This window comes from Salvelinus fontinalis, chromosome 34 (genome assembly GCF_029448725.1).
Source record: "Salvelinus fontinalis isolate EN_2023a chromosome 34, ASM2944872v1, whole genome shotgun sequence".
Classification (NCBI taxonomy): domain Eukaryota; kingdom Metazoa; phylum Chordata; class Actinopteri; order Salmoniformes; family Salmonidae; genus Salvelinus; species Salvelinus fontinalis.
Window position 1 is genome coordinate 28,017,574 of NC_074698.1, and position 72,089 is coordinate 28,089,662.

The following is a 72,089-nucleotide window of genomic DNA, read 5'->3' on the forward strand; positions in this document are numbered from 1 at the left end:
GTGTGTATTAGTTTCTGTGCGTTCAGAATGTGTGTTATCATAGTGTATTCATATGTGTGTATTCAGAGTGTGTATTAACCATAGTGTGTATTATTATGTGTGCATTCAGAATGTGTATTCTCATCGTGTGTATTCCCATAGTGTGCATTATTATGTGTGTATTCAGAGTGTGTATTCTCATAGTGTGTATTCTTATGTATTTTGATGGGAAGTATGTACATTTACAGTAACATTTCTAATCCCATTCTTCTAACAATGGCAGCAGCAGCTTCCCGCTGATGAATGTGATGGCCTGGGTTGGTCCTCGACCGCTGTACAAAGGGCAGCAAGTGGTCCCTCTTCCAGAGCAGGATGTCACAATACTACAGTCACTATGCTCCTAATCTGCATTGGAGTGTTGGGAGATATGACTGACAGCAGGAAGTCTATGATGATTTAAAGTTAAAGATGATATAGTCCTGTGTTTGTGCTAACATTCCACTACTTGACACTTCTTGTCATGCCAAACAGTCTGGCTGTAAGGCATGCCAAGAATCAATTAAAAATCAAAGTTTATTCATCACGTGCACAGAATACACTGTGTATGAATGTGGGTGTGCGTGAGTGTGGGTGGGTGGGAATGTGTGGAGTGGTGTGTGTAGACAGCCAGTGATTGCAGGTAGACAGTCATTGATAAGCTGTTCAGCAGTTTTAATGCTTCAGAGTTCGCCCCCAGTGATGAACGGTGCAGCCTTCACCACCCTCTGTAGAGCCTTGTGGTGGTGAGGGGTGCAGCTGCCGTACCAGGCGATGATACAGCCAGTCAGTATACAGCTCAATGGTACATCTGTAGAAACAGGTACAACGTTTTTTCAGCTGCCTGAGAAAGAACAGGCGCTGGCGTACCTTCTTGATAAATGCACAAAGGAGTGGAATGTTACCACAAACACACCAGATTTCTTCATGCTAGTAGTGTGTCCTAGTATTTACAATAATATGTAACCATGTTCATTTTTAAATGTCTTTGTCTTCGTAATTCGTTTTTTTTCTTTGTAATAGGGTGGTGCATTTCCGCATTTCTCTCATTTACTTATATTAATGTAGTGAATATAAATTACTATTTTAATGTTGAAATGTTGACATTTAACACCATTCAGTTTCTACAAATGTGTTGAACCAGAAGGGTGCAGGGTCATGTTATTAATAGTCAGATTGTATGTTTTTGACTGGCTACTCTGTTCTCTGGTGGTACTGTAGCCTTCACAGGTCCATATAGAGATAGAAGGAAAATAAATATCCTTGAGGAAAAACTTTAACCTTGTGATTTACATTTACATTTAAGTCATTTAGCAGACGCTCTTATCCAGAGCGACTTACAAGTTGGTGCATTCACCTTATGATGTCCAGTGGAACAACCACTTTACAATAGTGCATCTAACTCTAAGGGGGGGGGGGGGGGGGGGGGGGGGGGTTAGAAGGATTACTTTATCCTATCCTAGGTATTCCTTAAAGAGGTGGGGTGATGGTCCAATTGTTGCTGTTTACCAACGTTTCCATTCTATTTCTCTGAAATGTTGCCTTCCTCTACTTTGGAATAGCAAGTTTCTATGGAAACGGTGTAGTCAAAACATTATATGCAATTTTTAGTATTGTCATATACTAAATGTGTCAATGTGATGTTGTTATAACCTAATAGTTATGTTTCGTCATTTTGTAATTTGTTGATTATTGTTATGTCCATTGTGGGGGAAAGAGGAAGTTAGAAAATCATGTCCTGTTATGGGTTTATTTCTCAATAAATAAATACTATAAATAGTATAGTTATGGTGTGGTGATTCCCTTCACATGAAACAACATGGTGTAGTGTTTAGGGTGAGGGGGGTTAATGATTGTACTAAACATAATAGCTACTATATGGTCAATACCAACGTTCAACATGATTAGAATTCATTTTCAAATTACAATTATCATGGGTCTTAATACAAGAAATAGATCATGCTAAATGTATATTATCAACGTGTAACACTGCCCTACTACACCACCCCAGGTTTAAACAGGAGCATAAGGAGCTCTGCCTAACACATTATACACAGGTTCTAACAATCCAGCTTGAGCTGACAAATGTGGAAATGAGCAAACTATCACCAGGTAACGGTACAGTATCTATTTTCTCTGTTCTTTAGAGTTAGAAAAAGACAAGGCCCACTCAACATGTAGATTAGTGAACCAGATGGACAAACATCACCCAACGTTCATCATCAACAGAACAGTATATACTTACAACTAGAAAGGGGCAGGAGAAAGTCAGGGGGAAACTGGGCATCAAACTATAAATTCATCTTCAAAAACTGGGTCAAACGTAGATGTCAAATCAAAACCAACAGCTCTATTTCCTCTCATCTGCTCCTTCCTCTGGGCGGCCACACCCAGGTCTCATCACACCTGATATTGATGAACCTCATCAGCCAATGAGAATAGTTCCAAAATTAGACAGCTGTCACCGGGTTACGCAACAGCATGTAAGGAAAATAGTGCCAAGGGCTTTGTCAACCATGATACAAAAAGTGCTTTGTTTTGTACATTTGTATCTAATAACTCACATTTCAAAGAGAAAGCAGAAATAACACATAACTACAAAATCAACCTGCAGGAGGCCTTATGTATAATGTTGCTGTAACCTACAGCTTTTAAAAGCAGGTTTATATGAGCATGAATTCAAGTCATGGTTTTCACATGGTTGACCTTGGGGTTAGTGTTGGCTGAGCTGGCTCAGAAAAGGCCGTCCACACAGTGTACCTCAAGCTGATAGGTTACCTTGGTTTCCATTTCATGCTTTCTCACATCAACCAATAGATAATCAGCTATAGCGCAAACATGCAGTGTCACAGAGCACGTCTCTGTCATAGAGCTCGTCTCTGTCATAGAGCACGTCTCTGTCATAGAGCAAGTCTCTGTCATAGAGCAGGTCTCTGTCATAGAGCACGTCTCTGTCATAGAGCTCGTCTCTGTCATAGAGCACGCCTCTGTCATAGAGCACGTCTCTGTCATAGAGCTCGTCTCTGTCATAGAGCTCGTCTCTGTCATAGAGCAGGTCTCTGTCATAGAGCTCGTCTCTGTCATAGAGCAAGTCTCTGTCATAGAGCATGTATCTGTCATAGATCACGTCTCTGTCATAGAGCAAGTCTCTGTCATAGAGCATGTATCTGTCATAGATCACGTCTCTGTCATAGAGCATGTATCTGTCATAGAGCACGTCTCTGTCATAGAGCTCGTCTCTGTCATAGAGCAGGTCTCTGTCATAGAGCTCGTCTCTGTCATAGAGCAAGTCTCTGTCATAGAGCATGTATCTGTCATAGATCACGTCTCTGTCATAGAGCAAGTCTCTGTCATAGAGCATGTATCTGTCATAGATCACGTCTCTGTCATAGAGCACGTCTCTGTCATAGAGCACGTCTCTGTCATAGAGCTCGTCTCTGTCATAGAGCAGGTCTCTGTCATAGAGCACGTCTCTGTCATAGAGCAAGTCTCTGTCATAGAGCACGTCTCTGTCATAGAGCCGTTCTCTGTCATAGAGCACGTCTCTGTCATAGAGCACGTCTCTTTCATAGAGCAGGTCTCTGTCATAGAGCACGTCTCTGTCATAGAGCACGTCTCTGTCATAGATCACGTCTCTGTCATAGAGCAGGTCTCTGTCATAGAGCACGTCTCTGTCATAGAGCACGTCTCTGTCATAGAGCCGTTCTCTGTCATAGAGCACGTCTCTGTCATAGAGCACGTCTCTGTCATAGAGCACGTCCCTGTCATAGAGCACATCTCTGTCATAGAGCACGTCTCTGTCATAGAGCACGTCTCTGTCATAGAGCATGTATCTGTCATAGAGCAGGTCTCTGTCATAGAGCAGGTCTCTGGCATAGAGCACGTCTCTGTCATAGAGCACGTCTCTGTCATAGAGCACGTCCCTGTCATAGAGCACATCTCTGTCATAGAGCACGTCTCTGTCATAGAGCACGTCTCTGTCATAGAGCAGGTCTCTGTCATAGAGCACGTCTCTGTCATAGAGCTCGTCTCTGTCATAGAGCACGTCTCTGTCATAGAGCATGTTTCTGTCATAGAGCAGGTCTCTGTCATAGAGCAGGTCTCTGGCATAGAGCACTTCTCTGTCATAGAGCATGTTTCTGTCATAGAGCACGTCTCTGTCATAGAGCATGTTTCTGTCATAGAGCATGTTTCTGTCATAGAGCACGTCTCCAGTGAAAAATACATTTAGAACACAGCAGTACATTCAACTATCAACAAGCTGGACATTTACACATTGAAGTTTGTCAGAAAAAGACAGATATATTAAACTGCACAAACCACACACAAAACACACCGACATGTTATGGTGCAGAGAACATTTAGATTGATAAAAGGTCATCACCATGAACCAGAGGGAGAGAGTCCTCTAAGCCCTTTGAATGAGCAAAGACAAAAGCTAGGCATCACAGTGTGTGTGTGTGTGAGTGTTTGTGTGTGTGTGTGTGTGTGTGTGTGTGTGTGTGTGTGTGTGTGTGTGTGTGTGTGTGTGTGTGTGTGTGTGTGTGTGTGTGTGTGTGTGTGTGTGTGTGTGTGTGTGTGTGTGTGTGTGTGTGTGTGTGTGTGTGTGTGTGTGTGTGTGTGTGTGTGTGTGTGAGAGAGTCGGCTGCCTCTGCCTGGCAGGTTCCCCTCTCTCCACTGGGATTCTCTGCCTCTAACCCTATTACAGGGGCTGAGTCACTGGCTTACTGGTGCTCTTCCATGCCTTCCCTAGGAAGGGTGCGTCACTTGAGTGGGTTGAGTCACTGATGTGATCTTCCTGTCCGGTCCTGCGCCCCCTCGGGCTCGTGTTGTGGAGTAGATCTTTGTGGGCTATACTCGGCCTTGTCTCAGGCTAGTAAGATGGTGGTCTGTTAATATCCCGCTAGTGGTGTGGGGGCTATGCTTTGGCAAGGTGGGTGGGGTTATATCCTGCCTGGTTGGCACTGTCCGGGGGTATCGTCGGACGGGGCTACAGTGTCTCTCCTCCTATCTCAGCCACCAGTATTTATGCTGCAATAGTTTGTGTCAGGGGGCTAGGGTCAGTCTGTTATATCTGGAGTATTTCTCCTGTCTTATCCGGTGTAATGTGTGAATTTAAGCATGCTCCCTCTAATTCTCTCTCTCTCTCCCTCACCCTCCCCTCCCGGAGGACCTGAGACCTGGGACCATGCCTCAGGACTACCTGGCCTGATGACTCTTTGCTGTCCCCAGTCCACCTGGTCGTGCTGCTGCTCCAGTTTCAACTGTTCTGCCTGCACCTATGGAACCCTGACCTGTTCACCGGACATGCTACCTTGTCTCAGACCTGACATTTACTCCTGAGGTGCTGACCTGTTGCACCTTCTACAATGACTGTGATTATTATTATTTGACCCTGCTGGTCATCTATGAACGTTTGACCATCTTGGCCATGTACTGTTATAATCTCCACCCGGCACAGCCAGAAGAGGACTGGCCACCCCTCAGAGCCTGGTTCCTCTCTAGGTTTCTTCCTAGGTTCCTGCCTTTCCAGGGAGTTTTTCCTAGCCACCGTGCTTCTACATCTGCATTGCTTGCTGTTTGAGGTTTTAGGCTGGGTTTCTGTACAGCACTTTGTGACATCGGCTGATGTTAAAAGGGCTTTATAAATACAATTCGATTGATTGATTGTGAGCATTTGTGTCGTGAACGTGCAATTCCACATGTGAATGTGACATTTTCACGTGTTGTTTTACATGTGAAATGACAAATGTGATTTTCACATTGTAATGTGATGCTACTGGCGGTAGAAAAGTCAGGCGCAGAAGAGCAGAAACTGATTTACAACGGTTGTGTTTAATAACCATAAACCACCGTCAACAGAACAATACAATAAATGGGTCAAACAAAACCCGGTAAAATACCAGCATACCGTGCATAAGCACTACAACAAAAAATTACGGACAAGGACATGGGGGGGAACAGAGGGTTAAATACACAACATGTAGTTGATGGAATTGGAACCAGGTGTGATGGAAGACAAGACAAAACCAATGGAAAATGAAAAGTGGATCAGCGATGGCTAGAAGGTAGGTGACGTCGACCGCCGAACACCGCCCGATGTGGAAAACATGTGGAAATCTCAAGTTCATATGCGGAATTGCATTTTCAAATGTGAAAAACATTTATGTGTTCCACCGAAGTTGGTCCCTCTCCTTGTTCGGGCGGCGTTCGGCGGTCGACGTCACCCGAACAAGGAGAGGGACCAACTTCGGCGGAAGTCGTGACACACATAAATGTTTTTCACATTTGAAAATGCAATTCCGCATACGAACTTGAGATTTCCACATGTTGAGTTAACATGTGAAAACACAAACATCACATGTGAAATGGTGAAAACATGTTATTTGCCCCACATGTGAAAAGAAGGTGTTAACGTGTGAATTCTAAATGTAATACATGTGGAAATATGGTTTCACATGTGAAATTTAAGCTCAACATGTGAAAATAGCTATTTCACATGTGCACATGTGAAACTGCAAATTTGACATGTTTTTTTGTAACTGTGGTGACGATGACATTACAATTTTGGGGACAACATCCATACAAGTATTACAGTCCGACATAGTGTGAAATACACATAAAAACAATAGCCTAAAGCTAGGCTTATTCTGATAACCGGTAAAGAGGAGATTCCGGATCTATCCCACAGAGGTCAGGCGTGTGGTTTTTATGGTTTTGGTCGAACTCAGTCTTAATGTTTACATACTTCAGGTGCACAGCAACTGGACCTGAAAGGAAATCATTGTTTATTATTAACCTCATTGTTATTCCGAACATAATTGAACATGAGGAGGTTCTCAACATCTATCATATCTGATAATTGTAAGTCACTCTGGATAAGATCGTCTGCTAAATTACTAAAATATAAATGTAAATCTGATCTGGTTTATGCAACATGATCTTTGTTCCTTTGACTTAATATCTTTCCTTTGAACGAGGAGATTATCCCAGGTCTAGTCAGTCAGATCAGTTCAGGGTAGGTATATCATGTTGAACGAGGAGATTATCCCAGGTCTAGTCAGCCAGATCAGTTTAGGGCAGGTATATCATGTTGAACAGTCTTCTGAATGAGGAGATTATCCCAGGTCTAGTCAGTCAGATCAGTTCAGGGCAGGTATATCATGTTGAATGAGGAGATGATCCTAGGTCTAGTCAGCCAGATCAGTTCAGGGCAGGTATATCATGTTGAACGAGGAGATTATCCCAGGTCTAGTCAGTCAGATCAGTTTAGGGCAGGTATATCATGTTGAACAGTCTTCTGAATGAGGAGATTATCCCAGGTCTAGTCATTCAGATCAGTTCAGGGCAGGTCTACCATGTGTTCTATCAAACAAATATTACACATACATTCAATAGTTTAACTCATTTAGCCTGTATGTTTGCAAGCCAAAGACATTGAGATGTGACATTGCACCCCAACATCCAGCCTTTTCAAATCAAATCCCTGTTGTCATTTTTAATATGATGCACTCTGACTTCATGGAAACATCAACCAATTCAACAGTTGAGGTTACAGCAAAACTATAAATAGGACATTTACTGGCATGAGAGGTTTGAGCGTGAGAGAGGGAAAGAGAGAGAGGGGAAGGGAGAGAGCGGGAATGAGAGAGAGAAGGAGAGAGCAGGAAGGAGAGAGCGGGAAGGAGAGAAAGGGAAGGAGAGAGAAAAAAGGAGAGAGGGAAGGAGAGGGAGGAAAGGAAGGAGAGGGATGGAGAGAGGGAAGGAGAGAGATGAAAGGAATAAGAGGGAAGGAGAGAGAGAGGAAAGGAGAGAAAGGGAAGGAGAGAGAGGGAAGGAACAGTGAAATTGGTATAGTGAGAGCACACTCTACACTGTAGTATCAAATAAAACTTTAGTCTTGAATTTTTCTTTCACACAAGGTTCTATTGCTATGAAGTAGATAGACCAATACGATTTGATTTATGAAGTAGGCCTACTTTCGTGCCAGCAGATCTTCTCATTATAATCTGTCTAGACTTGTTCAGCAATGTACATGTTTCTTCTGTTCTGTTCTTTTCATAGGAAGTACATCCACCCATTTCATAACAAGTAGTCCTACCTTCACTCATCCATAAGATACAGTATCTATCCATCACAAATTGATACTAAAATGCGCTGTCGCCTAGAACAATTTGAAACAAATAAATCCAACCAAATAATGTTGAATTCAGTTGTGACAGAGAACTAGCCTAAACTGGTGCTCCACACACAGTAGGTGCTCCATTATTCCAACATGATTGTAAAGACAGTGTTTTGGTCTACTGTATTTTGCTTTGACACAGTTTAAAGGTGAGGTGTGACTGATTAGTACTTACATTAGGAGTGACTCTTTACTTGCACCCTTCACCATGTTTCTTTGTTACTATATTTCTTACAGTAGATACTGTATGTTTGCAACTGTTGTTTCCATTTCACAAGAATGGACAAAAACTTTGATCTACAGATGCTCTTTAATATATCATGAAAAGTTTGTTATTACATTGTGTGTGTAAAAACTACTTTCACTTCTACATCCTCCTAACTTCAAATCAAATCAAATCACATTTTATTGGTCACATACACATGGTTAGTAGATGTTAATGCGAGTGTAGCGAAATGCTTGTGCTTCTAGTTTTGACCATGCAGTAATATCTAACAAGTAATCTAACAATTTCACAACAACTACCTTATACACACAAGTGTAAAGGAATGAATAAGAATATGTACATATAAATATATGGATGAGTGATGGCCGAACGGCATAGGCAAGACGCAGTAGATGGTATAGAGTACAGTATATACATATGAGATGAGTAATGTAGGGTATGTAAACATTATAAAAAGTGTCATTGTTTAAAGTGACTAGTGATACATTTTTTACATCCAATTTTTTATTATTAAAGTGGCTCGAGATTTGAGTCAGTATGTTGGCCGCAGCCACTCAATGCTAGTGATGGCTGTTTAACAGTCTGATGGCCTTGAGATAGAAGCTGTTTTTCAGAATCTCAGTTCCAGCTTTGATGCACCTGTACTGACCTCACCTTCTGGATGATAGCGGGGTGAACAGGCAGTGGCTCGGGTGGTTGTTGTCCTTGATGATCTTTTTTGGCCTTCCTGTGACATCGGTTGGTGTAGGTGTCCTGGAGGGCAGGTAGTTTGCCCCTGGTGATGTGTTGTGCAGACCTCACTACCCTCTGGAGAGCCTTACGGTTGTGGGCGATGCAGTTGCCGTACCATGTGGTGATACAGCCCGACAGGATGCTCTTGATTGTGCATCTGTTAAATTTTGTGAGTGTTTTTGGTGACAAGCCAAATTTCTTCAGCCTCCGGAGGTTGAAGAGGCGCTGTTGTGCCTTCTTCACCATGCTGTCTGTGTGGGTGGACCGTTTCAGTTTGTCCGTGATGTGTACGCCGAGGAACTTAAAACTTTCCACCTTCTCCACTACTGTCCCGTCGATGTGGATAGGGGGCTGCTCCCTCTGCTGTTTCCTGAAGTCTTTGTTTTGTTGACGTTGAGTGTGTGTCACGTTCGTTGTATGGATGAGACCAAGGCGCAGCTGGAGATGAATACATCTTCTCATTTAATGAAACGAAGAACACTTAAACAAACTTACAAAACAACAAAACCAAAGTGAAGCTATATATGAAAAGTGCAGACACAGGCAACTAACACATAGACAATCACCCACAACCCACAATGACAAAACAGGCTACCTAAATATGGTTCCCAATCAGAGACAACGACTAACACCTGCCTCTGATTGAGAACCATATCAGGCCAAACACAGAAACAGACAAACTAGACATACAACATAGAATGCCCACTCAGATCACACCCTGACCAAACAAAACATAGAAACATACAAAGCAAACTATGGTCAGGGCGTGACAGTGTGAGGTTATTTTCCTGACACCACACTCCGGGGGCCCTCACCTCCTCCCTGTAGGCCGTCTCGTCGTTGTTGGTAATCAAGCCTACCACTGTAGTGTCGTCTGCAAACTTGATGATTGAGTTGGAGGCGTGCGTGGCCACGCAGTCATGGGTGAACAGAAAGTACAGGAGAGGGCTGAGAACGCACCCTTGTGGGGCCCCAGTGTTGAGGATCAGCGGGGTGGAGATGTTGTTTCCTACCCTGACCACCTGGGGGCGGCCCGTCAGAAAGTCCAGGACCCAGTTGCACAGGGCAGTGTCGAGACCCGGGGTCTCGAGCTTAATGACGAGTTTGGAGGGTACTATGGTGTTAAATGCTGAGCTGTAGTCGATGAACAGCATTCTCACATAGGTATTCCTCTTGTCCAGATCGGTTAGGGCAGTGTGCAGTGTGATTGCAAATGCGTCGTCTGTGAACCTATTGGGGCGGTAAGCAAATTGGAGTGGGTCTAGGGTGTCAGGTAGGGTGGAGGTGATATGATCCTTGACTAGTCTCTCAAAGCACTTCATGATGACGGAAGTGAGTGCTACAGGGCGATAGTTGTTTAGCTCAGTTACCTTAGCTTTCTTGGGAACAGGAACAATGGTGGCCCTCTTGAAGCATGTGGGAACAGCAGACTGGTAAACACACCAGCCAGCTGGTCTGCGCATGCTCTGAGGACGCGGCTAGGGATGCCGTCAGGACCGGCAGCCTTGCGAGGGTTAACACGTTTAAATGTTTTACTCACATTGGCTGTGGTGAAGGAGAGTCCGCAGGTTTTGGTAGTGGGCCGTGTCAGTGGCACTGTATTGTCCTAAAAGCGAGCAAAGAAGTTGTCTAGTTTGTCCGGGTGCAAGACATCGGGGTCCCCGACGGGGTGGTTTTCTTTTTGTAGTCCGTGATTGACTGTAGACCCTGCCACATACCTCTCGTGTCTGAGCCGTTGAATTGCGACTCTACTTTGTCTCTATACTGACGCTTAGCTTATTTGATTGCCTTGCGGAGTGAATAGATACACTGTTTGTATTCGGTCATGTTTCCGGTCGTCTTGCCCTGATTAAAAGCAGTGGTTCGCGCGTTCAATTTTGCGCGAATGCTGCCATCAATCCACGGTTTCTGGTTCGGGAAGGTTTTAATAGTTGCTGTGGGTACAACATCACCGATGCACTTGCTAATAAACTCGCTCACCGAATCAGCGTATACATCAATGTTATTGTCTGACACTATCCGGAACATATCCCAGTCCACGTGATCGAAGCAGTCTTGAAGAGTGGAATCAGATTGGTTGGACCAGCGTTGAACAGACCTGAGCACGGGTGTTTCCTGTTTTAGTTTCTGTCTATTAGCTGGGAGCAACAAAATGGAGTCGTGGTCAGATTTGCTGAAAGGAGAGTAAGCGAGGGCTTTGTATGCATCGCGGAAGTTAGTGTAACAATGATCCAAAATTTTGCCAGCCCGGGTCGCACATTCGATATGCTGTTAAAATTTAGGGAGCCTTGTTTTCAGATTAGCCTTGTTAAAATCCCCAGCTACAATAAATGCCGCCTCGGGATATGTCGTTTCCAGTTTGCATATTAAGTTCTTTCAGGGCCGTCGTGGTGACTGCTTGGGGGGGGATATCTACGACTGTGATTATAATCGTAGAGAATTCTCTTGGTGGATAATGCGGTCAGCATTTGATTGTAAGGAATTCTAGGTCAGGTGAACAAAAGGACTTGAGTTCCTTTATGCTGTTATGATCACACCATGACTCGTTAATCATAAGGCATACACACCCGCCCTTCTTCTTACCAGAGAGATGTTTGTTTCTGTTGGTGCGATAAGTGAAACCAGGTGGCTGTACCGACGCTGATAACGTATCCCGAGTGATCCATGTTTCCGTGAAACAAGAATGTTACAATCTCTTATGTCTCTCTGGAAGGCAACCCTTGCTCGGATTCCGTCTACCTTGTTGTCAAGAGACTGGACATTGGCGAGTAGTATACTCGGGAGGGGTGTGTAATGTGCACGTCTACGTAGCCTGACCAGAAGACCGCTCCGTCTGCCCCTTCTACGGCGCCGTTGTTTTGGGTCGCCTGCTGGGATCCAATCCATTGTCCTGGGTGGTGGACCAAACAGAGGATCCTCTTCGGGAAAGTCGTATTCCTGGTCGTAAGTTGACGTTGCTCTTTTATCCAATAGTTCCTCCCGGCTGTATGTCATAAAACTTAAGATTTCCAGTAACAGTGTAAGAAATAATACATACAAAAACAAAATAGTGCATAGTTTCCTAAGAACGCGAAGCGAGGCGTCCATCTCTGTCGGCGCCGGATGTATTCTCACGTCCAGTTTCTTGTTTCTGGTCTATCTTCTCTTGTATTTCAACATTTGACACTTTCCGTTTCTCTGTGGACTTTATCCTTCGAAAAACTAAATAACTTACATTTGAGAACGTGGCTTATAAAGTTTCTTCACAAATTTCCACATTTGCCTGTCAGAACTTCTTAGTAACCATGTATTTAGAATAAATACACTAATTCCATATGATCATGGATGTAGAATAGCAAATATATACTTGTACTTTTTGTCTACTGTCATTTTTTTTGCCAAGCAAGTAGAAACCTGCAAAATAACTTACAATTTTGGCAACACTTGTTATTCTTAGATTTAACAACACTCAATAAAACATGCCAGCCAGAAAGCTATTTTATTAAATGATCAGTAAAAGAAAGATGAATCATGCTGCTAAACCATTAGCTTGAAACATTAAAAAGAAATCATGAACATGTTACAGCTAAAGCATTGTTTAGTTGAATGAAGCAAAAGTTATTGTGTGACATTTTTTTACGAGTTTAATTTGTTTTAACCTGTCTAGCCCCTGGGTTCCGCTAGCGGAACCCCCCCCCACATTCCACTGAAAAGGCAGCGAGCGAAATTCAAAAATATTTTTTAGAAATATTTAACTTTCACACATTAACAAGTCCAATACAGCAAATGAAAGATAAACATCTTGTGAATCCAGCCAACATGTCTGATTTTTTAAATGTTTTACAGCGAAAACACCACGTATATTTATGTTAGCTCACCACCAAATCCAAAAAAGCACAGACATTTCTTTCACAGCACAGGTAGCTTTCACAAAACCCCCAAATAGAGATAGAATTAATCACTAACCTTTGAAATTCTTCATCAGATGAGTCATATAACATCATGTTACACAATACATTTATGTTTTGTTCGATAATGTGCATATATATATATATAAAAAATCGCAGTTTACATTGGCGCGTTACGTGCAGTAATGTTTTGATTCCAAAACATCTTGTGATTTTTCAGAAATAATCATAATAAACATTGATAAAAGATGCAAGTGTTATTCACATAATTAAAGATAAACTTATCCTCTATGCAACCGCTGTGTCAGATTTCAAAATAAACTTTACGGAAAAAGATTAATCTGAGAACGGCGTTTAGAGCACAATCCAGCCAAAGAAATAGTCGCCATTTTGGCGTCAACAAAAGCTACAAAAACACTATAAATATGCACTTACCTTCGAATAACTTCATCAGAAGGCACTCCCAGGATTCCCAGATCGACAATAAATGACTGAAAAGTTCCATTAAGCCCATCATTTAGCCACTTGTTGTTAGCATGTTCAGCCCAGGAATCCATTTTCATGACGCACGAACAATCCCTCCAGACAAAAACTCAAAAAGTTCTGTTACAGGTCGTAGAAACAGGTCAAATGATGTTTGCAATCCATATTTAGTATGTGTTTTACATTAATCATCAATAAGGATCCAACCGGAGAATTTCATTGTCTGAAGAAAGAGCATTGGAACAAGAGCACTCTCTCTCCCTCACGCGCAAAACCAGACTGAGATTTCTGACGACCACTCACTAAAACAGCTCCTATTAGCCCCTCCTTTATAGTAGAATCATAAGACTAAAATCTAAAGACGGTGACATCTAGTGGAAGCCCTAGGCAGTGTTTGTTCAGTCATATCTAGAAAATCGAGTTCTCATTTCCTGTTTTGACCTCTTCTCAGGTTTCTGTCTGCCAAATGAGTTCTGTTATACTTACAGAAATAATTCAAACAGTTTTAGAAACTTCAGAGTGTTTTCTATACAATAGTAATAATAATATGCATGTATTACCTTCTAGGACAGAGTAGGAGGAAATTTCGTTTGGGCACGCAATTTGTTCAAAGTCGAAATGCTGCCCCCTATCCCGATGAAGTTTTAAGCACTATTGAGCAACCACAGTAATATACCGAGCAAGGTCATTCTATTTTTTTAGAGGGGAAATTAGGGGTTCAGAATGGCTACCACACTGAGGTGCTTTTAGTTTTTTGTACCTCGCATAATTTTGCATGCAAATGAATATGAAAACCAGTCACAACAGCAGCTTGGCATTTATTGAGATGACTCATGTACTGAAGGCAGCTCTGCAGAGTGGTCTCTAGCTGGCACAGCCACAAAGTCATAACATCTCATTTGAAACCTAACCTTAACCCTACTCTTAACCACACTGCTAACCCTAGTGCTTAACCTTAACCTTAAATTAAGACCAAAATGCTCATTTTCGTTTTCATGAATTTTTACAATTATTGCCAATTTTGACTTTGCAGTTGGCCTTTCTAGAGGAAACCGCTCAGTTTTGCCTAACCTTAACCTTAAATTAGACCAAAAAGACCATTTTCGTTTTCATGAATTTTTACAATATCGTCAATTTTGACTTTACCCTTCTAGCAGAAATCGCTCAGTTATGCCTCCAGGGCAAAACTCATGCCAGTAAACGTTAACCTGCGTCAGAACATGACAAAGAACAGCCACACCTACAGTATACCCATACGGCTGTACTTCTGTATGCAACACCACATACTCCTGTTGTTCAGTGTGTTTTCTTGCTAGAAGACTGTGTCAAGTAGCACAGAATATACATTTGCTGAACCTTGCCTTTATGTGGTAAGTATCAACATATTTTTGTTTAAACGTTTCACACATTTCACGATCAACTCTCAGTTGATCAATGTGGACTCATTTAAAGGAAAGACATGAATTAACTTCAATTTCCTCATGCAAAAGGTTTTTGAAAGAAACTGCTTAGAAATGCCTGAAATAACTTAAAAAACGTAAAAAAACGAATCAGTCATTTTTAAGAGATACGCAACTTTATGTAATGTGAGTATAAAAAGATATATTTGTTTTATATAAGTAGCAACATTAATTAAATTATCTTTGTTTAGGGTTAAGCTTGGGCTAAATTGATTCAGATTTGGATTAATACCTTACAAGGTGAAAATTAAATGCAAAAATTCCTGCAAATTAGATAACCAAAATTGAGTAATGTAAGAGATTTGCAAACTTTGGTTGCATTCGTAAATTCATTCTAGAGTGTCAGAGTGCGCTCTGGGCGTTTGTAAATTTAGAGCGTTGTCAGATTGTCTGTTTGTAAATTCAGAGCATTTTGCTCTCTAGGTGTTGGAATAGGGTTGATCCGAGTGTTTTGACCTCATAACGGCAGTCAAGCACACAAGCTAACTGGCTAAAGTTGGCTAGCTTGTTAGCTACTTATAGACACAAATAAGAACATTTTACTCGCCCTTGTAGAGCTGCTAGGGTGTTTTCATGTTATCAAGAGGGTTCGTGACTGCAACTGTGTTACTGGCAACAATTTAATTCAGTTTTATAGCAGATGTTTACTTATACCTGTCATAACAACGAAGTTTAGGTTGTTCGTAAATTCTTCAATTATTCTGCGCTCTGGCACTCAAACCAGTAGATTGCCAGTGTGAATTTACGAACGGCCACTTTATGTAATGTGACTATAAACATAATTTTGTGTTTCAAAGTGGCTGTATGAATTAGGGTTTAACTTGGATAAAATTGAATGCAGATTTTGATTAATATCTTGTTAAGTGATAATTCAATGCTAAAGTTATTGCAAATGAGATATGGAAAAGTGATGAATGTTTTACAGATATTACAAAGTTGTTCTACTATAGAAATACATCTCCTCTGTACTGGTGCGTTGGTGAAACATACAATATATATATAAATTGTTTATGGCCAAATTACCTTTAAGTAACGTCGAACCAAATATTGAGTTGATATCATTTGATATCAGTGGATTTCAGGTGATTTGGGGATCTTTATTTTTTTTCACATTTGCTAAATTACTGTTTTTTCCAGGCCCATACTTTCAGAAAATCAACAAAAAATTAAATACTGAAGTTCCCCTTAAAACAATTTCATATGTTAGCTTAGTAGCTTTTGTAGTACTCAATGGTACCGATATTTGCATTTTCACTCTTCATGTCGAAATACTCCTAAAGTATCAAATAATTTATTTATATATTATGCTAATATAGGTACCATTGACTTGTATTGGATTTGTGACACAAATACTACAAACATAGCATTTGAAACAGGGGCCAGGTAAGCAAAACCAAAGCATGGGTTGCTGTCATACCTTTTCCATAAACTGCTTACAGGGTAAGGAAACCAATATGTCAATTTGTCATTTGGGTGAAGTATCCTTTAGCATTAAGGGGGATTCTAAAACAAATAAAAGCACATCTATGTAGAAACAGCACCATCTAGTGGTCAGAACCTGGTAATATCAGCATGTAGGACAGGACACCAACTTACCAACTTCAATGACTCATTTCTCTGAACAGTGGAAAAAAAACATCACAACATTTCTGAGAACACATAGTGGTTTCCAGGAAATGGGTCTCCCTAGTGAGGGAGGTGATTCTTGTGTGTCTCTAGCTGAGACATGGGCAGAGATATGTGATGTAGTGTGTCCTCTGCAGGTTGGCCCAATACCCCTAGTATTAGCGAGTGCAACAATATTAGCCGGCTAGTTATTCGGTTTCAAAACAACACTATAAGTCAGTTTGCCCAAATACTTATGACTTCTTGAAATGGATGGACTAGATACATAATTTGCTTTCATTTCTTAACTGTAAAACGTATTATGTGAAGGCTTGCAAATTTGACCAATCAAAGCAGTATTACACTATGACCGCACAAAACTGTCCAATCATCGCACTACAAAAAGAGGCCTCATAATTGTAAGCACACGCTGACTACTTCCTGCAGGACAACTAAATGTAATTTTTCTGAGACCTATGACACATACTGTTGAATGTCTGAAAGTCTAAGGAGTTTGATAAAACATTGTCCAAACACATCCATAAATCGATTACTGATTTAGAGGATTAACCAATCTTCTTTTATTGTTTTCTTAAAGGGGAAGTTCAGTATTTTACAAAATAATGGGCCAGGATTTTTAGATTTTTTTGGCGAAGAAAAGAAAATAACCTTGAAAGAAGTGGTTTGGAAGAGATGGAGGATGCAGAGTAAATCTGTTTTTTCCTAGAAGGGCTAAAGCTTTTGTCAAAAATATACTTTTCTTAGCAGGTTAGGAGGAGTAGGTTAAGGTTAGGAAAAGGGTTAGGGCAGGGGTGAAACTAATTTCATGGAGGGCCTCCGTGGAGGGAGTTTTATACGTGGGGTATTAGGAAAATTATCTGCAACAAGACTGATCATGTTAAGATCTGATCTCTCTCTCTCTCTCTCTCTCTCTCTCTCTCTCTCTCTCTCTCTCTCTCTCTCTCTCTCTCTCTCTCTCTCTCTCTCTCTCTCTCTCTCTCTCTCTCTCTCTCTCTCTCTCTCTCTCTCTCTCTCATTCTCTCTCTCTCTCTCTCTCATTTTAACAGTATAAGACAAATGATCCTTCATGTGTTGTCATGTCAAATAATCCTGCATGTTCAATAATATGAGAAGATAAGCAGTAGAATCATGATTTGTTTTTAAAGAAAATCTAAGTAGAATGCAGGTCTAGATTGCAAATCTATTGGTGTAAAATCACTGATAGACTTGCATTCAGATGAACAGTTTACTCATGTGAGAATAAATATGTCTCTGTGCGTCTAACTACTATTTGAAATTTGATGTGAAAAATTCCTGCTAACATCCTACAATAACAAAATGGTTGCGATTCACAAGAACATGAGCACTTGATTTTCTCTTGAAAATGAAGCTTAAATACTGAATGATATGTGCTTTTGTTGTTTTAATAAATCATCATGTTAATCTTTATAGTTCCACTTGAACCTTTTGGAATAAAATGTATGTGATATCGCCTACCACAAAAATGTGAACTGTACTATGCTTCTCTCCCTTCATAGTGAAGTCTCATGGCATCATTTGATTTCGTCAGAGACAAATTAACTGAGTGGAACCACAGGGACTTGATTCAGAGGTTTGAAGGTGAAGACATTTGTGATGTATTATTATACATTGTATAATACATTGTGTAATAATACAATTATTTATTGACTGATTTGATTCAAATAATGTATGTATTGTGCATTGTATTATTATAAATGAAAGTAAAGATATCACCTCAATTGTAAACATGTATGTTTATTTGTTAATTTGATACAGTCATTCTTATTGTCTGATATTAATATGCCTAAAATGCATGTTTCCTGATTTTCAGATGAAGAAATTGATGAAGAAGGTTTCCTCTCCCTTGAGGAGACTGACCTCATGAAGTTGATCCCAAAAGCAGGACCAAGGTGTAGATTTAGAAAAAAACACAACAAATATCTGAAGGTACTTTACAATTTATCAGTACTGCATCAGTAGTGCAGAATAAACAGTTTGCATTTAGTTCTCAGCTGTGACATTGTACTCTGACATGTCCACTGTACTGGCATATATTTTCAGTTTACAAATGTCTTAGAATAACAGGAGATTTTGTGTTCCATTTTGTGTTACACATGTAGGATCTTAATTTGAGTCAGTTTGCAACAGCAGGAAAGTAATCCTGTCGCAACAAGAAATGTGAATTATTGTGTGATTTATAAATAATGGGCATTTTTGTAGGGGTTGATACATTTTCGAAAGGGAAAATCAAATGTGAAATTTCAAAGTGGAAATTACAAACTTCAGAAGCTTTTTTAAACATCAAATGCCCTACACGTTTTAAATGTCCTGCATTGCAGAATGGAATGCCTGACTGAAATACGGAACAAATCGACCTTTGTAAATTAGTGGTGTTGGAATTTTTAAAATAAAATGCGGGCCATGATTGTTTGGTTGCGGGACGTGGGACAAAAGGCCAACATGCGGGACTGTCCGGCATAATCCGGGACATGTGGTCACCCTAACTGAGAGTCATCTAATGTTTTTTAACTGCAGAAACGGCAGCGACACAATGATGATATGAACATTCAAGAGGCCACTTCGTTGTCAGCCACCATTAAGGTCTCCAAGAGTTCCTCAGGAAATGTACCATCTTTACCGTCCTATATACCCATTTACTGTACATGAAACTGTACTGTACTGTACACTAGCCCTAAAGTACAATAATTACCTAAACCAAATGCATAGTTTTTTATTTAGATCAGCATACAGACCTTTATATTTGTCACCCTACAACCCAACACGGTTTCTGTCTCCAGGTTACTGGTGAGATGGTCAATCAAGAGCCTCGTCAAAAAAACATCCTAAAACCTCTCAGAAATCAACCTCCTAAACGCTCAGAGACTGAAAGGTAAGCAACACATCATTCCTTTATTCATCACTGACTACATATAATGCCCCGTTGGCGTGGACAAAATGACAATTGTTGTGACTCTGTCACCAGGTCATTGGATACACATTTTGGTACACTTGAAGGAAGTGTGCCCACAACCGACATGTTTGGAGTGGGAGAAACAGTGTATGACCATGTGAGTAAAATCTATAACTCATGTGTCTGTGGTCACAATTAAGGCAGTGCTCAGTGGTGATCCCAAGGCATCACCTCTTGGGACATTTCATGCCATTTAACAGACATGGACTATCATACACTAGGATTAGTATAACAGAGCACTCCAGAGGGACTAAGATAATAACAATGAAATGCATTTATCAAGCGTTTTATATTTCAGTCATTTGGCAGACACTCTTATGCAGAGCGACTTACAGGAGCAATTAGGGACACGGTCCTCGCTCAAGGGCAAGTGCTTTTTCACCTAGTCGGCTTGGGTTTCAAACTAGCCACTGTTCGGTTAATCGCCCAACACTCTTAACCGCTAGGCTACCTGCCACTTTCTCATAGTCGCAACACTATACAACATAGCAAACATCTACTGTCATCTAATCTATAAACAACATCAGTCAAAGGTTATCAGTGAAAACAACATTCAGGAAGAGACTAAAATTATTCAAGAAAATGCGTCTCAAACTAAGGCAATTATGATAAGTTTTGTGGAATGATTCCGTTAATAACCTGTTGATTATCTATATGTTTTTCAGAGTGAACCCTCAACCAGTAAGAAACCCTCTCTTCAAGTGAATTTTTCAGGTGAAAAGCACAGATGTTTCAGATTTACACATACAGAAAAACAACACAAAAATACCAGTTTTAGAAGATGACAATGCGAAACATCTAAAGTGATATATATATCTATATATTTAAATCACTTAGTAAATCATAAGTCGTACTATTGAATTATATATACTACCCCTTTGTACCGTTTATCATAAGCATGCAGTAAGTAGACAATCTGAAATGCTTTTTCACCGACTGATGCAAATCATTTGCATAACATCATTGGCTATAACGAGATTGGAAGATCTGTTACTGCTGCTGGATGGTTTGTGTATTCATTAATAAAATATGTTTCCAATTGTTTCCAGGCAAAAGAAAATCTGATGAGACCGATGCAAATAAGCAAACAAAGAAACATCAACGTGGTGCCGCAGTCAGAATAACTGAAACACTTGGTAGGTGGATGATGGTGTTGATATGAACCACAATCATTTGAACCCTTTACAGTTGTGGGAATTGACCTCCATGCCTAGGGCTAAACTGAAATGTTCTTACAGAAGAAATATGGAAAGCAGATGCATAACCATGGTAGCAATTAAAAGGGAACAGTTTGGAGATGATGGGAAAGGTATAGACTAAAGGTGATAACATCACAGTACACTTGACACATGACTGAATCCAAACATTACACTGATAGATTTTTGGTGTATTTTATATTTACTGTACTTTTTGCTGCATTTATTGATAATGAAATATAAAATATAATCTGGATACATTTAGTAACATGACAAGAATCATTTGGGGTAGGGACAACATAAGACAAAAAACATTACAAGGGTTTGAGTGAGAGGACTAACTGGTGTCTCCATAAAACTTCTCCGGGATCGGTGTCCCTTCCACGGGACGGTTGAGCTAATGTAGGCTAATGCGATTAGCATGAGGTTGTAAGTAACAAGAACATTTCCCAGAACATAGACATATCTGATATTGGCAGAAAGCTTAAATTCTTGTTAATCTAAGTGCACTGTCCAATTTACAGTTGCTATTGCAGTGAAAGAATACCATGCTATTGTTTGAGGAGAGAGCACCATTTTGAACATGAAAAGTTATTCATAGACAAATTAGGCACATTTGGGCAGTCTTGATTCAGAATTTTGAACAGAAATGCAATGGTTCATTGGATCAGTCTTAAACTTTGCACATACACTGATGCCATCTAGTGGCCAAAATATCAAGGGCACCTGGGCTGGAATAATACATTATGGCCTTTCTCTTGCATTTCAAAGATGATGGTACAAAAAAATACAAAAGAACGGTTGTTTTTTTCTTTGTATTATCTTTTACCAGATCTATTGTGTTACATTCTCCTACATTCCTTTCACATTTCCATAAACGTCAAAGTTTTTCCTTTCAAATGGTACCAAGAATATGTATATTCTTGCTTCAGGGCCAGAGCGACAGGCAGTTAGATTTGGGTATGTCATTTTAGGCGAAAATTGAAAATAAGGGGCTAATCCTTAATCCTACAGTTGACTGTAATTTTTCAGATGTTTTCAGACCTCAAAAGTGGTGTTATAGAGTCCAGTGCTCTGCTCTTGTAGCCATCTCTATAACAGTAATAAATGTATGGTTATTTCAGTGGAGTACTCCTTTAACTCAACACATAATGTAAAAACATCAGCACACAACAACATTTTATCTCAGTTTTTGATATAGTAGATCTGAATGCCACTGTGCATTCCTCTCATTATTTCCCTGTAATATCCTTTCCACCTTTATAAACATGTTGACACAACAAGATTATAGCTGGTTGGTGACCTGTGTTTAACTCTGCCAGAAATTGAAACCAAGACAGAGGTGAAGAAGATCATGCAACGTGTCGAAAGCAAACTTGATGATCTGCCTTCTACGAAACTCATTGACTTCCTCAGGTAAGCATTTTTAAATGTGAAGAGAAAACACATGGAGAAAGACTCATACAGGCCACTAAATTGCTTTAATTGTTTTGGTCTTTCATTTCTTACAGAGGTAAAATCCAAACATTGGAGAAAGACAAAAAAGAGATAGTGGGTGTTTTTGGGAAGACTGGAGCTGGTAAGAGCTTCTTGATTAACACCATCTTGGGTGAGAAGAAACTGCTACCCTCTGGAAACCAAGGGGCGTGCACCTCGGTCATGATTCAGGTGGAGGCCAATATGACAGACTCTAAATACATCGCTGAGATTGAGTTTATCACAGAGAAGGTAATAGCACCTGTTTTATCACAATGTTTTGAAAGTGGTGTCATGATAAATACAATTAATGGAAGGCTTCTTTGAAACATATCAAGGTAACTAAAACTTAGATCTGAATCAAAGTCCGTCATTGACCCAATATACACCTTGTATTAAAAGAAACAACAATATAAGAAACAACAATACAATGTACCTTAACATCACTGCACATCACGGCACATGTTTGGGGGGAGGGGCTTCCTGGTAGAAGTGCTGGTCCCCTTACATTTTTATTCCAGGTTAAACATCAAAATATTTCAGGGCATATCCGATGGTTTGCTGTGCCATTCAGTCATGAAGATGTCTTAAATTCAAGGGAAAAGTGAGATCCGAACACAGTGCAGACACAATCCGTCCAAATTGCAAGCGTTTTAGTACCAAGTGTAATTGCAAGTAATACCAGGTGTAATTGCCAGCGTTTTAATACCAGGTGTAATTGCAAGTAATACCAGGTGTAATTGCAAGCGTTTTAATACCAGGTGTAATTGTAAATAAATGCAAGGCCAGAGTTCAGAATGTAATCCTATCCCAGCAGTTTGGATAGGGATAATGCAAGGTGTAAATTGGGTCAGAGTGTACAGTTTCTTATATGTGTTTTGGATGCTCAATTGAGTGTGTTCCAGGTGTTATACAATAGATACTGTAGATAGATTAGTAGTAGGTCACAAATAGACACTACACTTTCACTTCCACACCTCATCCCTAGGCGCAGTAGCAACCGTGTCCAGGTGATGTGCCAGGCTTGTCGATTGACTCATGGGCATGCCAATCTAATTAGCATAATAAAAAACACATCAACATCTGTCTGTTTAAGCTAAAGATATCTGGTTTTGTGCATGGGCTGCGTCTCAATCCACCACATCCGCCGATGTCGACCTTCCGCATCTTCGGTGGAAGGAGGCAGTGTTTTTCAGACCAGAAGACATTCCGAAAATAAGACATCTAGCATTTATGCTAAAAACTCGGGGGTGTTCTCTGGTTTGCTCTACTACCACCACAAGATTCACGGGACTCATCTGAAGTCAGTAGAGCGAAGGTGCCAACTTCGGTCTGTAGAGTCGAAAGGGTTTAGGCTACAAATTAATATGACCCCACCATCGAAAGCTGAGACTATCATGAACACATACAACATATACAACGACACCCACAAGCTTTACAAGACTTGTCTGAAGGTAACCCGGTACTGGTTACCGGGTTAAAATTTATGGAAGTAAGTTTTGTTGCAAATATATTTCATATATATATATATATATATATATATATATATACACTACCGGTCAAAAGTTTCAGAACACCTACTCAGTCATTGATTTTTCTAAAATGCTAATATTTTCTACATTGTAGAATAATAGTGAACACATCAAAACTATGAAATAACACATATGGAATCATGTAGTAACCAAAAGAGTGTTAAACAAATCAAAATATATTTCAGATTTGAGATTCTTCAAATAGCCACACTTTGCTTTGATGACAGCTTTGCACACTCTTGACATTCTCTCAACCAGCTTCATGAGGTAGTTGAAATGCATTTTAATTAACAGGTGTGCCTTCTTAGAAGTTAATAATGTGGAACTTCTTTCCTTCTTAATGCGTTTGAGCCAATCAGTTGTGTTGTGACAAGGTATGGGGAGGTATACAGAAGATAGCCCTATTTGGTTAAGAGACTAAGTCCATATTATGGCAAGAACAGCTCAAATAAGCAAGAGAAACGACAGTCCATCAGTACTTTAAGACATGAAGGTCAGTCAATACGGAAAATGTCAAGGACTTTTCAAGATTCTTCAAGTGCAGTCGCAAAAACCATCAAGCGCTATAATGAAACTGTCTCTCATGAGGAACACCAAAGGAATGGAAGACCCAGAGTTATCTCTGCTGCAGAGGATACGTTCATTAGAGTTACCAACCTCAGAAATTGCAGCCCAAGTAAATGCTTCACAGAGTTCAAGTAACAGACACATCTCAACATCTGTTCAGAGGAGACTGTGTAAATCAGGCCTTCATGGTCGAATTGCTGCAAAGAAACCAGTACAAAAGGACACCAATAATAAGAAGAGACTTGCTTGGGCCAAGAAACACGAGCAATGGACATTACACAGGTGGAATTTTGTCCTTTGGTCTGGAGTCCAAATTAGATTTTTTGGGTCTTTGTGAGACTCGATGTGGGTGAACGAATGATCTCCGAATGTATATTTCCCACCGTAAAGCATGGATGAGGTGTTATGGTGTGCGGGTGCATTGCTGGTGACACTGTCTGTGATTTATTTAAAATTCAAGGCACACTTAAGCAGCATGGCTACCACAGCATTCTGCAATGATATGCCATCCCATCTGGTGTGGGCTTTGGGGGACTATCATTTGTTTTTCAACAGGGCAAAGACCCATCTCCAGGCTGTGTAAGGGCTATTTTACCAACAAGGAGAGTGATGGAGTGCTGCATCAGATCTGGCCTCCACAACCCCCTGACCTCAACCAAATTGAGATGGTTTGGGATGAGTCAGACCGCAGAGTGAAGGAAAACAGCCAACAGCATATGTGGGAACTCTTCAAGACTGTTGGAAACTCATTCCAGATGAAGCTGGTTGAGAGAATGCCAAGAGTGTGCAAAGCTGTCATCAAGGCAAAGGATGGCTATTTGAAGAATCTCATATATATATATATATACAGTGGGGCAAAAAAGTATTTAGTCAGCCACCAATTGTGCAAGTTCTCCCACTTAAAAAGATGAGGCCTGTAATTTTCATCATAGGTACACTTCAACTATGACAGACAAAATTAGGAAAAAAAATCCAGAAAATCACATTGTAGGATTTTTTATGAATTTATTTGCAAATTATGGTGGAAAATAAGTATTTGATCACCTACAAACAAGCAAGATTTCTGGCTCTCACAGACCTGTAACTTCTTCGTTAAGAGGCTCCTCTGTCCTCCACTCGTTACCTGTATTAATGCCACCTGTTTGAACTTGTTATCAGTATAAAAGACACCTGTCCACAACCTCAAACAGTCACACTCCAAACTCCACTATGGCCAAGACCAAAGAGCTGTCAAAGGACCCCAGAAACAAAATTGTAGACCTGCACCAGGCTGGGAAGACTGAATCTGCAATAGGTAAGCAGCTTGGTTTGAAGAAATCAACTGTGGGAGCAATTATTAAGAAATGGAAGACATACAAGACCACTGATAATCTCCCTCGATCTGGGGCTCCACGCAAGATCTCACCCCGTGGGGTCAAAATGATCACAAGAACGGTGAGCAAAAATCCCAGAACCACACGGGGGGACCTAGTGAATGACCTGCAGAGAGCTGGGACCAAAGTAACAAAGCCTACCATCAGTAACACACTACGCCGCCAGGGACTCAAATCCTGCAGTGCCAGACGTGTCCCCTTGCTTAAGCCAGTACATGTCCAGGCCCGTCTGAAGTTTGTTAGAGAGCATTTGGATGATCCAGAAGAAGATTGGGAGAATGTCATATGGTCAGATGAAACCAAAATATAACTTTTTGGTAAAAACTCAACTCGTCGTGTTTGGAGGACAAAGAATGCTGAGTTGCATCCAAAGAACACCATACCTACTGTGAAGCATGGGGGTGGAAACATCATGCTTTGGGGCTGTTTTTCTGCAAAGGGACCAGGACGACTGATCCGTGTAAAGGAAAGAAGGAATGGGGCCATGTATCGTGAGATTTTGAGTGAAAACCTCCTATCAGCAAGGGCATTGAAGATGAAACGTGGCTGGGTCTTTCAGCATGACAATGATCCCGAACACACCGCCCGGGCAAAGAAGGAGTGGCTTCGTAAGAAGCATTTCAAGGTCCTGGAGTGGCCTAGCCAGTCTCCAGATCTCAACCCCATAGAAAATCTTTGGAGGGAGTTGAAAGTCTGTGTTGCCCAGCAACAGCCCCAAAACATCACTGCTCTAGAGGAGATCTGCATGGAGGAATGGGCCAAAATACCAGCAACCGTGTGTGAAAACCTTGTGAAGACTTACAGAAAACGTTTGACCTCTGTCTGTAACGGCTTTCTTCCTGGGGTGAAAGAGAGGACCAAAATGCAGCGCGGCTAGTGTTCAACATGTTTAATAAAGCACAAGTGAAACACTACAAACAACAAACAAAATAACAAACCGTGAAAACCGAGACAGTCCTATCTGGTGCAGAACAAACACAGAGACAGGAAACAAACACCCACAAAATCCCAACACCAAACAAGCCTCCTATATATGATTCTCAATCAGGGACAACGATTACCATCTGCCTCTGATTGAGAACCATATTAGGCTGGACATAGAAACAGACAAACTAGACACACAACATAGAATTCCCACCCAGCTCACGTCCTGACCAACACTAAACAAGCAAAACACATAATAACTCTGGTCAGGACGTTACACTGTCATTGCCAACAAAGGGTATATAACAAAGTATTGAGATAAACTTTTGTTATTGACCAAATACTTATTTTCCACCATAATTTGCAAATAAATTCATAAAAAATCCTAATCTTTTTCTCATTTTGTCTGTCATAGTTGAAGTGTACCTATGATGAAAATTACAGGCCTCTCTCATCTGGGAGAACTTGCACAATTGGTGGCTGACTAAATACTTTTTTGCACCACTGTATATATGTGTGTCCTAAAATTCAACATCAAATAGCTAATTGACCTATGGTATGACCATCTTACAACAATTCCATATGGCCTTGGACCCCTAGACATTGCATTGCTAGTGTAGCGTTAGAAGTAGGCTGGCTAGGTTGTTTCGTAACACAAAGAGATACAGTATGTATTACACATTTGTTGTGGTTTGACATTTTTATTAGGAATGGAAAGAGGAGCTAAGGTCCATCTTCAGAGACAGATCTTATGAGGATGGAAATGATGAAGACCAGGAAAGGGATGATGATGATGATGATGACGATGATGAAAAGATATCTGCTTTGTATGGAAAAGATGGACGTGGGGCAACCTTAGAAGAATTAATGGACAGGAAGCACTTCAGAGAAATTCCAGAGTTCCGTTTATCAGTGAAGAAAATATTTCTATGTGATACAGTAAGTGACATTGTCATGGTAGTTCACTTCCGTGAAGATTTTGTGCTTTTGTAAAAATATATATTTTGGTTAAAAAAACATTTTAGGTCGGCAACCAGACTGATTACAAATCTGTTAGGTTCTTTGATCTTTGTCAATGCGTTATTTTAAGAAAAACCCTTATTTTTTTCATCATTGCATGTAATGATTCTTTATTACAATTGCAGGCAGAAGAACTCTCTGAAAAGATAACCTGTTACACACGGAGTGACACACAGAGTGATACATTTAAAAGACAGTATTGGCCGCTTGTGAAGTGTATAACCATCAAGGTGCCAAACTCCAAAGACCTGCTGGAGCATGTTGTGCTGGTTGATCTTCCAGGCAATGGAGACTGCAACAAGAGCAGAGATGAGATGTGGAAATCGGTAATTATTGATAATTCTTATTGATGATGATCCCATGATCTGTTTAGAATTGTATTCATGCAGATTCTAATTTGGTTGATGTTAGATCAACGTCATAGGTTAGTATCAATATCATAGGTACAGGTCCAAATGGCTGGCTATATCTATGTACTTTAGTTTATTTATACTTATGTACAATTGATTAATAAATACATATTATATAATCATAGCTGCGGGAAGTAGTTTGGTATGCAGAAGAAAAGAAATCGCCCGCGATGAAGACGTCTATGTCGGTCCCTAATACAGGACTAGTAAAGGCCCAGTGCACTACTTTGGTGAATTATTTTTCTTTAAATACTTTGCAAATGCAACTTGTTTCAAAGTGAAAGCTGAAATGGTCTTTTAATTTCTTACCCATTTTAGTAGACACTCTTATACAGAGCAACTTTCAGTAGTGAGTGCATACATTTTCATACTGGTCCCCTGTGGGAATCAAATCCACAACCCTAGCAGTGTAAGCACCATGCTCTTCCAAATCAAATCAAATCAAATGTTATTTGTCACATACACATGGTTAGCAGATGTTAATGCGAGTATAGCGAAATGCTTGTGCTTCTGGTTCTGACAATTCAGTAATAACCAACGAGTAATCTAACCTAACAATTCCACAACTACTACCTTATACACACAAGTGTAAAGGGATAAAGAATATGTACATAAAGATATATGAATGAGTGATGGTACAGAACGGCATAGGCAAGATGCAGTAGATGGTATAGAGTACAGTATATACATATGAGATGAGTAATGTAGGGTATATAAACATAAAGTGGCATAGTTTAAAGTGGCTAGTGATACATGTATTACATAAAGATGGCAAGATGCAGTAGATGATATAGAGTACAGTATATACATATACATATGAGATGAGTAATGTAGGGTATGTAAACATTATACATTGTTTAAAGTGGCTAGCGATACATTTTTACATAAATTTCCATCAATTCCCATTATTAAAGTGGCTGGAGTTGAGTCAGTATGTTGGCAGCAGCGACTAAATGTTAGTTGTGGCTGTTTAACAGTCTGTTGACCTTGAGATAGAAGCTGTTTTTCAGTCTCTCGGTCCCTGCTTTGATGCACCTGTACTGACCTCGTCTTCTGGATGATAGCGGCGTGAACAGGCAGTGGCTCGGGTGGTTGTTGTCCTTGATGATCTTTATGGCCTTCCTGTGACATCGGGTGGTGTAGGTGTCCTGGAGGGCAGGTAGTTTGCCCCCGGTGATGCGTTGTGCAGACCTCACTACACTCTGGAGAGCCTTACGGTTGTGGGCGGAGCAGTTGCCGTACCAGGCGGTGATACAGCCCGACAGGATGCTCTCGATTGTGCATCTATAGAAGTTTGTGAGTGCTTTTGGTGACAAGCCGAATTTCTTCAGCCTCCTGAGGTTGAAGAGGCGCTGCTGCGCCTTCTTCACAACGCTGTCTGTGTGGGTGGACCAATTCAGTTTGTCCGTGATGTGTACGCCGAGGAACTTAAAACTTACTACCCTCTCCACTACTGTCCCGTCGATGTGGATGGGGGGTGCTCCCTCTGCTGTTTCCTGAAGTCCACAATCATCTCCTTTGTTTTGTTGACGTTGAGTGTGATGTTATTTTCCTGACACCACACTCCGAGGGCCCTCACCTCCCTGTAGGCCGTCTCGTCGTTGTTGGTAATCAAGCCTACCACTGTAGTGTCGTCCGCAAACTTGATGATTGAGTTGGAGGCGTGCATGGCCACGCAGTCGTGCGTGAACAGGGAGTACAGGAGAGGGCTCAGAACGCACCCTTGTGGAGCCCCAGTGTTGAGGATCAGCGGGGTGGGGATGTTACCTACCCTCACCACCTGGGGGCGGCCCGTCAGGAAGTCCAGTACCCAGTTGCACAGGGCAGGGTCGAGACCCAGGGTCTCGAGCTTGATGACGAGTTTGGAGGGTACTATGGTGTTAAATGCTGAGCTGTAGTCGATGAACAGCATTCTCACATAGGTATTCCTCTTGTCCAGATGGGTTAGGGCAGTGTGCAGTGTGGTTGCGATTGCGTCGTCTGGACCTATTGGGTCGGTAAGCAAATTGGAGTGGGTCTAGGGTGTCAGGTAGGGTGGAGGTGATATGGTCCTTGACTATTCTCTCAAAGCACTTCATGATGACAGAAGTGCTTTAGCTCAGTTACCTTAGCTTTCTTGGGAACAGGAACAATGGTGGCCCTCTTGAAGCATGTGGGAACAGCAGACTGGGATAAGGATTGATTGAATATGTCCGTAAACACACCAGCCAGCTGGTCTGCGCATGCTCTGAGGATGCGGCTGGGAATGCCGTCTGGGCCTGCAGCCTTGCGAGGCTGAGCAACATCAACACATCACATCATCACAAATCACTTGATGTCGCAATGTAGTCCATTAGTGTATTGTGCATTGTTTTTCTTCATGGTGATGGAAAGTCTACAGGTACAAACCTAGTTGACCAGCCTCTGCTTAATACAATAATGAACATTTACATTAAGTGGTTTGTAAGGATGGTAAATTAATACTGCGCACAATGTGGCTGTTTTCCATGTTAGTTGATAAAGTGTACTTTTTTTGTTGATGTGGATGCTTTCTGTCTTTGTGTAACGCCCATCGGAAGAAGTGGACCAATGTGCAGCGTGGTACATGTTCATGATTCTTTATTTACTCAGAACACCAAACAAAACAACAAAAGAATATCGAACGTCACGTTCTGTAGGCTTCACAGAGCTAACAAAAAACAACATCCCACAAAACTAAGCTGGAAAAACAGGCTGCCTAAGTATGATTCCCAATCAGAGACAACTATAGACAGCTGTCCCTGATTGAGAACCATACCCGGCCAAAACATAGAAATAAAGAACATAGAGTTTCCCACCCGAGTCACACCCTGACCAACCAAACATAGAGAATAAAAAGGGCGTGACACTTTGCCCATAACTTTGCACCTTTTGATGTAAATATTTGAGGACAGGGTTTTGTTCTTTCTGGAATCCATGAAAATAACAATAGCAAAATGACGGGGCAATAACTCTTACAATTCCATCTAAAATCCTGTAAGATACTGTTATTAATTAAACATAAATTCAACAACTAGCTAAAACAGAGGTGCTGAATTTTTTTTTTGCCTGCACTATAGATGTCTATATAGGTCCACTAATACTAGTAAACGCCCAGTGCACTATTTGAGTGTATTTTTATTAAATAAAAACATAAAAAAATTAAAGTTTTTTTGTTGTTGTTGATTTTTCAGGGGATGCTGCAGCACCCTTAGCACCTCTACTTCCCGCGGCTATGTATGTAGGCCTATAAAAGCTATGTATGTAGGCCTATAAAAGCTATGTATGTAGGCCTATAAAAGCTATGTGTAGGCCTATAAAAGCTATGTGTGTAGGCCTATAAAAGCTATGTGTAGGCCTATAAAAGCTATGTATGTAGGCCTATAAAAGCTATGTATGTAGGCCTATAAAAGCTATGTGTGTAGGCCTATAAAAGCTATGTGTGTAGGCCTATAAAAGCTATGTGTAGGCCTATAAAAGCTATGTGTGTAGGCCTATAAAAGCTATGTGTGTAGGCCTATAAAAGCTATGTGTGTAGGCCTATAAAAGCTATGTGTGTAGGCCTATAAAAGCTATGTGTGTAGGCCTATAAAAGCTATGTGTGTAGGCCTATAAAAGCTATGTGTGTAGGCCTATAAAAGCTATGTGTGTAGGCCTATAAAAGCTATGTGTGTAGGCCTATAAAAGCCATGTGTGTAGGCCTATAAAACTATGTATGCTATGAATAATATATTGTGTATATTATACCTATACTGTTGGAACGTTTTAAGTTAATTTTACACTTCTTCAGTTTGTTGGAAACTGCTCTGCTGTGTGGATTGTAAGCGACATTGCACGAGCAACTTCAGAAAAGGAATCATGGGAGATTTTAGACAGCACCGTTAGCCTCATCGGGCCTGGTGGAGAATGTCGAAGCATCAGTTTCATCTGCACCAAGACAGACGACATTGAGGAAAATCAAAAGGCAAATGCACGTACCTTTATTTTGCGCAGAAATGAAACAACCAAGAGGCAAGTGAGGGACAAATTCAACAAACAAAAAGAAGTCAAGGTAAGTCCCAACTGACATAAAGGAATCTTTTGTGACTTGTCAACATGCTCATACTGTATGTTGTAGTGGTGAAGATGTAGGAATTCCATGAGAGCAAGATTACATTGTACACTAAAGCTTTTGATCAGACATTTTTGTTGTCTAATATACAAAACAAACAATTGAGTAATAGGTGCTTATTTTTATTTACAATAAGTTAAGACAGTTATTCTAATCTGATATTTATCAGTCATATTCTTCAAAATCTTTAAAATATATTTGATTACTTTAAATTAGTTGAAGCACATCTCCTTGAGCTCCGCATGAGCACAACGAATATTCATTTTTAGACCTTGCAAAATGTCAGTGTGTGGACATTATTTAATTGGCTGTCATTGTCTCATTAACACCTTTCAGAAACACTTCAGTGGGGGAAAGGATTTCCTTCAGGTGTTTACTGTGAGTTCCACGGAATACCAAAAGGAAAAGCATTTGCAACAAGAAGAGACAGGTACGATAACTAAACGTGTTTTTTTGATTCTCCGACATACACTATTAGAAAAAAGGTGCTTAGTTGAACCGTACAGGGTTCTTCGGTTTGTCCCCACAGGGCAACTATTTTTGGTGCTTGGGAACCGTTTGCAGAGGGTTCTGTCTAGAACCCTCTATGTAGGGTTCTTCAAAGAACCCCTGTATATGGTTCTACCTAGAACCCTCTTTGTAGCGTTCTTCAAAGAACCCCTGTATATGGTTCTACCTAGAACCCTCTATGAAGGGTTTTGCCTAGAACTGTCTATGAAAGGTTCTACTGACAACCCTTCTTATCTTTGGAGGGTTCTTGCTAGAACCCTCTATGAATAGTTCCACCTGCCTTATTAGCATTTAAATGTTATTATTTTTGACAATACATTCCACATAACACAAAGCCTTTCTTTGAGGGCCTAGTTATACCCTAACACAGTGGTGTTTGGAATATCCTGGTTCACAGGCCACATCAGGCCTTCAAGTCACATTATGCTGGCTTGCAAAGTAATGTCTAATTCCTATTGGAATCGAGCCAGAGTAAGGATATCCAACAAGTGGAATTGTCACCTGCAACCTGCATTCAGAATGACTGCCAGGGTAAAGAAGATTGAATACTGAGACCCCCTCAATCATCTAAACTGGAACAACCATCTCAGTAACGGGTGCAATACATCCATCAGATTGGATAAGTTTAGAAAACAGTATGTTATATATCTTTATGTAGCATAAAATGTATCAACCAATCAATGTACATGCAGAAAAAAACACATATTACTGCAAAACAAACAATTCTGAAAATCTCCCTGCAATAGAGCATGCTGGGAAATATTATATATGGTCTATGTAGAACCCTTCTTGCCTTCCAAAGAATCCTTTTGTCTTCCAGAGAATCATCTAAGAACTCTTTCTTCTAAAAACTGTTCTTAGGATGTTAAAGGTTCAAGGTAGAACACTTTGACATACAAAGAACGATTGTCTTCCAAAAAGGGTTATTATGCTCAAACGGTTCCTGGATAACCCTATCCCTCTGCAAAGAACCCTTTTGTAAACTTTTTTCTAAGCCTTCAGAGACAGATTACATCTAATTGTGTCCTGTATTTACATGCCTATGCTCTCTTTGAGATGATTTGTGTGTTTTGTAATGCAAAGTGCTTGACATAGCAACAAACTTCACCCAAGCAGAATACCTATTTCAATATGACCTGTAGTATCTGTCAAATTGAAACATGCAATATGTCCTGGTCAAGAACAACTCTAAGTGTAACCTGGACAATATGTCAATATTAGTCAATAATGCAGGTTCTTGTTTTATATCAAATATCGTGGGTAGTGTGTATGCATACAACATGCTAAGCTATCCTCATGTCCTCTTAAAAATGTCACTCTATTGTAAGAAGACTCATCTTCTAGGCAAAGAATATATTGCACTTTTGACTCATACTAAGTACTGATTCCTAACTTGAGATCTGCAAACATAACTACCGTAGGCTTATGGCCTTAATCAATCATTTTGTTAATCAAACTGAAACAGAAATAGGAAAACAAAATAATCAAGACGAATCCAGGGTCAATAATAGCATGAAAAGAACACTGACACCAACCAAAGGTAGAAATAAATATTTTGTTTTTAACTGATGTTTCAGAAATACCCAAACTTCAGGAATTTCTCAGAAATCTCAATGATCGTAGTACAAAGACTTCAGATTATGTTTCTGGAGCCTATGGGATCCTCTCTCTGATAGAAGGAGCCAAAAGCAGTGACATGGTATTGTACTTAAGGCAGAACAAAGTATTTCTCTCAGAAAACATATTCCTTACATGTGAATCAATGTATTATATTGATTATGTTGAGTTTGAATTTCAGACAGACAGCAAAGAAGAGGTGTGCCAGGTTCTGGAACAGAGGCTCAAGGATGAGCTCAAGTCCATTGGTCAAACTATGGATGAGGCTTATGAGACTTTTGAACGATGCCTTTCAGAAGGAGTTCGACAGTCTGAAGAATCATGCGAGAAATTAATGAACAAAGTGATAGCACCAGTAAGCTATAAAAAAAAGTATATACATTTTTAAAAGGGAGCTTTTCCATTGACACCCTATATCAACGCTAGCCATTTTGTGGTAGCGCCAGGGAAGCTGAAAATCAAAACACTCAAACAGGGCCCCAAAGCGACTTGATAACTTTTTGTAACTCACATTGGCGTGAGATAGATTCAGAGTGAAGTACAGTGCATTAAGAAAGTAATCAGACCCGTTCCCTTTTTCCACATTTTAGAAAATTTATTAAATAAAAATTTCCCTCATCAATCTACACACAATACCCCATAATAACAAAGCAAAAACAGGTTTTTAACATTGATGCACATTTAAAAAAAATCAAACGTAAATACCTTATTTACATAAGTATTCAAACCATTTGCTATGACATTCGAAATTAAGCTCAGGTGTATCCTGTTTCCATTGATCATCCTTGAGATGTTTCTACAACTTGATCCACCTGTGGTAAATTCAATTGATTGGACATGATTTGGAAAGGCCCAAACCTGTCTATATAAGGTCCCACAGTTGACAGTGCATGTCAGAGCAAAAACCAAGGTCGAAGCATTTGTCCGAACAGCTCCAAGAACGGATTGTGTCGAGGAACAGATCTGCGGAAGGGTACCAAGAAATGTCTGCAGTATTGAAGGTCCGCAAGAACACAGTGGCCTCCATTATTCTTAAATGGAAGTTTGGAACCACCAAGACGCTTCCTAGAGCTGGCTGCCCAGGAAAATGGCTGTTCCCCAGAGGAACAGAGATCCCGATGGTCACTCTGTTCCTCTGGGGAGATGGGAGAACCTTCCAGAAGGACAACCATCGCTGCAGCACTTCACCAATCAGTCCTTTATGGTAGAGTGGCCAAACCGAAGCCATCCTCAGTAAAATGCACATGACAGCCTGCTAGGAGTTTGCCATAAGGAACCTAAAGGACTCTCAGACCATGAGAAACAAGATTCTCTGGTCTGATGAAACCAAGATTGAACTCTTTGGCCTGAATGTCAAGCATCACATATGGAGGAAACCAGGCACCATCCCTACGGTGAAGCATGGTGGTGCCAGCATCATGCTGGGGGGATGTTTTTCAGCAGCAGGGACTGGGAGACTAGTCAGGATCGAGGGAAAGATGAACGAAGCAAAGTACAGAGAGATCCTTGATGAAAACCTGCTCCAGAGCACTCAGAACGTCATACTGGGGCGAAGGTTCACCTTCCATCAGGACAACGACCCTAAGCACACAGCCAAGACAACGCAGGATTGGCTTCAGAACAAGTCTCTGAATGTGCTTGAGTGGCTCAGCCAGAGCCCGGAATTGAACCCAATCGAACTTCTCCGGTGAGACCTGAGAATAGCTGTGCAGCGCCGCTCCCAATTCAACCTGACAGAGCTTGAGAGGGTCTGCAGAGAAACTCCCCAAAACAGTTATGCCAAGCTTGTAGTGTCATAGCTTGAAGACGCAAGGCTGTAATCATTGCCAAAGGTGTTTCAACAAAGTAAAGTAAAGGGTCTGAATACTTACAGTACCAGTCCAAAGTTTGGACACACCTGCTCACTCAAGGGTTTTTCTTTATTTGTACTATTTTCAACACTATAGAATAATAGTTAAGACATCAACACTATGAAATAACAGATATGGAATCATGTAGTAACCAACAAAGTGTTAAACAATCAAAATATAAGTAGCCACCCTTTGCCTTTGCACACGTTTGCATTCTCTCAATCAGCTTCATGATGTAGTCACCTGGAATGCATTTCAATTAACAGGTGTGTTTTGTTAAAAGTTACATTTCTTTCCTTCTTAATGCGTTTGAGCCAATTAGTTGTGTTGTGACAAGGTAGAGGAAATTACCAAGTCCATATTATGGCAAGAACAGCTCAAATAAGCAAAGAAAAACGACAGTCCGTCATTACTTTAAGAGATGAAGGTCAGTCAATCTGGAAAATTTCAAGGAAGACCCAGAGTTACCTCTGCTGCAGAGGATAAGTTCATTACAGTTACCAGCCTCAGATATTGCAGCCCAAATAAACACTTCACAGAGTTCAAGTAACAGCAACATCTCAACATCAACTGTTCAGAGGAGACTGTGTGAATCAGGCCTTCATGGTCGAATTGCTGCATAGAAACCACTACTAAACCACTACTACGACACCAATATTAAGAAGAGACGTGCTTGGGCCAAGAAACACGAGGAATGGACATTAGATGGTGGAAATCTGTCCTTTAGTCTGATGAGTCAAAATGTGAGATTTTTGGTTCCAACCGCCGTGTCGTTGTGAGACACAGAGTAGGTGAATGGATCATCTCTGCATGTGTGGTTCCCACCGAGAAGCATGGAGGAGGAGGTGTGATGGTGTGGGGGTGCTTTGCTGGTGACAATGTCTGTGATTTATTTAGAATTCAAGGCACACTTAACCAGCCTGGCTACCGCAGCATTCTGCAGTGATATGCCATCCCATCTGGTTTGTGCTTAGTGGGACTATCAACAGGACGATGATGCAACACACCTCCGGGCTGTGCAAGGGCTATTTGACCAAGAATGAGAGTGATGGAGTGCTGCTTCAGATGACCTGGCCTCCATAATCACCCAACCTCAACCCAATTGAGATGGTTTGGGTTGGGTTGGACCGTAGAGTGAAGGAAAAGCAGCCAAAAAGTGCTCAGCATACAGTTGGTCGGAAGTTTACATACACCTTAACCAAATACAATAAAACTCTGTTTTTCACAATTCCTGACATTTAATCCTAGTAAAAATTCTCTGTCTTAGGTCAGTTACGATCACCACGTTATATTAAGAATGTGAAATGTCAGAATAATAGCGGAGAGAATGATTTAATTCAGCTTTTATTTTTTTATCACATTCCCAGTGGGTCAGAAGTTTACATACACTCAATTGGTATTTGGTAGGATTGCCTTTAAATTGTTTAACTTGGGTCAAACTTTTCGGGTAGCCTTCCACAAGCTTCCCAAAATAAGTTGGGTGAATTTTGGCCCATTCCTCCTGACAGAGCTGGTGTAACTGAGTCAGGTTTGTAGGCCTCCTTGCTCGCACACGCTTTTTAAGTTCTGTCCACATATTTTCTATAGGATTGAGGTCAGGCCTTTGTGATGGCCACTCCAATACCTGGACTTTGTTGTCCTTAAGCTATTTTGCCACAACTTTGGAATAATGCTTGGGGTCATTGTCCATTTGGAAGACCCATTTGCAACCAAGCTTTAACTTCCTGATTGATGTCTTGAGATGTTGCTTCAATATATCCACATAATTGTCCTGCCTCAGGATGTTATCTATTTTGTGAAGTGCACCAGTCCCTCTTGCAGCAAAGCACCCCCACAACATGATGCTGCCACCCCTGTGCTTCACGGTTTTTCCTCCAAACATAACGATGGTCATTATAGCCAAACAGTTGTATTTTTGTTTCATCAGACCAGAGGAAATTTCTCCAAAAAGTATGATATTTGTCCCCATGTGCAGTCTGGCTTTTTTATGGCAGTTTTGGAGCAGTGGCTTCTTACTTTCTGGGCGGCCTTTCAGGTTATGTCGATATAGGACTCGTTTTACTGAGGATATAGATACTTTTGTACCTGTTTCCTCCAGCATTTTCACAAGGTCCTTTGCTGTTGTTCTGGGATTGATTTGCACTTTTCGCACCAAAGTACATTCATCTCTAGGAGACAGAACACGTCTTCTTCCTGAGTGGTATGACGGCTGCGTGGTCCCATGGTGTTTATACTTGTGTACTATTGTTTGTACAGATGAACGTGGTACCGTCAGGCATTTGGAAATTGCTCCCAAGGATGAACCAGACTTGTGGAGGTCTTCAATTGTTTTTCTGCGGTCTAGGCTGATTTCTTTTGATTTCCCATGATGTCAAGCAAAGAGGCCTTGCGTTTGCAGGTAAGCCTTAAAATACATCCACAGGTACACCTCCAATAGACTCAAATTATGTCAATTAGCCTATCAGTAGCTTCTAAAGCCATGACATAATTTTCCGGAATTTTTTAAGCTGTTTAATGGCACAGTCAACTTAGTGTATTTAAACTTCCAATCCACTGGAATTGTGATACAGTGAATTATAAGTGAAATAATCTGTCTGTAAACAATTGTTGGAAAAATTACTTGTGTCATGCTCAAAGTAGATGTCCTAACCGACTTGCCAAAACTCTAGTTTGTTTTAACTAGACATTTGTGGAGTGGTTGAAAAACGAGATTTAATGACTCCAACATAAGTGTATGTAAACTTCTGACTTCAACTGTATGTGGGAACTCCTTCAGGACTGTTATAAAAGCATTCCAGGTGAATCCTGAGAGAATGCCAAGAGTTTTAAAAGCTGTCATCAAGGCAAGGGTTGGCTACTTTGAAGAATCTAAAATATCAAATATATTTTGATTTGTTTAACACTTCTTTGGTTACTACATTATTCTACTGCATGTGTTATTTCATAGTTTTGATGTCTTCACTATTATTCTACAATGTAGAAAATAGTAAAAATAAAGAAAATCCTTTGAATGAGTAGGTGTGTCAAAACTTTGACTGGTACTGTATGTAAATGTCATATTTCCGTTTTTTTTTTTTTTTAATTGCCACATTTCTAAATAGCTGTTTTTGCTCTGTCAATATAGACCATTGTGTGTAGATTGATGAGGGGGAAAAAACTATTTAATCCATTTTAGAATAAGGCTTTAACGTAACAAAATGTTGAAAAAGTTAAAGGGGTCTGAATACTTTCCGAATGCACTGTAAATGGGAGAGTAATCTCTCGTGGGCAGACCCACGTAACATAACTGTTATTGGCAGCATCTGTCAACAGAGTGTGGGATGCGACATCTAAAGAGGAACTTTGTTCCAGTAATCAGATTTTTTGTCACTGGTCATTTGGACTAATCATGATTTCCAAGGTGCTCGCATCTTTCAAATTTGGGAAGGGGAGGGGACATTTGGCCCATGGACTTGCCCATAACTTGCAAAGGAAGGGGGTTGGAGCTATCACTCTGCTTCCACTGGTTCAATCTACACTATGTGCAGGCTCCGAGCAAAGACCAATACACAAGAACATTTTGGCCATGAGGCCCTCTTTGCCGACGATTGTACCTCAACGGATCTACCTCAATGCCTCTGAGCTCCGGAATGTCGACCAAGTCACATACCTGGGGAACACCATCTCTGAGGATGGCTCACTCAACCAAGAAATAACAAGCAGAATCCTGCTTAAGCCAGTCATTGGGAAGACTGAGGAACAGAATACTCAACCATCACACCATCCCTCTTTCCACAAAACTGAAAATCTATACTATGGTAGTGATCACAACCCTGCTGTATGGCTGTGAAACTTGGACCCTGAACAGTCACCACATCAAACAGATGGAAACATTCCATGTACAATCTCTGAGATCTATTATGTGTCTCCGGTGGCAAGACAAGGTCTTCAACCTGGAGGTAATGCAGAGAGCAAACAGCATAAAGACACAGCTCCGATGGACTGGCCACACCATCAGGATGCCCCAACACCAAAGGATTTTATTTGGCGAGCTGCAGCAGGGGCATTGAAAGATAAGTCAGCCCAAAAAGTGTTTCAAAGACAACCAGCAACAGGCAACTTCGAGAGGGAAAGAAACATTCATCTAACTGAAGCCAGAGAAAAGTGTTTCAAAGACAACCAGCAACAGGCAACTTCGAGAGGGAAAGAAACAATCATCTAACTGAAGCCAGAGAAAAGTGTCATTACTGCACAACAGGGCCAACATCACCAACAGAAGAACTTGTCTGTCCCTCATGTCTCAGAGTCTGCATTTCAAAAGTTGGACTCCTGAGCCACTCAAGAACCCACAATAAACCAGAGTGACGTGCACAAGATGTCATTATCCTAACCGATGGACTCCCAGGGAGAGAGAGAAATGGGAGAGTGGTACGTTCCTATAAACATGAAATGATCGTGTGTTGAGTCTCTCGATTTTCACATTTCTCTGGCGATAGCATGAATTGGCTCCCACAGATATAGGCTTGCACAATAGTGGAAAAGCAGCTATTGATAGATACTTATCCATTATAGATGTTGAATGCTGTGCTGTTAAAAACATTGAACATATTTCAATTTTTTATTCCCAGAGAGGGAAAAAAGGCAGTGGATATCATAAAGTAGTGAAGACTTTGTGCAAGAATGGCGGCGTTTACAAACCAAAAGGGAAAAGGCAAAGGAGAAGGGAAATAAACCTTAATGAGAGTTTAGCCTCATGTATGATCAAGCTCATTGATGAAGAGTTTAAGACATATTTCCCGTAAGTAATTTAATCATTATTAGGAGAAAAATGTAAAATCAATAATTAATACTAGAATTGAATCAACTTGGAATTCAATTAAATCTGGTATGTCACGCCCTGACCAGAGTTTGCTTTGTATGTTTCTATGTTTTGGTTGGTCAGGGTGTGATCTGTGTGGGCATTCTATGTTGTTTGTCTGGTTTGTCTATTTCTATGTTTGGCCTGATATGGTTCTCAATCAGAGACAGGTGTTTTGCATTGTCTCTGATTGGGAACCATATTTAGGTAGCCTGTTTTGTATTGTGGGTTGTGGGTTATTGTCTATGTCTATACGTTGGTTGCTTGTGTCTGCACTTTCGTTATATAGCGTCACGGTCGTTTTTGTTGTTTTGTAGTTTGTTTAAGCGTTCTTTGTTTATTCAATTAAGTATGTATTCTAACCACGCTGCGTTTTGGTCCGATCCTTACTCCTCCTCAGACGAGGAGGATTACGACGTTCGTGACACCATACTTCTGATTTGGACATATTGTGTTTCAGAAATGAGGGCAAACGTGGCCCAATCAGGGAGCAGATTGAGACATTCACCCTTGACACGAACAGCTTGGTTGGGGAGCACCCAGAAGTGTCACTGCATCTGATATTCCTCAAGACAGAGGTAGGTTTTCTTTTTAATATCTGGAAAAGCAACATTGACATACACAACTGATTTTGCCTGTGCTTAGCTGTACTCCATTTCTTTTTTTCCTAAAAACTCCCTAGTTCTTTCCGATGACAAGCATACCCATAACATAATGCAGCCACCACTATGCTTGAAAAGATGAAGTGGTACTCAGTTATGTGCTATGTTGGATTTGCCCCAAACATAACGCTTTGTATTCAGAACAAAACGTTAATTTCTTTTCCACATTTTTTGCAGTATTACTTAAGCGCCTTGTTGCAAACAAGATGCATGTCTTTGAATATTTGTATTCCTTTTTTTCACTCTGTCATGTGGAGTAACTACAATGTTGGTGATCCATCCTCAATTTTCTCATATAACAACTATTCAACTGTAAATGTTTTAAAATCACAATTGGCCTCATGGTGAAATCCTGAGCAGTTTTCTTCCTCTCTAGGAAGGACGTCTGTATCTTTGTAGTGCCTGGCTGTATTGATACACCATCCAAAGCCGAATTAATAACACCATGCTCAAAGGGATAGTCAGCGTCTGTTTTTTGTTAGACCTCTGGATGCTGTTTGCCATTGTGCCCTTAGATTCATTACTGGTGTTCATTTTAGATCTCACCATTGTGTATTGTATCAAAAGGTGGGTTGGACCTCTCTGTATGTAAGAAGAGATCAGCATTCCCTTTTGTTTATTTACAAAGCATTCATGCAGAAACTTCCAGCATATCTGATTTCACTCATTAAGGTTAAAACAATAAAATACAGCACAGGAACACAAGATTGGATAGCACTAGATTTACAAAAGTAGTTTCAGAACTAGGAAAAAACGACTTAGATTTTCATGCTCAGCAGAAGTGGAATATAATACAAAATGAGCTCAGGCTTGAACGCCTTGTGCCTTTTAAATTAGTTTGAAGCATTGTTTGAGGAAATGCTTAAGGAGGAATATACTTGTTTCTGATGTCTGCTTGTGTGCTTGTTGCTAAATGTATTTTTAAAATCTATTTAAACAGGGCACACTTGCGAAAGAGAACGTTTTTTAAATGTGTTTTCCCTGAATAAATATAGGTAAAGGAAACCACCTAAATGCAATTTTGTAATTTGGGTGAATTATCCCTTCAACTTAAATGAGGGGTCTTCTTGATCATGTTTTTCTATCTGAAAGGAAACTGAATTGAAGGCAAAACTAATCTGTGACCTCCGTGAGAAAAAGAAAAAAATCTACTCCACTCTAACCGAGTCAATCAAGGACTCCATGCTTCAATGCTATATAAGTAAGTCTTGAAATGAACATGTATTATCTGATAAAGTGTTGTGACCTAGTCATGAGAATGATAATGATATTTGTGAAGTAACACGTTTTCAAACATACTGTACAGTGCATTCGGAAAGTATTCAGACCCCTTCCCTTTTTACACATTTTGTTACATTACAGCCTTATTCTAAAATGGATGAAATAAAAACATGTCCCTCATCAATCTACACACGATAGCCCATGATGATAAATAAAAAACAGAAATACCTTATTTACATAATTATTCAGACCCTTTGCTACCAGACTCGAAATTGAGCTTAGGTTCATCCTGTTTCCGTTGATCATCCTAGGAGATGTTTTTACAACTTGATTGGAGTCCACCTGTGGTAAATTCAATTGATTGGACATGATTTGGAAAGGGACTATATATAAAGTCCCATAGATGACATGGCATGTCAGAGTTCAAAAACCAAGACATGAGGTCGAAGGAATGGCCCGAAGAGCTCCGAGACAGGATTGTGTCAAGGCACAGATCTGGGAAAGGGTACCAAAAAATGTCTGCAGCATTGATGGTCCCCAAGAACAGTGGCCTTCATTATTCTTAAATTTAAGAAGTTTGGAACCACCAAGACGCTTCCTAGAGCTTGTTGACCAGCTAAACTGAGCTATCGTGGTAGAAGGGCCTTGGTCAGGGAGGTGACAAAGAACCCGATGGTCACTCTACAAGAGCTCCAGAGTTCCTCTGTGGAGGACAACCATCTCTGCAGCACTCCACCAGTCAGGCCTTTATGGTATAGTTGCCAGACGGAAGCCACTCCTCAGTAAAAGGAACATGACAGCCTGCTTGGAGTTTGCCAAAAGGCACCTAAAGGACTCTCAGACCATGAGAAACAAGATTCTTTGGTCTGATGAAACCAAGATTGAACTCTTTGGCTTGAATGCCAAGCATCACGTCTGGAGGAAACCAGGCACCATCCCTACGGTGAAGCACGGTGGTGGCAGCATCATGCTGTGGGGATGTTTTTCAGCGGCAGGGACTGGGAGACTAGTCAGGATTGAGGGAAAGATGAACAGAGCAAAGTACAGAGAGATCCTTGATGAAAACCTGCTCCAGAACGCTCAGGACATCAGACTGGGGCGAAGGTTCACCTTCCAACAGGACAACGACCCTAAGCACACAGCCAAGACAATGCAGGAGTGGCTTGGGGATACGTCTCTGAATGTCCTTGAGTGGCCCAGCCAGAGCCCGGACTTTAACCGAATCGAACATCTCTGGAGAGACCTGAAAAAAGCTGTGCAGGGACGCTCCCAATCCAACCTGACAGAGCTTGAGAGGATCTGCAGAGAAGAATGGGAGAAACTCCCCAAATAGAGGTGTGCCAAGCTTGTAGCGTCATACCCAAGACGCCTCGTGGCTGTAATCGCTGCCAAAGGTGCTGATGTAGATTGATGAGGGGGGAAAACAATGTCATCCATTTTAGAGTAAGGCTGTAACATAACAAAATGTGGAAAAAGTCAAGGGGTCTGAATACTTTCTGAATGCATTGTATGTAGAATGTGCAGTGTTAATAGCAGATGAAGTCGTACAATGGTTATGGAAACAATATGATGACTGTGTTTTAGGGTCGTCAGAGCATGCAGGAAAAGATTCTCTGAAAAGGATGAAAGATGAGCTACATCATCACATGAAGAATAACAACATTTTCCAGAAGGCTAAGAAAGATATGCTGGGTGGTTTAATAAACCTGAAGGTTTGACACATTCAGGGCCGGATAGCATATCATAGCAAAATGTGTAGAATGGCTGGAAATTTGCATTGAAACTGTTAAATGTTCTCTCAGCTTCATGGCAAAATGTGTAGAATAGCAGGAAATTATCACAAATATATTTAATCCACATGGAAAAATGTGATCAACAGCATGACCTGAGCTATAAAACAACATGTTTTCCTCTGTCCCATGGCAAGGAAATTAGCTTTAAAACTGCAACATTTTCTCTTAGCCTCATAACAAAGTGTAAAATAGCATTATAAAACTACACATACATAATGTATTTTCATCAAGACTGTTAAAATGTTCATTTTGGTTGGACAGCTGACAAAAAAGATCATCCATAATTTCATTGAATAACCCACAGTAAAGCAAGGCATGACATTCAGTTTCAATGGAATGATTGTTGCAAAAAGTATATACACATTAATCTAGGGGAGTGTTTTGTATCGACCAGTCTCAATAGCGAGATGGGCCACTCCATATCTACATTTTTCAAGAGTTTCGATATTGATTGGATAAAACAGTACATACATAGGGTTCTGTCCCAAAAGTGCATTTCAAAAGACAGTAGGTGCGCAGTTTGTAACTTTCAGGTTTGTTTATCAGTCGGTACCACTTTAGTTCAATGCTCTCTAAAATAATTCAAAAGCATTATGGTCATTTCTAGAATACAGTCTGTCTGTATCAGAGTCATACAGATGGAGTTAAAAAAGGATTTGACATGGTAAATAAATATTTTCTTTACAGTAGCAACATTGCAAGCCCTTAATAATAAACTTTTACATAGATGTTCATTTGGCATGGTGCAAAAATGCATAGCCACTGGTGATGCCATATAGGTTTTCAGCCCATATCACCTTGAATAGCAGCATTTGGCATGTATGTTACCGTTCAAATTAAATTCAGTTGTGTAATGTCTGTACATGTAACAACCCTATTGTCATTCTGCCTTCACACAGCAGGTTAGGGGTGCATTTTCAGATGGGTTAAGTTTAGTAATCTTCTTGGGATCTGCATGTTTCCACAGGTCACCATAGCAACTATGATCCCACTTGCTGAATTCAAATATTTGCGGCTTGAACGCAAACCAAAATACCCTCAAGAAGAACCTAGTTTATGAACACCCAGTGCACAGCATTTAGACTTGGTTGTGGTAAAGCACAATCATCACTTAATGTCAGAGTGGACTAAATAATAATTTCTGTCCTGTATTAGGATCACATCGTGATGCAGCTGAAGTGTAAACTACAAGAATCAATGGATCTCTCACTGAAGACCCCCAACAGCTCGTTCCTCCCAGGTAAATGAAATGGACCAAATGCCTTACCTATTCCAATATAGTTTAAATCAAGTCAAGTACTTGTCAGAACAAGTCTGGAAACCATGTCCACTTTATCTTGAGCTGCATTTAGCTTGTGTCATAAGTAAATGTGTATACCCTACTTACATTTCAGATCAGAACCACAATATTTGAAGGAAGATGCATCATTTGATTTTTCAGCAAAACTTATTTTGTTGTACAGCTGAAGGGTGGGGCTCGGGAAATGTAACCCAGAGCACTCTCAATGAAAGGATTGACAATCCATGACATGCATTTAATGGTTTTAAAGTAACAGTCCAGTTTTTCCAGATTTCTATGAAACGACCTATAATCAATGACAATAGGAGTGAAATATTTTTTACTTAATTTTTTTAAAAATTAATATGTTAAAAACAGCTTTTCTGTGTTGGAATGGGCATATACTGGTCATTAAACATATTCATGTCACGCCCTGTCCTTAGAGAGCCTTTTATTCTCAAATTGGGTTAGGTCGGGTTGTGACTAGGGTGTGTACTCTAGTTTTGTTATTTCTATGTTGGCCTGGTATGGTTCCCAATCAGAGGCAGCTGTCTATCGTTGTCTCTGATTGGGGATCATATTTAGGCAGCCTTTTCCCACTGGGTTTTTGTGGGATCTTGTTTGTTTGTGTGTAGTTGCCAGTGAGCACTGCATTTGACTTCACGTTTCGTTTTGTTCTGTATTGTTTTGGTGAGTTTTATTTAATTAAACATGTGGAACGCTTCGCACGCTGCGCCTTGGTCCGTTAATTCTACAAACGATCATGACAATTCATGCCAATAGGCACCCTGAATGACCTACTTGTCACGGCCGTCGAATGAAGTAGACCAAAGCGCAGCGTCGTGAGCGTAAATATTCCTTTTTATTAGGATGCCGCCGACAAAATAATAAACAATACAAAAACAACCGTGAAGTTTAAGGCTATAGTGACACAAACAAAGACAACTTCCCATACTGAAAGGAGGGAAAAGGGCTACCTAAGTATGGTTCCCAATCAGAGACAACGATAGACAGCTGTCCCTGATTGAGAACCATACCCGGCCAAAACATAGAAATACAAAATCATAGAAAACAAAAACATAGAATGCCCACCCCAAATCACACCCATACCAAACCAAATAGAGACATAAAAAGGTTCTCTAAGGTCAGGGCGTGACAGTACCACCCCCCAAAGGTGTGGACTCCGGCCGCAAAACCTGAACCTATAGGGGAGGGGCTGGGTGGGGATCTATCCGCGGTGGCGGCTCAGATGCGGGACGCAGACCCCGCTCCACCACTGGCTCACCCCACCTTGGTGGCACCTCTGGTGCGGGGACCCTTGTTGCCGACCCCTGACTGGGGACCCTCGTTGCGGGCCCCGGACTGGGCACCCTCGTTGCGGGCCCCGGACTGGGCAGCCTCGTTGCGGGCCCCGGACTGGGCACCCTCGTTGGAGGCCCCGGACTGGAGATCGTCGCTGGAGGTTCCGGACTGGAGACCGTCGCTGGAGGCTCCGGACTGGAGACCGTCGCTGGAGGCTCCGGACTGGAGGCCGTCGCTGGAGACTCCGGACTGGAGACCATAGTTGGAGGCTTCGTGCCATGAATCATCACTGGAGGCTTCGTGGCATGAATCATCACTGGAGGCTTCTTGCCATGGATCATCACTGGAGGCTTCGTGCCATGGATCATCACTGGAGGCTTTGTGCCATGGATCATCACTGGAGGCTTCTTGCCATGGATCATCACTGGAGGCTTCTTGCCATGGATCATCACTGGAGGCTTCGTGCCATGGATCATCACTGGAGGCTTTGTGCCATGGATCATCACTGGAGGCTTCGTGCCATGGATCATCACTGGAGGCTTCTTACGATGGATCATCACTGGAGGCTTCGTGCCATGGATCATCACTGGAGGCTTCGTGCCATGGATCATCACTGGAGTGAGGAGACGTATGGGCAGTCTGGTACGGGGAGCTACCACAGGGCTCACCAGGCTGGGGAGACATACAGGAGGCCTGGTTCTGGCAGCAGGCACAGGACTCACCAGGCTGGGGAGACATACAGGAGGTTTTGTCCTTGGCAGAGGCACCGGATACACTGGGCCGTGGAGGCGCACTGGAGGTCTCGAGTTTAGAGCCTGCACAACCCGTCCTGGCTGGGTGGTTATCTTCGCCCTGCAAATCTGTGCCCATTGCCTGAAAAATATGAACTTAGTTTGGCCACTTTTCAGCATATTACAAATCTTCGATGTACTTGTTACAGTGTATACAAGAACCAGAGCGCATGACTTGAAAACCCCCCACAATTTAAATGAACCCCCCACACAAACCCCCCTGAAATGGTTTCCTCCCTGTTTAGCTTTTGTGCTACAGTTAGGCTAGGCAGTATGCTTGTATTTGGGGTGATGATCTGCGAGGTGATAACATTTGACCTGCTTTGTGATTTGTCAAAAATTGTAAACGACTTATCAAGTCCATGGGGGGTAGAAATGGGGGAAGGTATCATGGGGGATATGATGCAGGAAATATTACTATGATGGGGGACTTATCAATCAATGAGAGGCAACACAGGAGAAGTTTATAAGATAAATACAAATAAAAGCCCTGGAAAGGGGGGTCTGTGCTGGCAACCCATAGTTACAATCTGATGCCGCATTCAAAACAACTGGGAACTTGGAACTTGGAAATCTCTGAGTTCCGACTTCAGTGCGTTCAAGACAACTGGGAACTGAAAAAAACTAGCTCCGACTCTGAAAAATAGTTTTGAATGGTCATCCAACTCCGATTTCGAACTAGGGCCTCTTTCTAGAGCTTTGACTTTCCTACCTGAAGATCACTGACGTTATGATTTGACCTTGTATTTTTCAGAGTTCCCAGTTGTCTTGAAGCACCATAACTCAGTCAAATGAACTGTCCCTTAACCTTGTTTTGTTATAACATCTTTGGTCTGATGGACATTTACGTGACAACCAGAATGCAATGTATGATGTCAACAAACATGGAGCCACACATAGCTGGCAAATAGCTTAGCATTAGCATGATCAGTACAACCCTCAAAAAAGTATTAAATTGTCCATTAAAATCTATGCAAGAATCTAACTGCATTATTTGTTATTACATGATGTTCCATGCATACATACAGTATGCTACAGTAGAAACAAAAACACAATATGAAGAAAATGAGGCACTTACTTTGATAGGAACGCACACATCTGTAAGGAAAACAACAATGTAAGGAAAATAACAATGAAGACAATGCGGGCGCCAGACAAAAAAAATGTGCTGGGGGAAAAGTTTGTGCAAGGCCTGTTCTGACTAGAGATGCACAAATGTCTGCATACTTGATCTTCGGACACACTGGGGAAGTGCTTGGGTTCTCATCGAAGAGAGAAGTTTGTACGGTTTAGTAAAGCCTCAAACATAAATTGTCCGCAACAGTGAAATGGGCTACTTCTACGTGAATTAATAAGGAGGCGGAACACACAAACTGTTGTTAGAAAAGAAAACTTTATAGAAAATAATTTGAAATGTACAAGTTGAAAGATAGCCAATAGATAATTAGCAGGCAGCGTGCCTTGGTTTGAGGGCAGCACAGGTTAACTGGCCTGTTGCATAACAATCACATGTTGGAACAGTGGGTGCATTCTGACATCACACGCATTAATTTAAAAAACTCACGCTGGGGCAACCATTAGAGATATTTGGAACTCACACGTGAAAAGGTAAAAGATTTCTTTAAACAGCCACTACAAACATCAGCTAACTTTAGCCACCACACGCTAACAATCAATAGAAGTGATGGAGCCATTTGAGCATATTTTGTTGTCTTAAATGGCCATAACACCTTTAAGTAACATCAAACCATCACAGCACAGTTGAACAATATATGTCACATAGAAATCCAATATGGATGGTGTTAAGAGATAGATGGGAGGGGTTGAGTGGAGCTGAAGGGTGGGACTAATAGCAACAGGATAATAAATGTAAAATATACTGTGTCTGTAAAATGTATATAGGTTCAGAACTTTTGTGAAATAGCACAGTTAAATGTAAATAGAAATCAAACTGGATGGACATCAGAAATAGATGGGAGAGGTGGAGGTTAGATATAACTATTAAAATAGATTGTGTCCGTGAAATTTATATAATATGTATAAGCTGGTAGTAGAAGACTTAGTGTTGTTGTTTTATTAGTTTACTCCAATTAGGGGAGGGGTGGTAGGGTTTGTGGGAAATAATACAAGAAAATCTATGTTAAAAAGACGTGTGTGTGTGTGTATGTATGTATGTATGTATATATATATATATATATATATATATATATATATATATATATATATATATATATATATATATATATATATACACTGCTCAAAAAAATAAAGGGAACACTTAAACAACACAATGTAACTCCAAGTCAATCACACTTCTGTGAAATCGAACTGTCCACTTAGGAAGCAACACTGATTGACAATACATTTCACATGCTGTTGTGCAAATGGAATAGACAACAGGTGGAAATTATAGGCAATTAGCAAGACACCCCCAATAAAGGAGTGGTTCTGCAGGTGGTGACCACAGACCACTTCTTTGTTCCTATGCTTCCTGGCTGATGTTTTGGTCACTTTTGAATGCTGGCGGTGCTTTCACTCTAGTGGTAGCATGAGACGGAGTCTACAACCCACACAAGTGGCTCAGGTAGTGCAGTGCTTACAGCCCAACACCGTGCAGGACGTTTGGCATTTGCCAGAGAACACCAAGATTGGCAAATTCGCCACTGGCGCCCTGTGCTCTTCACAGATGAAAGCAGGTTCACACTGAGCACATGTGACAGAGTCTGGAGACGCCGTGGAGAACGTTCTGCTGCCTGCAACATCCTCCAGCATGACCGGTTTGGCGGTGGGTCAGTCATGGTGTGGCGTGTCATTTCTTTGGGGGGCCGCACAGCCCTCCATGTGCTCGCCAGAGGTAGCCTGACTGCCATTAGGTACCGAGATGAGATCCTCAGACCCCTTGTGAGACCATATGCTGGTGCGGTTGGCCCTGGGTTCCTCCTAATGCAAGACAATGCTAGACCTCATGTGGCTGGAGTGTGTCAGCAGTTCCTGCAAGAGGAAGGCATTGATGCTATGGACTGGCCCGCCCGTTCCCCAGACCTGAATCCAATTGAGCACATCTGGGACATCATGTCTCGCTCCATCCACCAACGCCACGTTGCACCACAGACTGTCCAGGAGTTGGCAGATGCTTTAGTCCAGGTCTGGGAGGAGATCCCTCAGGAGACCATCCGCCACCTCATCAGGAGCATGCCCAGGCGTTGTAGGGAGGTCATACAGGCACGTGGAGGCCACACACACTACTGAGCCTCATTTTGACTTGTTTTAAGGACATTACATCAAAGTTGGATCAGCCTGTAGTGTGGTTTTCCACTTTAATTTTGAGTGTGACTCCAAATCCAGACCTCCATGGGTTGATCAATTTGATTTCCATTGATCATTTTTGTGTGATTTTGTTGTCATTACATTTAACTATGTAAAGAAAAAAGTATTTAATAAGAATATTTCATTCATTCAGATCTAGGATGTGTTATTTTAGTGTTGTTTGTTGTCAGCACATTCAACTATGTAAAGAAAAAAGTATTTAATAAGAATATTTCATTCATTCAGATCTAGGATGTGTTATTTTAGTGTTCCCTTTATTTTTTTGAGCAGTGTATATGTATATATGTATGTGTATATATTCATATATATATGTGGGTATGTGTATGCAAAAAAAAAATATATATATATAACCAAATACAGAGTTGATTTTTAGTTAAATTCAGGTGATTTGGCCACTATCTAACATCAAGTTCTAAAATCCTGAACTTCCCCCTTAAAAGTTGATGCTTGTTCTGAACCCTTTCTCTTATGCAGATGATGTCACTGTGGAGTATAACAAGATGAAGATGTACTATGAGAAACTAATGGGTTGCTCTGGTGCAGTACAATTCACTCCAAGACTGGATTTGCACATAAAAACTACCGCTTTTGAGTCGCTGTCTGAGAATGGAAGGAAGCGTGTGCAGGTATGTTTGTGGGGAGTTGATTAACCACATCTCAACCACAATTCAGTCTGAGAGTATTTGATACCATGTACTAGAGTTGCCTGGTCTTCCTTTTTCTGTTACAGGTGTCAACAAGTGTAACAATGTTAAAACCTGAGATTGTCAAAGATCTTACAACACATAACCACAACCCTACTTATAGGTAACTATGGATCACTGAAACGTCCACTGCTTTATCATGGCCTTTTCCTATGGTCATGTTTACCACTAATCAGTTCCACACAGAATCTACAAAGACATTAAGTCAGGAGTGCTTGACTCTTTTGATATATAAAATGAGTTTACATCTGTCACCTCTGCCCTTCGTCTGCCTTGCAGGCTCCAATGCCCCAAGGCAGGTATTTTCCAGTGCAGTTCCACTGGACTGGTGTTTCTGATGGAAGGGAAAGGAGATGTGGTTTACAAGGTGACTCAATGGGACAGCAGCCTCCTGGGCTCCAGGATACCAGCAGGACCCCTATTCAGCATTGACTGTCCTGAGCAGTCTGTCCGCCAACTGCATCTCCCACACTGTATGTGTGATGGTAAGTGATGCATTACTGTATGTGTGATGGTAAGTGATACATCACTGTATGTGTGATGGTAAGTGATACATCACTGTATGTGTGATGGTAAGTGATGCATCACTGTATGTGTGATGGAAAGTGATGCCTCACTGTATGTGTGATGGTAAGTGATGCATCACTGTATGTGTGATGGTAGGTGATGCATCACTGTATGTGTGATGGTAGGTGATGCATCACTGTATGTGTGATGGTAAGTGATGCATCACTGTATGTGTGATGGTAAGTGATGCATCGCTGTATGTGTGATGGAAAGTGATGCCTCACTGTATGTGTGATGGTAAGTGATGCACCACTGTATGTGTGATGGTAAGTGATGCATCACTGTATGTGTGATGGTAAGTGATGCATCGCTGTATGTGTGATGGTAAGTGATGCACCGCTGTATGTGTGATGGAAAGTGATGCATCACTGTATGTGTGATGGTAAGTGATGCATCGCTGTATGTGTGATGGTAAGTGATGCATCGCTGTATGTGTGATGGTAAGTGATGCATTACTGTATGTGTGATGGTAAGTGATGCATCACTGAATGTGTGATGGTAAGTGATGCACCACTGTATGTGTGATGGTAAGTGATGCATCGCTGTATGTGTGATGGTAAGTGATGCATCGCTGTATGTGTGATGGTAAGTGATGCACCACTGTATGTGTGATGGTAAGTGATGCATTACTGTATGTGTGATGGTAAGTGATGCCTCACTGTATGTGTGATGGTAAGTGATGCGTCACTGTATGTGTGATGGTAAGTGATGCACCACTGTATGTCTGATGGTAAGTGATGCATTACTGTATGTGTGATGGTAAGTGATACATCACTGTATGTGTGATGGTAAGTGATGCATCACTGTATGTGTGATGGTAAGTGATGCATCACTGTATGTGTGATGGAAAGTGATGCATCGCTGTATGTGTGATGGTAAGTGATGCATCGCTGTATGTGTGATGGTAAGTGATGCATCGCTGTATGTGTGATGGTAAGTGATGCACCACTGTATGTGTGATGGTAAGTGATGCATCACTGTATGTGTGATGGTAAGTGATGCATCGCTGTATGTGTGATGGTAAGTGATGCACCGCTGTATGTGTGATGGAAAGTGATGCATCACTGTATGTGTGATGGTAAGTGATGCATCGCTGTATGTGTGATGGTAAGTGATGCATCGCTGTACTTGTGATGGTAAGTGATGCACCACTGTATGTCTGATGGTAAGTGATGCATTACTGTATGTGTGATGGTAAGTGATGCATCACTGTATGTGTGATGGTAAGTGATGCATCGCTGTATGTGTGATGGTAAGTGATGCACCGCTGTATGTGTGATGGAAAGTGATGCATCACTGTATGTGTGATGGTAAGTGATGCATCGCTGTATGTGTGATGGTAAGTGATGCATCGCTGTACTTGTGATGGTAAGTGATGCATCACTGTATGTCTGATGGTAAGTGATGCATTACTGTATGTGTGATGGTAAGTGATGCATCACTGTATGTGTGATGGTAAGTGATGCATTACTGTATGTGTGATGGTAAGTGATGCATCACTGAATGTGTGATGGTAAGTGATGCACCACTGTATGTGTGATGGTAAGTGATGCATCGCTGTATGTGTGATGGTAAGTGATGCACCGCTGTATGTGTGATGGTAAGTGATGCACCACTGTATGTGTGATGGTAAGTGATGCATTACTGTATGTGTGATGGTAAGTGATGCCTCACTGTATGTGTGATGGTAAGTGATGCGTCACTGTATGTGTGATGGTAAGTGATGCACCACTGTATGTGTGATGGTAAATGATGCATCACTGTATGTGTGATGGTAAATGATGCATCACTGTATGTGTGATGGTAAGTGATGCATTACTGTATGTGTGATGGTAAGTGATGCATCGCTGTACTTGTGATGGTAAGTGATGCACCACTGTATGTCTGATGGTAAGTGATGCATTACTGTATGTGTGATGGTAAGTGATGCATCACTGTATGTGTGATGGTAAGTGATGCATTACTGTATGTGTGATGGTAAGTGATGCCTCACTGTATGTGTGATGGTAAGTGATGCGTCACTGTATGTGTGATGGTAAGTGATGCCTCACTGTATGTGTGATGGTAAATGATGCATTACTGTATGTGTGATGGTAAGTGATGCATCACTGAATGTGTGATGGTAAGTGATGCACCACTGTATGTGTGATGGTAAGTGATGCATCGCTGTATGTGTGATGGTAAGTGATGCATCGCTGTATGTGTGATGGTAAGTGATGCACCACTGTATGTGTGATGGTAAGTGATGCATTACTGTATGTGTGATGGTAAGTGATGCCTCACTGTATGTGTGATGGTAAGTGATGCATCACTGTATGTGTGATGGTAAGTGATGCCTCACTGTATGTGTGATGGTAAATGATGCATCACTGTATGTGTGATGGTAAGTGATGCATCATTTCTAATAATACAATAATAAAATGGGTATGACATGACACTACCACTGAATAATACATTCAATAATAATACATACTTTGGATGAGACTTACAGTAAATTAAAGCATTATTTACAGTCAATGAAAGCATTGTTCTTATTCTGCAGAGAAGGATGACAATTTGTCCCTGGCCCATGTTACTGATGGCAACATGGAGATTGTTCAGCCACTCAAGACGACTGCTACACACGTGATTGTGAACGTCACACACCTCTCCCTCTTTGGCCTCATCAGGGATGTGTTCTCCTTCCTCCCGGTCCGAAGCCAGGTGCTGCTGTTCCTCCGACCACAAGGGAACAGACACCAGAAGCGCAAACTGAGTGTTATGTTGTTGCCCAATAATGTGCCACTTTGTGAGGTAATATTTACAGTATCAATGAATTAATTCTGCAGACTACAAGAGCTGTTTGGTAGACTGAAAGAGTCAAGCTGCAGGGTCTTCAGAAAGTACTCACACCCCTTTTTTACAGCCTAAATTGAAAATGTATTAAATTGAGATTTCGTGTCACTGGCCTACACACAATACCCCATAATGTCAAAGTAGAATGATGTATTATTATTAGTTATTGTTTTTTCAAATGAATTATCAATGAAAAGCTGAGATGTCTTGAGTCAATAAGTCTTCAACCACTTTGTTATGGCAAGCCTAAATAGGTTCAGGAGTAAAGATATAGTAAACAAGTCACATAATAAGTTGCATGGACTCGCTCTGTGTTAAACATGATTTTGAATGACTACATTATCTCTGTACCCCACGCATATAATTATCTGTAATTAATTGTCATCGGCAAGAACTAGGGAGAAACGGAATAGAGCGAAGCACAGGCAAAATCCTACAGGAAAACCAGGTTCAGTCTGCTTTCCAACAGACACTGGGAGACAAATGTACTTTTCAGCAGGACAATAATCTAAAACACAAAGCCAAATATACACTGGTTGCTTACCAAGACAACATTGAATGTTCCTCAGTGGCCTAGTTACAGATTTGACTTAAATCAGCTTGAAAATCTATTGCAAGACTTGAAAATGACTGTCTAGCAATAATCAACAACCATGTTGACAGAGATGGAATAATTTATTTAAGAATAAGGCGTCGCTGCAGTACCTTAAATATACTTAAACAGTATACTTAAACTAAATATTTAATAATAAGAGCTTTGCAATAGCAATGACTTTTAAAATAGCAATGACTTTCAACGATTCACCATTTCTAATGAACCGTTGAGTGTCAAGACAAAAGTACAAAGGTCTTTTCTAGCCAAGCTACACCCCTTTCAACCTACATGATGAACAACAGATACATAGAATGTGTCACAAGGTTAAGACTCCAAACTGGAACCATCTCTCCCTGGTATGGTATATAGCAGAAACATTAACTCATGTTCTCTGGAATGCTCTTTAGGTTTTAACACCCAAAGACATCGTAAATCTCCTCTGTCAGTGTTATCTCATAGAGGCCCATCCTCAGTAGAACACACACACAATAGTTAACAGAATACTCTATTCTGTAGAATAAAACAACCATTATAATGCAATACAAGCATTATAACACAATCTTGCAAATTCCATGACAGTAGGCCGTCATTGTAAATAAGAATTTGTTCTTAATTAACTGACCTGCTTAGTTAAATATTAAAATAATAATGTGCAAATATTGTACAATCCAGGTGTGCAAAGCTCTTAGAAACTTACCCAGAAAGACTCAGAGCTGTAATCACAGCCAAAGGTGATTCTAACATGTTAATACTTATGTAAATACTTATGTACTTATGTAAATTTGATATTTAATTTAATATTTAAATATTAAATATTAATTTAATTTTCAATACATTTGCAAAGATTTCTAAAAACATGTTTTTACTTTTTCATTGTCGGGTATTGTGTGTAGTTGGGTGAGAAAAGGAAAACAATTTGTAATTCAAGCTTTAACACAATGAAATGTGGAATAAGTCAAGGGGTATGAATACTTTCTGAAGGCACTGTAGCCATTACTTGATTTCTGTTAGTGTGAAGGTTTCAGTTTACCGTGAAGTAATGCACCTTTATTCTTTGAAGGTGGAACATCTACAGAAGGGGAGTACTTTCATTCAAACCAGCTCCAACTGCACATTGACTCCCAGAGGAAAATATGGTCTCTGCTGTGAGCTGGTGGCAAATTCTACCATACAGCCAAAAGTAAGCATGGCCATAACATACAACCATACTTTCCTATATAATTATTCCTTTGTAATGTGCTATTGCTGGTTTGATGTGTGGTTTTTATGTGCATGTGCCTGACACCATGAAGTTCCCACAGGAAAAAACATGTGCTAAATGGCCCCTCAATTCTAGCTCTCTGTTACTGTCTATATTTGGCTAATAATCTTTTTCATTTTGTGTTTCAGAGTGGGCAGTTTGACTATGACTACAGCCCAAACTTCCACCCCACATTTCAGGTGTTTTTAGACTGCATGTCGGGTGCAGAGAACATCAGACTGAGTCTTTTAGACAGAGGAAGTAACGATCAAAGAGTGTGGGAGTGTCTAGTTCCAACAGGTTAGATCAAATGCCAGTTTGTTATGAACCTGTACACCCCTCACCCCAACACATTTAAACTGTATTCAACACACTATACACCCCTCACCCCCTACTTATTTAAACTGTATTCAACACACTGTACACCCCTCACCCCTACTTAATAAACTGTATTCAACACACTGTACACCCCTCACCCCTACTTATTTAAACTGTATTCAACACACTGTACACCCCTCACCCCAACACATTTAAACTGTATTCAACACACTGTACACCCCTCACCCCAACACATTTAAACTGTATTCAACACACTGTACACCCCTCACCCCCTACTTATTTAAACTGTATTCAACACACTGTACACCCATCACCCCCTACTTATTTCAACTGTATTCAACACACTGTACACCCCTCACCCCTACTTATTTAAACTGTATTCAACACACTGTACACCCCTCACCCCAACACATTTAAACTGTATTCAACACACTGTACACCCCTCACCCCCTACTTATTTAAACTGTATTCAACACACTGTACACCCCTCACCCCCTACTTATTTAAACTGTATTCAACACACTGTACACCCCTCACCCCCTACTTATTTAAACTGTATTCAACACACTGTACACCCCTCACCCCTACTTATTTAAACTGTATTCAACACACTGTACACCCCTCACCCCCTACTTATTTAAACTGTTTTCAACACACTGTACACCCCTCACCCCCTACTTATTTAAACTGTATTCAACACACTGTACACCCATCACCCCCTACTTATTTCAACTGTATTCAACACACTGTACACCCCTCACCCCTACTTATTTAAACTGTATTCAACACACTGTACACCCCTCACCCCAACACATTTAAACTGTATTCAACACACTGTACACCCCTCACCCCCTACTTATTTAAACTGTATTCAACACACTGTACACCCCTCACCCCCTACTTATTTAAACTGTATTCAACACACTGTACACCCCTCACCCCCTACTTATTTAAACTGTATTCAACACACTGCACACCCCTCACCCCCTAGTAATTTAAACTGTTTTCAACACACTGTACACCCCTCACCCCCTACTTATTTAAACTGTATACAACACACTGTACACCCCTCACCTCCTACTTATTTAAACTGTATTCAACACACTGTACACCCCCTACTTATTTAAACTGTATTCAACACACTGTACACCCCTACCCCCTACTTATTTAAACTGTATTCAACACACTGTACACCCCTCACCCCTACTTATTTAAACATTATTCAACACACTGTACACCCCTCATCCCCTACTTATTTAAACTGTATTCAACACACTGTACACCCCTCACCTCCTACTTATTTAAACTGTATTCAACACACTGTACACCCCTCACCCCCTACTTATTTAAACTGTATTCAACACACTGTACACCCCTACTTATTTAAACTGTATTCAACACACTGTACACCCCTCATCCCCTACTTATTTAAACTGTATTCAACACACAGTACACCCCTCACCCCCTACTTATTTAAACTGTATTCAACACACTGTACACCCCTCACCCCCTACTTATTTAAGCTGTATTCAACACACTGTACACCCCTCACCCCCACTTATTTAAACTGTATTCAACACACTGTACACCCCTCACCCCAACACATTTAAACTGTATTCAACACACTTTACACCCCTCACCCCCTACTTATTTAAACTGTATACAACACACTGTACACCCCTCACCCCCTACTTATTTAAACTGTATTCAACACACTGTACACCCCTCACCCCCTACTTATTTAAACTGTATACAACACACTGTACACCCCTCACCCCCTACTTATTTAAACTGTATTCAACACACTGTACACCCCTCACCCCCTACTTATTTAAACTGTATTCAACACACTGTACACCCCTCACCCCCTACTTATTTAAACTGTATTCAACACACTGTACACCCCTCACCCCTACTTATTTAAACTGTATTCAACACACTGTACACCCCTCACCCCCTACTTATTTAAACTGTTTTCAACACACTGTACACCCCTCACCCCCTACTTATTTAAACTGTATTCAACACACTGTACACCCATCACCCCCTACTTATTTCAACTGTATTCAACACACTGTACACCCCTCACCCCTACTTATTTAAACTGTATTCAACACACTGTACACCCCTCACCCCAACACATTTAAACTGTATTCAACACACTGTACACCCCTCACCCCCTACTTATTTAAACTGTATTCAACACACTGTACACCCCTCACCCCCTACTTATTTAAACTGTATTCAACACACTGTACACCCCTCACCCCCTACTTATTTAAACTGTATTCAACACACTGCACACCCCTCACCCCCTAGTAATTTAAACTGTTTTCAACACACTGTACACCCCTCACCCCCTACTTATTTAAACTGTATACAACACACTGTACACCCCTCACCTCCTACTTATTTAAACTGTATTCAACACACTGTACACCCCCTACTTATTTAAACTGTATTCAACACACTGTACACCCCTACCCCCTACTTATTTAAACTGTATTCAACACACTGTACACCCCTCACCCCTACTTATTTAAACATTATTCAACACACTGTACACCCCTCATCCCCTACTTATTTAAACTGTATTCAACACACTGTACACCCCTCACCTCCTACTTATTTAAACTGTATTCAACACACTGTACACCCCTCACCCCCTACTTATTTAAACTGTATTCAACACACTGTACACCCCTACTTATTTAAACTGTATTCAACACACTGTACACCCCTCATCCCCTACTTATTTAAACTGTATTCAACACACAGTACACCCCTCACCCCCTACTTATTTAAACTGTATTCAACACACTGTACACCCCTCACCCCCTACTTATTTAAGCTGTATTCAACACACTGTACACCCCTCACCCCCACTTATTTAAACTGTATTCAACACACTGTACACCCCTCACCCCAACACATTTAAACTGTATTCAACACACTTTACACCCCTCACCCCCTACTTATTTAAACTGTATACAACACACTGTACACCCCTCACCCCCTACTTATTTAAACTGTATTCAACACACTGTACACCCCTCACCCCCTACTTATTTAAACTGTATACAACACACTGTACACCCCTCACCCCCTACTTATTTAAACTGTATTCAACACACTGTACACCCCTCACCCCCTACTTATTTAAACTGTATTCAACAACACTGTACACCCTTCACCCCCTACTTATTTAAACTGTATTCAACACACTGTACACCCCTCACCCTCTACTTATTTAAACTGTATTCAACACACTGTACACCCCTCACCCCTACTTAATAAACTGTATTCAACACACTGTACACCCCTCACCCCCTACTTATTTAAACTGTATACAACACACTGTACACCCCTCACCCCCTACTTATTTAAACTGTATTCAACACTGTACACCCCTCACCCCAACACATTTAAACTGTACTCAACACACTGTACACCCCTCACCCCAACACATTTAAACTGTATTCAACACACTGTACACCCCTCACCCCCTACTTATTTCAACTGTATTCAACACACTGTACATCCCTCACCCCCTACTTATTTAAACTGTTTTCAACACACTGTACACCCCTCACCCCCTACTTATTTCAACTGTATTCAACACACTGTACACCCCTCACCCCCTACTTATTTAAACTGTATTCAACACACTGTACACCCCTCACCCCTACTGATTTAAACTGTATACAACACACTGTACACCCCTCACCTCCTTATTTAAACTGTATTCAACATACTGTACACCCCCTACTTATTTAAACTGTATTCAACACACTGTACACCCCTCACCCCCTACTTATTTAAACTGTATTCAACACACTGTACACCCCTAACCCCCTACTTATGTAAACTGTATACAACACACTACACCCCCACCTCCTACTTATTTAAACTGTATTCAATACACTGTACACCCCTCACCCCCTACTTATTTAAACTGTATTCAACACACTGTACACCCCCTACTTATTTAAGCTGTATTCAACACACTGTACACCCCTTGCTTATTTAAACTGTATTCAACACACTGTACACCCCTCACCCCCTACTTATTTAAACTGTATTCAACACACTGTACACCCCTTACTTATTTAAACTGTATTCAACACACTGTACACCCCTCACCCCCTACTTATTTAAACTGTATTCAACACACTGTACACCCCTCACCTCCTACTTATTTAAACTGTATTCAACACACTGTACACCTCACATCTCACCCCCTACTTCTTTAAACTGTATTCAACACACTGTACACCCCTCACCCCCTACTTATTTAAACTGTATACAACACTGTACACCCCTCACCCCCTACTTCTTTAAACTGTATTCAACACACTGTACATCCCTCACCCCCTACTTATTTAAACTGTTTTCAACACACTGTACACCCCTCACCCCCTACTTATTTCAACTGTATTCAACACACTGTACACCCCTCACCCCCTACTTATTTAAACTGTATTCAACACACTGTACACCCCTCACCCCTACTGATTTAAACTGTATACAACACACTGTACACCCCTCACCCCCTACTTATTTAAACTGTATTCAACACACTGTACACCCCTCACCCCCTACTTATTTAAACTGTATTCAACACACTGTACACCCCTCACCCCTACTTATTTAAACTGTATACAACACACTACACCCCTCACCCCCTACTTATTTAAACTGTATACATCACACTGTACACCCCTCACCCCCTACTTATTTAAACTTTATACAACACACTGTACACCCCTCACCTCCTTATTTAAACTGTATTCAACATACTGTACACCCCCTACTTATTTAAACTGTATTCAACACACTGTACACCCCTCACCTCCTACTTATTTAAACTGTATTCAACACACTGTACACACTTCACCCCCTACTTATTTAAACTGTATTCAACACACTGTACACGGCGACCCCCTACTTATTTAAACTGTATTCAACACACTGTACACCCCTAACCCCCTACTTATGTAAACTGTATACAACACACTACACCCCCACCTCCTACTTATTTAAACTGTATTCAATACACTGTACACCCCTCACCCCCTACTTATTTAAACTGTATTCAACACACTGTACACCCCCTACCTATTTAAGCTGTATTCAACACACTGTACACCCCTTACTTATTTAAACTGTATTCAACACACTGTACACCCCTCACCCCCTACTTATTTAAACTGTATTCAACACACTGTACACCCCTTACTTATTTAAACTGTATTCAACACACTGTACACCCCTCACCCCCTACTTATTTAAACTGTATTCAACACACTGTACACCCCTCACCTCCTACTTATTTAAACTGTATTCAACACACTGTACACCTCACATCTCACCCCCTACTTCTTTAAACTGTATTCAACACACTGTACACCCCTCACCCCCTACTTATTTAAACTGTATACAACACTGTACACCCCTCACCCCCTACTTCTTTAAACTGTATTCAACACACTGTACACCCCTCACCCCCTACTTCTTTAGACTGTATTCAACACACTGTACACCCCTCACATCCTACTTATTTAGACTGTATTCAACACACTGTACACCCCTACTTATTTAAACTGTATTCAACACACTGTACACCCTTCACCCCCTACTTATTTAAACTGTATTCGACACACTGTACACCCCTACCCCCTACTTATTTAAACTGTTTACAACACACTGTACACCCCTCACCCCCTACTTATTTAAACTGTATACAACACACTGTACACCCCTCACCCCTACTTATTTAAACTGTATTCAACACACTGTACACCCTTCACCCCCTACTTATTTAAACTGTATTCGACACACTGTACACTCCTACCCCCTACTTATTTAAACTGTTTACAACACACTGTACACCCCTCACCCCCTACTTATTTAAACTGTATACAACACACTGTACACCCCTCACCCCCTACTTATTTAAACTGTATTCAACACACTGTACACCCCTCACCCCCTACTTATTTAAACTGTATTCAACACACTGTACACCCCTCACCTCCTACTTATTTAAACTGTATACAACACACTGTACACCCCTCACCCCTACTTATTTAAACTGTATTCAACACACAGTACACCCCTCACCCCCTACTTATTTAAACTGTATTCAACACACTGTACACCCCTCACCCCCTACTTATTTAAACTGTATTCAACACACTGTACACCCCTCACCCCCTACTTATTTAAACTGTATTCAACACACTGTACACCCTTCACCCCATACTTATTTAAACTGTATTCGACACACTGTACACCCCTCACCCCCTACTTATTTAAACTGTATTCAACACACTGTACACCCCTCACCCCCTACTTCTTTAAACTGTTTACAACACACTGTACACCCCTCACCTCCTACTTATTTAAACTGTATTCAACACACTGTACACTCCTCACCCCCTACTTCTTTAAACTGTTTACAACACACTGTACACCCCTCACCCCTACTTATTTAAACTGTATTCAACACACAGTACACCCCTCACCCCCTACTTATTTAAACTGTATTCAACACACTGTACACCCCTCACCCCCTTCTTATTTAAACTGTATACAACACTGTACACCCCTCACCCCCTACTTATTTAAACTGTATACAACACTGTACACCCCTCACCCCCTACTTCTTTAAACTGTATTCAACACACTGTACACCCCTCCCCCCCTACTTCTTTAGACTGTATTCAACACACTGTACACCCCTCACATCCTACTTATTTAGACTGTATTCAACACACTGTACACCCCTACTTATTTAAACTGTATTCAACACACTGTACACCCTTCACCCCCTACTTATTTAAACTGTATTCGACACACTGTACACCCCTACCCCCTACTTATTTAAACTGTTTACAACACACTGTACACCCCTCACCCCCTACTTATTTAAACTGTATACAACACACTGTACACCCCTCACCCCCTACTTATTTAAACTGTATTCAACACACTGTACACCCCTCACCCCCTACTTATTTAAACTGTATTCAACACACTGTACACCCCTCACCTCCTACTTATTTAAACTGTATTCAACACACTGTACACCCCTCACCCCAACACATTTAAACTGTATTCAACACACTTTACACCCCTCACCCCCTACTTATTTAAACTGTATTCAACACACAGTACACCCCTCACCCCCTACTTATTTAAACTGTATTCAACACACAGTACACCCCTCACCCCCTACTTATTTAAACTGTATTCAACACACTGTACACCCCTCACCCCCTACTTATTTAAACTGTATTCAACACACTGTACACCCCTCACCCCCTACTTATTTAAACTGTATTCAACACACTGTACACCCCTCACCCCCTACTTATTTAAACTGTTTACAACACACTGTACACCCCTCACCCCTACTTATTTAAACTGTATTCAACACACAGTACACCCCTCACCCCCTACTTATTTAAACTGTATTCAACACACTGTACACCCCTCACCCCCTTCTTATTTAAACTGTATACAACACTGTACACCCCTCACCCCCTACTTATTTAAACTGTATACAACACACTGTACACCCCTCACCCCCTACTTATTTAAACTGTATTCAACACACTGTACACCCCTCACCCCCTACTTATTTAAACTGTATTCAACACACTGTACACCCCTCACCCCCTACTTATTTAAACTGTTTACAACACACTGTACACCCCTCACCCCCTACTTATTAAACTGTATTCAACACACTGTACACCCCTCACCCCTACTTATTTAAACTGTATTCAACACACAGTACACCCCTCACCCCCTACTTATTTAAACTGTTTACAACACACTGTACACCCCTCACCCCTACTTATTTAAACTGTATTCAACACACAGTACACCCCTCACCCCCTACTTATTTAAACTGTATTCAACACACTGTACACCCCTCACCCCCTTCTTATTTAAACTGTATACAACACTGTACACCCCTCACCCCCTACTTATTTAAACTGTATACAACACACTGTACACCCCTCACCCCCTACTTATTTAAACTGTATTCAACACACTGTACACCCCTCACCCCCTACTTATTTAAACTGTATTCAACACACTGTACACCCCTCACCCCCTACTTATTTAAACTGTTTACAACACACTGTACACCCCTCACCCCTACTTATTTAAACTGTATTCAACACACAGTACACCCCTCACCCCCTACTTATTTAAACTGTATTCAACACACTGTACACCCCTCACCCCCTACTTATTTAAACTGTATTCAACACACTGTACACCCCTCGCCCCTACTGATTTAAACTGTATACAACACACTGTACACCCCATCACCCCCTACTTATTTAAACTGTATACAACACACTGTACACCCCTCACCCCCTACTTATTTAAACTGTATTCAACACACTGTACACCCCTCACCCCCTACTTATTTAAACTGTATTCAACACACTGTACACCCCTCACCCCCTACTTATTTAAACTGTTTACAACACACTGTACACCCCTCACCCCCTACTTATTAAACTGTATTCAACACACTGTACACCCCTCACCCCTACTTATTTAAACTGTATTCAACACACAGTACACCCCTCACCCCCTACTTATTTAAACTGTTTACAACACACTGTACACCCTTCACCCCTACTTATTTAAACTGTATTCAACAAACAGTACACCCCTCACCCCCTACTTATTTAAACTGTATTCAACACACTGTACACCCCTCACCCCCTACTTATTTAAACTGTATACAACACACTGTACACCCCTCACCCCCTACTTATTTAAACTGTATTCAACACACTGTACACCCCTCACCCCCTACTTATTTAAACTGTATTCAACACACTGTACACCCCTCACCCCCTACTTATTTAAACTGTTTACAACACACTGTACACCCCTCACCCCCTACTTATTAAACTGTATTCAACACACTGTACACCCCTCACCCCTACTTATTTAAACTGTATTCAACACACAGTACACCCCTCACCCCCTACTTATTTAAACTGTTTACAACACACTGTACACCCCTCACCCCTACTTATTTAAACTGTATTCAACACACAGTACACCCCTCACCCCCTACTTATTTAAACTGTATTCAACACACTGTACACCCCTCACCCCCTTCTTATTTAAACTGTATACAACACTGTACACCCCTCACCCCCTACTTATTTAAACTGTATACAACACACTGTACACCCCTCACCCCCTACTTATTTAAACTGTATTCAACACACTGTACACCCCTCACCCCCTACTTATTTAAACTGTATTCAACACACTGTACACCCCTCACCCCCTACTTATTTAAACTGTTTACAACACACTGTACACCCCTCACCCCTACTTATTTAAACTGTATTCAACACACAGTACACCCCTCACCCCCTACTTATTTAAACTGTATTCAACACACTGTACACCCCTCACCCCCTACTTATTTAAACTGTATTCAACACACTGTACACCCCTCGCCCCTACTGATTTAAACTGTATACAACACACTGTACACCCCATCACCCCCTACTTATTTAAACTGTATACAACACACTGTACACCCCTCACCCCCTACTTATTTAAACTGTATTCAACACACTGTACACCCCTCACCCCCTACTTATTTAAACTGTATTCAACACACTGTACACCCCTCACCCCCTACTTATTTAAACTGTTTACAACACACTGTACACCCCTCACCCCCTACTTATTAAACTGTATTCAACACACTGTACACCCCTCACCCCTACTTATTTAAACTGTATTCAACACACAGTACACCCCTCACCCCCTACTTATTTAAACTGTTTACAACACACTGTACACCCTTCACCCCTACTTATTTAAACTGTATTCAACAAACAGTACACCCCTCACCCCCTACTTATTTAAACTGTATTCAACACACTGTACACCCCTCACCCCCTACTTATTTAAACTGTTTACAACACACTGTACACCCCTCACCCCTACTTATTTAAACTGTATTCAACACACAGTACACCCCTCACCCCCTACTTATTTAAACTGTATTCAACACACTGTACACCCCTCACCCCCTACTTATTTAAACTGTATTCAACACACTGTACACCCCTCGCCCCTACTGATTTAAACTGTATACAACACACTGTACACCCCATCACCCCCTACTTATTTAAACTGTATACAACACACTGTACACCCCTCACCCCCTACTTATTTAAACTGTATTCAACACACTGTACACCCCTCACCCCCTACTTATTTAAACTGTATTCAACACACTGTACACCCCTCACCCCCTACTTATTTAAACTGTTTACAACACACTGTACACCCCTCACCCCCTACTTATTAAACTGTATTCAACACACTGTACACCCCTCACCCCTACTTATTTAAACTGTATTCAACACACAGTACACCCCTCACCCCCTACTTATTTAAACTGTTTACAACACACTGTACACCCTTCACCCCTACTTATTTAAACTGTATTCAACAAACAGTACACCCCTCACCCCCTACTTATTTAAACTGTATTCAACACACTGTACACCCCTCACCCCCTACTTATTTAAACTGTTTACAACACACTGTACACCCCTCACCCCTACTTATTTAAACTGTATTCAACACACAGTACACCCCTCACCCCCTACTTATTTAAACTGTATTCAACACACTGTACACCCCTCACCCCCTACTTATTTAAACTGTATTCAACACACTGTACACCCCTCGCCCCTACTGATTTAAACTGTATACAACACACTGTACACCCCTCACCCCCTACTTATTTAAACTGTATTCAACACACTGTACACCCCTCACCCCCTACTTATTTAAACTGTATTCAACACACTGTACACCCCTCACCCCTACTTATTTAAACTGTATACAACACACTACACCCCTCACCCCCTACTTATTTAAACTGTATACAACACACTGTACACCCCTCACCCCCTACTTATTTAAACTTTATACAACACACTGTACACCCCTCACCTCCTACTTATTTAAACTGTATTCAACATACTGTACACCCCCTACTTATTTAAACTTTATACAACACACTGTACACCCCTCACCCCCTACTTATTTAAACTGTATTCAACACACTGTACACCCCTACCCCCTACTTATTTAAACTGTATTCAACACACTGTACACCCCCTACTTATTTAAACTGTATTCAACACACTGTACACCCCTCACCTCCTACTTATTTAAACTGTATTCAACACACTGTACACACTTCACCCCCTACTTATTTAAACTGTATTCAACACAGTGTACACGCCTACTCCCTACTTATTTAAACTGTATTCAACACACTGTACACCCTTCACCCCCTACTAATTTAAACTGTATTCAACACACTGTACACCCCTCACCCCCTACTTATTTAAACTGTATACAACACACTGTACACCCCTCACCCCCTACTTATTTAAACTGTATTCAATACACTGTACACCCCTCACCTCCTACTTATTTAAACTGTATTCAACACACTGTACACCCCCTACTTATTTAAGCTGTATTCAACACACTGTACACCCCTCACCCCCTACTTATTTAAACTGTATTCAACACACTGTACACCCCTCACCCCCTACTTATTTAAACTGTTTACAACACACTGTACACCCCCCACCCCTACTTATTTAAACTGTATTCAACACACAGTACACCCCTCACCCCCTACTTATTTAAACCGTATTCAACACACTGTACACCCCTCACCCCCTACTTATTTAAACTGTATTCAACACACTGTACACCCCTCACCCCCTACTTATTTAAACTGTATTCAACACACTGTACACCCCTCACCCCCTACTTATTTAAACTGTTTACAACACACTGTACACCCCTCACCCCTACTTATTTAAACTGTATTCAACACACAGTACACCCCTCACCCCCTACTTATTTAAACTGTATTCAACACACTGTACACCCCTCACCCCCTTCTTATTTAAACTGTATACAACACTGTACACCCCTCACCCCCTACTTATTTAAACTGTATTCAATACACTGTACACCCCTCACCTCCTACTTATTTAAACTGTATTCAACACACTGTACACCCCCTACTTATTTAAGCTGTATTCAACACACTGTACACCCCTCACCCCCTACTTATTTAAACTGTATTCAACACACTGTACACCCCTCACCCCCTACTTATTTAAACTGTATACAACACACTGTACACCCCTCACCCCCTACTTATTTAAACTGTATTCAATACACTGTACACCCCTCACCTCCTACTTATTTAAACTGTATTCAACACACTGTACACCCCCTACTTATTTAAGCTGTATTCAACACACTGTACACCCCTCACTCCCTACTTATTTAAACTGTATACAACACACTGTACACCCCTCACCCCCTACTTATTTAAACTGTATTCAACACACTGTACACCCCTCACCCCCTACTTATTTAAACTGTTTACAACACACTGTACACCCCTCACCCCCTACTTATTAAACTGTATTCAACACACTGTACACCCCTCACCCCTACTTATTTAAACTGTATTCAACACACAGTACACCCCTCACCCCCTACTTATTTAAACTGTTTACAACACACTGTACACCCCTCACCCCTACTTATTTAAACTGTATTCAACACACAGTACACCCCTCACCCCCTACTTATTTAAACTGTATTCAACACACTGTACACCCCTCACCCCCTTCTTATTTAAACTGTATACAACACTGTACACCCCTCACCCCCTACTTATTTAAACTGTATACAACACACTGTACACACCTCACCCCCTACTTATTTAAACTGTATTCAACACACTGTACACCCCTCACCCCCTACTTATTTAAACTGTATTCAACACACTGTACACCCCTCACCCCCTACTTATTTAAACTGTTTACAACACACTGTACACCCCTCACCCCTACTTATTTAAACTGTATTCAACACACAGTACACCCCTCACCCCCTACTTATTTAAACTGTATTCAACACACTGTACACCCCTCACCCCCTACTTATTTAAACTGTATTCAACACACTGTACACCCCTCGCCCCTACTGATTTAAACTCTATACAACACACTGTACACCCTTCACCCCCTACTTATTTAAACTGTATTCAACACACTGTACACCCCTCACCCCCTACTTATTTAAACTGTATTCAACACACTGTACACCCCTCACCCCTACTTATTTAAACTGTATACAATACACTACACCCCTCACTCCTACTTATTTAAACTGTATTCAACACACAGTACACCCCTCACCCCCTACTTATTTAAACCGTATTCAACACACTGTACACCCCTCACCCCCTACTTATTTAAACTGTATTCAACACACTGTACACCCCTCACCCCCTACTTATTTAAACTGTATTCAACACATTGTACACCCCTCACCCCCTACTTATTTAAACTGTTTACAACACACTGTACACCCCTCACCCCTACTTATTTAAACTGTATTCAACACACAGTACACCCCTCACCCCCTACTTATTTAAACTGTATTCAACACACTGTACACCCCTCACCCCCTTCTTATTTAAACTGTATACAACACTGTACACCCCTCACCCTCTACTTATTTAAACTGTATCAATACACTGTACACCCCTCACCTCCTACTTATTTAAACTGTATTCAACACACTGTACACCCCCTACTTATTTAAGCTGTATTCAACACACTGTACACCCCTCACCCCCTACTTATTTAAACTGTATTCAACACACTGTACACCCCTCACCCCCTACTTATTTAAACTGTATACAACACACTGTACACCCCTCACCCCCTACTTATTTAAACTGTATTCAATACACTGTACACCCCTCACCTCCTACTTATTTAAACTGTATTCAACACACTGTACACCCCCTACTTATTTAAGCTGTATTCAACACACTGTACACCCCTCACCCCCTATTTATTTAAACTGTATACAACACACTGTACACCCCTCACCCCCTACTTATTTAAACTGTTTACAACACACTGTACACCCCTCACCCCCTACTTATTCAACTGTATTCAACACACTGTACACCCCTCACCCCTACTTATTTAAACTGTATTCAACACACAGTACACCCCTCACCCCCTACTTATTTAAACTGTTTACAACACACTGTACACCCCTCACCCCTACTTATTTAAACTGTATTCAACACACAGTACACCCCTCACCCCCTACTTATTTAAACTGTATTCAACACACTGTACACCCCTCACCCCCTTCTTATTTAAACTGTATACAACACTGTACACCCCTCACCCCCTACTTATTTAAACTGTATACAACACACTGTACACCCCTCACCCCCTACTTATTTAAACTGTATTCAACACACTGTACACCCCTCACCCCCTACTTATTTA

At 41.0% G+C, this 72,089-nt stretch overlaps 1 protein-coding gene across 1 annotated transcript; it reads left to right on the forward strand.

Moving 5' to 3' along the window:
• Positions 1-18,137: 18,137 nt before the first annotated feature.
• Positions 18,138-57,623, forward strand: LOC129832779 (nuclear GTPase SLIP-GC-like). Its single transcript, XM_055896776.1, has 24 exons — positions 18,138-18,210; positions 18,443-18,558; positions 19,147-19,236; positions 19,410-19,501; positions 19,595-19,679; positions 22,070-22,194; positions 22,290-22,506; positions 27,359-27,589; positions 27,796-27,996; positions 31,868-32,128; positions 32,525-32,633; positions 34,243-34,397; positions 34,497-34,670; positions 40,773-40,942; positions 41,463-41,580; positions 42,757-42,865; positions 44,470-44,597; positions 45,834-45,918; positions 51,852-52,003; positions 52,108-52,184; positions 52,361-52,566; positions 55,191-55,441; positions 57,139-57,258; positions 57,468-57,623. Exons 1-24 carry the CDS (start codon positions 18,138-18,140, stop codon positions 57,621-57,623), a joined length of 3,501 nt encoding a protein of 1,166 aa, XP_055752751.1.
• Positions 57,624-72,089: the final 14,466 nt, after the last annotated feature.

Bases quoted from the DNA above. Each gene is read 5' to 3' on its own strand.
- LOC129832779 (XM_055896776.1), top strand. From the start codon at position 18,138: ATGGCATCATTTGATTTCGTCAGAGACAAATTAACTGAGTGGAACCAC. The intron at 18,211-18,442 runs GTGAAGACATTT...CCTGATTTTCAG, and splicing joins CTTGATTCAGAGGTTTGAAG to ATGAAGAAATTGATGAAGAA. The intron at 52,567-55,190 runs GTAAGTGATGCA...CTTATTCTGCAG, and splicing joins CCCACACTGTATGTGTGATG to AGAAGGATGACAATTTGTCC.